At 35.8% G+C, this 72,089-nt stretch overlaps 3 protein-coding genes and 1 long non-coding RNA gene across 5 annotated transcripts; 2 read left to right on the top strand and 2 right to left on the bottom strand.

The window, feature by feature from the left end:
- Window positions 1–2,243: 2,243 nt before the first annotated feature.
- On the bottom strand, window positions 2,244–28,456 carry LOC139693986 (uncharacterized). Of its 2 annotated transcripts, XR_011702082.1 has the most exons (6): window positions 27,530–28,456; window positions 10,958–11,056; window positions 10,327–10,394; window positions 9,983–10,169; window positions 8,214–8,522; window positions 2,244–2,474 (listed from the first exon to the last, which is right to left on the bottom strand). It is a non-coding gene; the product is annotated as an uncharacterized lncRNA (long non-coding RNA). The 2 variants fall into 2 exon arrangements; XR_011702081.1 differs by lacking the exon at window positions 27,530–28,456 and having other exon boundaries at window positions 10,958–11,218.
- LOC139693893 (zinc finger protein 714-like) lies at window positions 14,818–24,058 on the top strand. Its single transcript, XM_071592213.1, has 12 exons — window positions 14,818–14,900; window positions 15,064–15,178; window positions 15,376–15,447; window positions 16,017–16,460; window positions 17,881–17,957; window positions 18,053–18,173; window positions 18,283–18,503; window positions 18,759–19,025; window positions 21,239–21,610; window positions 21,699–21,803; window positions 21,995–22,192; window positions 23,511–24,058. The coding sequence occupies exons 1-12, from the start codon at window positions 14,862–14,864 to the stop codon at window positions 23,790–23,792; spliced, it is 2,313 nt and encodes a 770-aa protein (XP_071448314.1). The 5' UTR covers window positions 14,818–14,861; the 3' UTR covers window positions 23,793–24,058.
- A 4,857-nt stretch (window positions 28,457–33,313) lies between the features above and the next one.
- LOC139693738 (ankyrin repeat domain-containing protein 27-like) lies at window positions 33,314–50,243 on the bottom strand. Its single transcript, XM_071592004.1, has 12 exons — window positions 50,197–50,243; window positions 49,995–50,100; window positions 49,850–49,886; window positions 49,506–49,644; window positions 49,187–49,302; window positions 46,412–46,642; window positions 44,701–44,866; window positions 41,003–41,132; window positions 39,815–39,974; window positions 37,864–37,981; window positions 36,418–36,617; window positions 33,314–34,188 (listed from the first exon to the last, which is right to left on the bottom strand). Exons 2-12 carry the CDS (start codon window positions 50,032–50,034, stop codon window positions 34,125–34,127), a joined length of 1,401 nt encoding a protein of 466 aa, XP_071448105.1. The 5' UTR covers window positions 50,035–50,100; window positions 50,197–50,243; the 3' UTR covers window positions 33,314–34,124.
- A 127-nt stretch (window positions 50,244–50,370) lies between these two features.
- Window positions 50,371–53,369, top strand: ND-23 (NADH dehydrogenase (ubiquinone) 23 kDa subunit). The gene is made up of 5 exons (XM_071592407.1): window positions 50,371–50,470; window positions 50,628–50,780; window positions 50,897–51,069; window positions 52,346–52,474; window positions 52,996–53,369. The coding sequence occupies exons 1-5, from the start codon at window positions 50,434–50,436 to the stop codon at window positions 53,125–53,127; spliced, it is 624 nt and encodes a 207-aa protein (XP_071448508.1). The 5' UTR covers window positions 50,371–50,433; the 3' UTR covers window positions 53,128–53,369.
- The last annotated feature ends 18,720 nt before the right edge of the window (window positions 53,370–72,089 follow it).

Raw genomic sequence — 72,089 nt, forward strand, 5'->3', positions numbered from 1 at the left:
CTAATTTCTTAGAATCCTCAGATTTGCATGAGTGTCCCTTTTAACGTGGGGACTGTTTCATAGACTAAAGATGAATTTAGAAAGCTTGGGCAGTCACCATTTAAAACAAAGGAATTGCATGGAATTGATGAGTCACAATTAGTAAAATAATGAGAAATGGAAGGTTAGGTTTCTTTATTTCAATTTGAACATGGGAAGTATAAAAATTATATTTCTTAATATAATTTTTACTGTTGAAGTTATTAATTTTTACACCATGTGTATCTTTTGAGGACTATTTACATTGTTTCCTCATGCTAGCCAGATATTTTCACCCTAGTGCACAAATTGTTTTACAAAGTGGTTCCAAATGTGGGAGTCATTGATCATTGGTACTGGTAAGGAATCAGAATGATATAATCACATTTTGTCAGAGTTTATATACCTCTAGGAAAAACATTATTCAGCTTCTGACAATTTTTGTTAATTATCTTCAAATATTTATTTAAATTAGTCAAACTTTTGGGTGATCGTATGACTGGCATTCCTATATCACCTAGCGCAGAATATGGTTTTCATTTTACGAAGGAGCACTTTTAAAATCATATCTAAATTTTTTCTATGATTAATGTCAGAGGTCTTCAGATATGATGTGCTCACTCCCTCTTTTTCATTTTTTTGCTGTCATCAATATTACACTCTTCTGAAGAGCTTATTCACATGTTAGGCATTACATTTTCACGAATATGTCTAATTCATTATCTTTTGTCACTATTTATTGTATCTTCTGGTGTATTGTTGCAATAGGAGGGTGTTTCCACATTACACCTGACAACTACAACTTGAGGAACTGTGCCCCTCTTTTTCATTCTTAGAATGTAAATTGTACACTCCAATATATTACCGTAATCATTCTGTGATCATCTTCCTCAGTACGCACCTCTCTTTAGTTTTAAAACTTGCTATTTACATAATATGCTACCTACACTCACATACTAGGTTATAGTTTGCACAATATTTACATACTCCTTCATTTTAAAATTTCTTCATAAGCACCATGTCAGTCGCACCCCAAGTTGTCGAATCCCAGAGGATTAATTCAATATCCAATGTTTAACAAGGATGTCTTTCTGATGAATTTCTCTACTGCATCATGCTTAGTAATATCATCAGAGGATCTTCCTGAAAATCTTCCACCAATCACAAAACAATCTTGGCAATGTAGTGCCAACAGCAAAGAATTAAGGGTGATGGCATTTTTCTCAGAAGCTACTTTGTTGTATTATCTTTTTCACAATGCCTTTGGTTGCAGGTCGTCATTGCCAGGGCACATAAAGTCGACCCTCATCCAATGGAATGCTAGTCAGAATACTTGTTATTTTTCAGTTCATCTGGAAATGCAGATCCAGCAATGGGTGCTGGCGCTGGGCTATCTGTACCCGAAAGACAACATTGCCCTTGGTGCTTCAGCAGCAGGAGGGGGGACAAGAGGACACCACTTTTTGATGTTCCCTCTTTAAGGCAGCTGTCAGCAATAAACAGGACATAGAAACTATTTACCAAGTTATTGAATGCTGGTCATATTCTGGGAGCAGTTGACTAGCTCAGGTGGATATCTGGAAGTGTGTTGTTTAGTGGCTTGAACAGGAGTTCTTGGATTTAATGTTTGGAACCACTACATTGCACCCCTCCAGGAGATCCATCTGTGGAAGTAAACTGCTTCTGGCATATCACCTGCATTGCAAGTGTAAATTTTTTTTGTTTCTTTTATTGTTGACAGTTAAACCGAGGAGAGGAACTCAACACTTGCTTCACCATAATTTTGTAAACAGAATGTAATTATTTTCAGGTTAAATAAAATTTTTTTCTAAACCCTATTAAAATTTTAATTACCAAAGTCTCAATGCTGGACAGAAGCTGGTTTTAATCAAATAGGACTTATGGGATATATATTAAGGCTTTTTTTGACTCAGAAAGCAGCAAAATTGGTGTAAATGTGCCATTTTTAGCCATTTTTTTTACTTTTCTTTTTATATTTGCTCAAAAATATTGTATAGTTGATGAAATAATTTTTTTTCATCATTATATCATGTATTAAATTTCATGTACATTGATTGGCCAGAAGTAAAAAGTGATCAGTTAAAAATTATTCTAAGTCCAGAGCAAAAAATTCCATGGCCAGGGTTAAAAGAAATTCAAATTGTTCAAAACAAATATTTATTTCCCTAGAGAAAGAGTACATAGTTTCACTAAAAAAAGACAAGGATAACATGTAAAAGTAAAATATGCTTACTACCATGCATAGACTTTTATTGGCATGGCAGCTTGCAATACAGTGGATCAGACATATTTGTCTTAAGTGATGCACAGAATAGTTTCCATTATTGAAGTTTCATTAAGTTGTGTGCAGGATGGTTCCCTCTATTCAGCAAATACACCATGATCAATTTGGCAGCAGCTTTTTAAAGGTGGACATAGCACTGATAATATAAGTCCTGTAAAAAGAAAATAAAATTTTTAATTAGAAGAATTGTGATAGTGTCATAGTTGATAATTAGCTGACTATTGATTGAAGATAACTATTTTCATATTTTTCTTTTTTATTATTGATATTTTTCCATCTTAGTTAGTCAAGATATGTATTGATAGTTGATTTTGACAAATTGAGAAAATCTATACATTAACTAACTGCAAAGGGAGACTATTAGCAAATTTGTATCCTTTTCTACAATAATACTTTTCCCCAATAAATTGGAGTAATACTTTTCATTTCAATATTTAAAGATTCTTTAACTAAATTTTAATTGACCCAGTAATATCAAATCTGAAAAAAATTGTTGAATTTCAGGATGTTGAATCTATCATGAATGTAGTCTTGAATCTTGAATACTGACTAATGTAATAACTATCAAAATATGATAGCATGCAACCAATACAAGAAGGGATTTAAACAGGACAAAATTTTTACCCTGTTGAATATGCATTTAACTACCATAGCGACAGTTTACATTCAAGTAACATTTAGTGACCTCAGATTAACTTATTTGACAAGGAACTATCAAAATATAAAGTATACAGCAAATGTAAGAAGGTCATATGATAGACCAAATGCTTGACTTTTTAAATATGCATTCAACTGCTGTCGCAGGGACAGACATTCACTCAAGTAACCCAGCCCTGGCTGTTTTCCAGCTACACTAAAACAAAGCTTTTAAGGATATCTAGCATTAAGGGATAACTAATTTTACTATCAAATTCTTTAACAGAATAATGAGAGGCTTTTCTTGCATTAACTAAATAGTTAAGTCACTGTACATGTGCGAGTTACCAAATGTTATCCAATGGATCAGAATGACCTATCATGAATTAACCCTGAACAAAATTACAAATTACATCTATATCTATATTACAAAAAATATGGCTATTGAAAAATTAAAACAAAGTTTATTATTTATAATGAATTTGAAATCTTGCCAAACAAATACAACAATATATCCACAAGGAATATGATATTTAACAAAAAATAAAATAACTTAACCAACCAGCAAAATATACAGAATATGTACATAATAAAATTCAATGACATATGCTTCAAATTGCTCTGGAAGCAAAACTTACATAATGCCAAATACACTTACATTAGTAATGATTTCATCAGGCTTTTTAATGTCCTGTCTCATTTCAAAAGTACCTCAAAATTATTTGAATGATGTCTTGTTCCTTGGGCATTAATCAACTATCAAATTATTATCAACATAAATCATTATTACATATGGTATCATTGAGGGCTAAAGGCTCCTCTACCTTCTCCCAAGTCATATTTAAACTGCAAAAGAAGGCTATTCACATCATTGCATCTTAACCTCCAATTTCATCTGCCCTTCCAATCTTTCAAGAACCTAGGCTGATACAATTCATCCATAAACATCCTGTTCACCGCAATGCACATGAAACATCTGTTAGACTCGCATTTTCACTGCCACAGTCACCATACTAGACCCCAGTCAAACCTGATTTCCAATTTCCATCTAACCAAAGCTGCCAGACTAGGACCAAAGTCACTAAACCTAACAATAAATTACCACTGAAATACCTAGACATAGGATATATAACAGTTCAAAAAACAAAATCTCTAGCCAAGAAAAATTACTATAGTGTATCCGAATTTATAAAGTATAAAATATGATTTGTAAAAGAAAACCTACGAAAAGACCTATGTATCACTAAATATACGATAAAAATGTAAATATGTTTATTTGTGTATTTTTTCAACTTTCTCTGAATATGAACTCTGAATTCTAGTTTATTATGACATATCCTATATTATTATTGTAGACCACTCCTTTGGGCTAGTAAAATTATAATAATTATCATTATAACTAAGAATTTGGTAGCTAATATAATTTAATTCCAAAAGGATGATCAAACTGAAAAGCACCGGTAAGAAATTTACTCTTGTATTTAGTGCCTCAAATGAACTGACGCGAATGATGTTCCATTGCATTACACCTTTTAGTTTAAATGTCATTATTTTATATTCTACCGTTTCAGGCTTCACTTCATGGAAGTATTTCATATCCATTCTAAAAAGGCTTTGTACTTTTCCACATATTATTATTATATGGTACAATGCGTTTAACCGATTTGCGGCATCATCAGGTACAAATTTACTTAACAAACAGTGCAAGAATATACATGCTCAGAACAGAGTGGGGGCGGGGAGGGGAAGGAGGGCCTGAGAGGGGTGGGTTGAGGGGTTGGTTTGCCCAATTCCAGGCTAGTTTCTCAGAAAGTAGGGAGGGAGACGGGAAGGATTGCTTGTTACCAAGTGTTAAGTTGGGATTTGCTACGTGCCTCCAAATCTCCATTTCCTTGTGAGCGTCCATTTTAATTCTTTTGAGAGTATATGTTATACGATTTTGGACGATACGAACTCATTCTGGGACAAAGTCACTGCTGTGGTTGAATTCTAGTGGGTGCTTAGCAAAGAGAGTTGGTATTCTTATTTTTGTGACACCATGCGTGTTCCTTGGCTCTAAACTTAACATTCCTCCCTGTCTCTCCAACATAAACAGTGTTGCAAACCTCTCATTTCAGTTTATAAATACCCGATTTAAGAAGGCTATCCTGTGTATCTTTACTATTGACTAGAAGTTTGGAGAGGTTTAGGAGTGTATAAAAGGCTGCTTTGAGTGAGGTGGGTAGGCAGTTGGAAATCCTGTATGATATATCTCCCAGAAATGGGATCGAGCACCAGCTAAAATCTTTAGATAATGTGGACTGTGCGGAGGAAAAACTATTTATGGCCATTGATTTTTGTTTTTTCCGAAGTAATTTATCAACTAGCTTAGGATTGTAATCATTATTGATAGCTATATTCATGATTGTCATGCATTCAATGTTGAAGTTTTTGGAGGGACGCATTGAAGCACAATAAACAACAATGAACAATTCAAATTTAAAATGACTCAATGTATCTTTTTAAAATATTCTATATTTAAAATTAATCGAGGTGGTCATTCAATGGATTGATTCCCTATTTAGATATACGTTCCACTATTTCTACTGTATTTTATGTACTACCTTGGCAGTATGGGTGGGCGACAGGGTGATTCAACAACAGTCGAGTAACTACAAACAATTAAGTAATTCAATCAATTTGAATTTAAATTGAATGTGAATTTGGTTAGCAACAGCAGACAAGGAATTACTTAATGAGTTTTAGTTTAATTTACTAAATTCAACTAAATTCGTGCTAGTGTTTACGAAGCAAACTAAGACAAACAAAGTTTCATTATTTTGCTTGATGGACATTTGACTTTTAAAAATAAAACCAGATTTAAGTACATTTAAAATTTATATTTGACATGAAAGAAAATTGAAGCACAGTTGCTGACAGCATGGATTTAATTCCCCAAGAGTAAAATAATACTTTTAATTGAAATGAAATATGCTAGCTAAAAAATATTCCATCCAGTTACCACAAATGGGGAAAATACTTTCCATTTTTCAAACATGGCCTCTTGTTATTGGCAGACTTCATTTCTGGATAGCGAGAGAAATTTTGTACCAAGAAGAGAGACGACCGCAATAGATCAAGAAGAGGAGGAATCTCCCAGGATTCACGTTCATCTTGCAATAATTCTGGGAAACTATTTTTAAAATTTAGTCAATCATTTCGGAATGGAATTCACAGGTGGCACCTAAAACTATGTGTTTCAAATCAAAGCGTTTAAGTTACAGCTTGCCAGTCACTTGACCATTCCAAAGACCTGTGCTTTTATTTGACATCAAAGAAACAACTCTTGCATAAGTGTCAACCATTCAATACAGTGACCGATTTCCAAATATACGGGTTCATACAAGTTATTCAGTAAAGCCACGTAAATACACAGTTATTGCATACAATTAATTGAGAAATTAACATTAAAGGTATTCAACTGTCTTAATTTTTTATAAGGTTCGCTTTACGTAATGGGTTAAATGGCTGTACTAAATGGGGAAACAGTCAAGTGATGATAACTAATTAGTAAAAATAATTTACTACAGGAACGGGGAGGGGGGGAAAGTTACATATATGATTTCGCCAGAATTTTTAATCACTAATCGCAATAATTTTTATCAGAGCTCGATCCGAGAAAAAGTACAGCATATTTCAAACAACTTTGCCACATTTCTTCAAAGATTCTTTGATACAGCGGTCTCAGAAATATGCCTATAGTATTAGGCGATCGCCTTGCAAGCGCAGCGATTGTTTAAACAGTTCCTTGAAAACTTGAGTTGCATGAAATCAGTTTACAAACTGGGTGACACACTAAGCTGCTGAGGAGACTAAAGCGATATGAGAGGAAACTGCGACTTAAAAAATAGGATACACAAGGGTATTAAAGCCCCATCGATAAAAATATTGAGAGAATGTTATGGAGTACATAAAATATTAGTAAAACGGACGTCAAATTTAATAAAAATGATGCCTCAAAATTTACTCAGGTCTACATTTATTATTCCCAATAATTTCAACCAGAATCATTTATTTACAATTTTGTATTATGTCATTCCTTCAAATATGCAAATCTAAGAACTACGCACACTGAACGCATTAAATGCTTAAAATTGATCGGCTGCAATATGCCATTAAACATCGACAGTGATACTCTTGTGACTAGTAATTATTTAGAGAAAGCAGAAAAGATTTAAAATCGGCCAATTAGAAGTGGATAGTCTCAGGTTAAGTTACAAAGAAATATTACTGTTGCTCGACGTAAACTGTTTCGGAGATATTTTTAGTCAAACATGGTGCGGCTCTTAAAAAAAGTTTTAACATTCAATATAGCCTTAAGTAATCAACGCCATTCAATCCAGCTACTTTCGAACTATGCAGTTACCTTCAATGATCATTCGAAAGTGCCCCTTGCTTCAGCAGATAACGTGTCACTTAATTTTAATGTGAAGCAGAGGTCAGTCAGGTTTTCTAAAATTGAGCGTGTTAACTCGTATCTGGAGGGATAAGCAAAAATTCAAATATTATTTACATTCCTTCGCACTGCGGTTAACTTTATGAATAAAAAATGTGCTCCCCAACAAGGTAATATACTTGAGTTAACTCAAGTCTACGTTTATTTTAGTCTGAAAGAAATCCAAATTTGATTTAGCTTAAATTATTTTAAGATATTGTAAAATATGGGCGATTCCACGCAAAATCGATAAAGAATTACCACATTCACAGATTTGATGAATTGCCTCCACAATAACAGACTTTGAAGAAAATAGGAAATTAAAATAATAGCTTCATCTCCGACACCTTTCAAACAGTTTCAGTCCTAACTTTACAAAAGCTTTCCTCAGTCAAAACAATCGGCACACCACTTAAAATACATCCCCCTAAAATTTTAATTTACTTTTCACAGTTGTCTAAGTATTTTAATGCTACTGATGCACTAAGTCAAAACATTTTTCATGCTAACAGCATCAAATAGGTGGACTTTTGACGAGAAAACAAGTGATAAAATAAAATGAAAATTAAAAATATTGAATTGAAAAATGTCACAAAAATTTTAATAAAAACTAAAAACCTTAAAATATTCAAATTAAAAATTAAAACGATGATGAATTGAAAGAAAATTAAAATATAGAAGTAAAAAAATGAGACTAGTAAAAAGATAAAGAAATACTGAAAAATACATTCAAAGATCTTACTGGTGCATGAAATAGTAGAAATGCGATATTGCAACTACCTTTCCGAAGAGCCAAGGTCCAGCTTGAGATTTTAGAGATGATATCTCCCCGATGAGCTGATTTCCATAGCACGACAGTCTTTCATTCTTCACTCATCCCAAATCTTTGCTCTCGTCCGATCTGTAGATATTCAGCGAGCTCGAGAATTCTCCCGTTGAAAGGGCGAAATTGTGCGACGAGTCTTCGAATATTCCGAATATTGGAATAAGTCTAAGAATAACATCATGAAGTTATCAGCGACTGTTGCGGCAGCAAGTTTCTTGAGTCCATTTTAAATGCACCGCCGCTTCAGCAGAGAAACAACCTTACTAGAAGAGAAAATTGAAAGTCTTTATTCGCGAAGAATATTAAAAAATCTAAATTAACAAAATAAAAATAACACAAAAATGCCTGGTGATGGCATTAATTCCTACGAAAGATTTCTTATAACTACTAATTTACGTCCAAAACAAAAATGGATTGTGGAAATTAAATTTCTAAAAACTTCGCATATATCCACGATACAAACTATTTGGCGTTACCACATTTCGATAAATTATTCAGCATCTTCAAAAACACTGAAGGAGAGAAATATTTATAAATCTTGACATGTCTGCTTTGACTTAGGCTTTCCTAAAGATTGGTAATTATTAAATTTCAACCCATAACATCCAGAAAAGTGGACAATTTGTATCGCTAGGGAAATTTCAGAAAATGAATCTCGCGAAAATTCGAGAGGCCAAGGAGTAAATTTCCGAGAATTCTCTAATTGAGTTCATACCATCTGAATACCTCGTCCAGACACTGCGCCCGTGCAGTGACATTAAGAATCTGCATAAAAACAAAACTAGCAAGATTCTTTTATTTAAATGCACATTCGTTAATTACACTATGGAAGTACTTGAAATTTTGACAAGATTTATTTTTCGAACTAACCATAGAATTAACAATTATGGAAGTTAACTCATTGGAATAGGTCACTTTGTAGAAGTGAGAATTCACTTCCAAGCATAACGGCTGATACGTCGTGTGGAGAATCAATGGAAACATCCCCTTGTTAAAACGCATTGAAACTACGAAAAATTACCGAATCAAAAAATGCTGTGAATCACATCGGTAACAAATAATTATGTAATAAATAATTTCACGATTTATTACGCTATACGATCGGCATATGAAATCTTATGATAATATTTAGGACGCGAAGCACGAAAATGCCTGCAGTTAAGCTTACGAACCACTAAATTTGCACACAAAAATAAAAATATATTGTAAGAGAAAGCAAACAAGAACTATAAGTAGAGATGAACAAAGCACAGACTAGTTCAACCCTTAATATAATAATAATAATAATAATAATAATAATAATAATCAGAATTAAATTATTTATATCTTCATTACTACATAATCAGCACGGACATGCGGAAGCTGAAATCAATGCAGTGATCGTCGACTAAAAATTGCCAGGAAAAATATTTTAGAAGCAGCATAGCAATGCCCAACAGGTTTTGCAGACATTCATGACGTAGATTTGAGTATTTTACAAAAGCCATCAAAAACAGGCGGAAATATAAAATCATCAATCGGAGCAAATAATTAGTCTTTATCAAAGAAAAATCTTACAGTTGATTCTGAGGCGGAATATAGCAGTAATCTATTGAGCGATACCCATTCTACTCAGGATAGAGGCTGCACCCGCGGCTGAAAACTACTATTAATCCATTTAAATGAATCTTCCAAGTTGTCGAATTTCACAGAGGGTTAAATCAATGCGCAGAAATTATGTTACCTTTCCAGAGTAAGTATAAGCAGTATCAGAAATCGTCTCGCCGATCAGCTGATCACAAGAGATCATTCTTGTCTTCAACTGCGATGTGTGCCTCTCAACTTAGTCAAATGGCGATGCAATGCATTTTTCCCTAGTTTAAATGGTAGTGAGTCCAAGTGATACGAAAGGCTGGTTGAAGTTCAAGCGTCTGCAAGGCATTAGAGCAGTAAGGATAAGTTCTTGGAAAAAATATTCTATTGATTTAGTTTAAGATTTTGCTATTATAGTCTTAAAATTAGCAAGTTCATAAAGTGATACGGACATGACGTATTAAAATCGGGTAGATTCATTTTTATAACTAATACCTGGAAGCTTAATACTCAAAACTTTTTATCTCTTTCTCTCCAATTGCGACATTACACCTTCGGGTGAACTGAAAAAAAGATAGTCGCAACGAAAATAATAAATTAAATAGAGTATCCTTAAATATGAGATTCAATTCATATTTGGCATGTTTTCATTTAAAACATTCTCGTTACGCACATGAAATTTGACCATAAAATTCGCGAATGAAAAGTTACTCAATGCGCTCATTCCAAAGTATTTTCACGATTCTCGAACATTCATTTAAGGAACACACAGGGACCTAGTTCCCCCAAGTAAAACAAGTCTGAACAGTACAATTACTCAAAAAGAGAAGAGCATACGCTTCCCGTTAAGTCGCGTCAAATTTCGCTTTTCCCAAATTTCGAGTGTTAACTGCCGCGATGTCTTAATTCAGTTACTGCAGAAGGAATGTACAAATATATCCTTTCAAACGTGAACCAGCATTATTATGACATTACTTATCTATGAAAAGACGGAGTGAACATTATGAGGGAAATAAAAAGTTCAGGGTAGAATTAAGACGGTGCGGGAAATCCGTTTTAGCAACTTAATTCATTATTAACGTTACTGAGAAAAATTACCGATTATTGAGAATGAAGGAACACTTACTTGATTTATTCGAGACATCGGCGATATTCCGTCGCTCTCGCTACGTATTCAGCGCCGTACAGGCCACCCTCTCTTTAGCCCACCTTTCAACAACCAGAGCTTAAAGAATAAATGGATGTCTTCGTAGAAGTTAGTTCTCGGCCAGGGAATGAAGAGGGTAGGGGGAAATAGTTCAGCGAAGGCAGGGGATTGGTGGGCGGAGATAAGAGGAGGGGGAGCTTTGAGCTGCCGAGAGGGTGGGAGGTGGCGAGTGAGGGGCATTTCGATGTGGGGGGATGATTTTGACGAAAGGATGTCGTAGACAGCTGAACATGAAATGGCCAGGATATAATGTGACAAGCATTTGTCATGGAAGTACATATAAAAAGCAAATATGCGGCAAAAATTAATTACCATGCGACAATGATTGCAGCATTAGGTTTTTGTTTAAGGTGTGCACACTCATTGGTGCGCAAGGTAAACAAAAAAGCATTTTCTATCCTTTTTTTACATTACATAAGACATGCGCGCGAGAGGAGCAAGATAATAACAACAATAAAAACTAAACCATAACGAGATAAGTTTTTGCCGAAAGGCTTAAAACCAAAGCTGCTGAAGAGCATCATCAAGAAGAGCCAAAACACATCATCTTGGACAATAAAAATTATCTCAGCGATCAAAAGTAATCCAATATTTCTGCAAGTATTATTTTAAGCGCAAACGTCTATTAAGATAAAAACACAGAAAGAGTAAACGTTTCAAATTATTCTTGGGTATTTTTCCATTCCTTAAAGTCTAAGGCGTGTTCATATGTTCTGCGGCGTGATTTAGATCCCTTCGTCTTAATAAATGCTCCTTTCGGTCGTCCTCGAGCAAACGAAGTTCACTCCCACGGGCCCGATTGACTTGTCGCGATTCGACTGGTTTCCTTTAGGACGGGTCAGATTTCCACTCACGCCAGCCGTAAGGTTGGCTCAAAATGATGCGTCACCGAATACAAGGTTGCTGGTTAAAAACGCTAACGGAAATCAAAACATGGGTCCACCACGACATCGCTATGTGCGCCGGGCCATTCGAACTGCCTTACCACCGTCTCCTTGCAGCCAGCAGATACGGAAATTCCGAGTCCGCTTCCTGGCCGCCTCGCTTGCAATCCCTCGTGCCTATCCGAATCCAAAAAGCCCGCCCATCCTCCACAGGCAAATGTGGGACTGATTACCAAATCAATGTCTATGAATACGTTCTCGTTATTGGGCTTGTAAGTCGTACCAATTATATCTAACACACTAACAAACAACGATCGTCGTGAAATGGAATCTCAACTTGACGGAAGGTCGAAAAACCACCTCTCCCCCAAACGCTCAGCATTGCAAGCATACCAAATTAAGACAGTTTAATTCACAACGGTAAAGTTTCAAGTCGTGATCCAGTCCATGAATTTTTACCACTGTCGTATCGCCATCCAGTTCACTTAGTAATTCCATTCGCAACGAGAACTTCTGCCCGCTCACGACGGTGGTCGAGCTGGACATGAAAGAACCTGCGGTGGAATCGCCTAATTGCCGCGATAGGGGAGAAGGGGGATGAGGATGGATCGCGAGCACTTAATGTGAAATGGATCCCTTAGAACGATTGCTCATTGCCCTCGCCCTTCCCTTATTCCACCCCTCTTCTCTCCCGCGAATAGAGATAGACAATGGTGCTGAGACAGAGAGGAATTGCGGGTGGACTCATGGAGCGATTTACTAAGAGAAAGTTGGATGTCCAGCACCGCCAGGCTTTAAGTAAAATTGAGTGTAGCTAATAAATGAAAAAGAAAAACTTATTCCAATCCACCACTTTATTTCAGGTACGACTAGTTTCGACGCTACGGCGTCATCCTCAGGTACGCCGTAGCGTCGAAACTAGTCGTACCTGAAATAAAGTGGTGGATTGGAACAAAGTTTTTCTTTTTCATTTATTAAAATGAACTTCCACAAATTTGAGGCTGAAACTATTGAGATAATTGAGTATAGCTGTACATAAACAGAAGTTCGGTTTCTCGGTAAAACGGAGCAATTGCAGCCTTAGTATGTTAGAAGTTAAAAATACTGATCTTAATAGGTCAGATGGCAGCTAAGACACGTTGAATCGTGAACTCCGACAGCAAATTTTATGAAGTGACAAATTTCGGGATTACATAACATTCATATCTTTAGATTATGCCCGGGTTAGAAAAATGAGCATCAGGATGGTGCGCTAGGTAGTATACTGGCTTCCCACCCCGTGAACCCGATTTCGAATTCCGCTGTGATCAAATTTCTCGGAGGTATCCCTTGCAATGTTGAGAGCATTTCATACGGAGCTTGTTAATTTAATTAACGACTTTACATCAGCAATATTAAGACTTTATAGTCCATTCTTCCACCTAACCCCTAAACATTACATTAAGGACAGTTTCAAATATCCTAAGTAGGGAAATCCACATACGCGGGAATCGAACCCGCGACTCGAGGGTTGGCGAGCAAGGACATTACCGAGGTCAGAGAGTTCGCCGTCAGTTGGAAGGGATATTTATATTTTTAGTACTCTGCAAGCCACCGCCACGGTGTGTAGCAGGAGGTTAATTTTTGAATGAACTGAACCAGACTAATTTCGACCCGAATATTGATACTTCGACCACGCTCGGACAATTTTATTCTGGTCCCTTATCGTTCTTGGAAAACATGAAATCTTAAATTTGTATTCTACAAATACGCCTACTGTAGTGTGTAGGGATAATAATACATTTTTAACATCACTGCTAAAGAGACAATCTTCAAGTTTATGCAAGAGATTTAATATGAAATTTAACCTTCGCTCTGAGTGATTCCCAGCCTAGATCCTCTAATAACTTTGATTCGATACTAAGTTTATCATAGCAACGTTTTACAAATCTAAGTCATATACTCTGCACGCGAATCAACTCAGCAATCAATCCAACTTTTTGAGGATCCCATACACTTACAATATATGATAAATGATAACATTTCTCTTTGACCTTTTCATCACATTACCCAGTACTATTCTCATAAATCCTAATTTTTGGTTAGCTTTTCCACATTCTCCGGACGTATTTTCACTCAGGTCGTAAGTGAGGGTAAATCCTAGGTATTTCATGCAGTCTACAAAATCCATGACTACGCATTTTTTCAAATTGTAGTTGCCGAGTGTCGCACCAGCGTTGTATAGCATTAAGGTCAGCTCGTAAAGCTACTGCGTCCTCAGGATCACAGATATCACGGTAAATCACTGCATCGTAGGCAAATAAACTTATCTTACTAGTGACTACGGAGTTACTGCCGTAAACGTAAAGTAGGAATAAAAGAGGTCTGATAACACTTCTGGGAAACACCTGAAGTAAATTCTACTGGATATGAGCGAACGCTGACAACTCTTTATACCCGACCATTCCATAAGTCTAGACCATAGAAATCAGGAATTAACTGCTATCACGGTCCGGACCTAGTGACATACATTTCCTTTCGGAGTAAATTGGATAGGATATCGAAGGAAGAAAACACCCAGAGCGAAAGCAACCCCACCCACTATTTCGGTCTCTTCCGGATCTCCACAACTTGCAACTTCCTCTCTTTTCCGACCGAATTTCAAATATCCATTTCAAGTCTTCTTCTCTTAACATTTACTCGATACATATTTTTCAAAAGCTTCCAATCCACGCTCAAATCATTTCCTAAACGGCTTAGTTCTGAATCCACACATTACTGGGCAGTTAAGCAAGCTATCCTACGGCTCCGCTTCAGTCAGTAGTGACCATTACTTTTTCAGTAATACCAACACAAACACATTGTTCCACCAAGTAGCTAGCTTCAGCTAACTGAGCATCGCGTTGCGTCTTTAAAGGTAGCCATTGCCATTTGTTTGCACGTTAAGAGTTTCATAGCCGATGATGGAATCTGATGAAAAAGCTGTTCTTCTTGATGAGGTTTGCTATTAAACGAAATTTGATGCTTATTTTCAGAAATAAGACATTAAAAAAATTATCTTAATGTGCATATTATTTCCTCTCTACGTAGATATTAACGCTTTTGGTATGAGAACTTTTGCCATGGCCACAATTATATATGTTTAATATTATGTTCTATTAGGTTGAACTATTGCTAAAAAAGCTAAAAGATTTACCTGATGATCTAAAGCAAGCTGCTTTTGAAAAAATTCAAGCCCAATTAAGGCCTTCGCCTACAAAAAATGATAATAACGTAGGTAAGTAAAATTTCTCATAAGATGATTTCATCAATGTTTTTCATAACAACTCGAAATTGTTTTCCTATGAATTATCGCATTCGAATTTACTATATAAGAGTTCATCTCTACATATATTATTAAGGGTAAATTGCTGTGTTTAAAGGAGTCGTACTTAATGATATAAGAACTTGAATTAATTAGCGCTTGATTTTCAGATAATAATGAGGACGATGATGAAGAATTAAAAATTACGGTGAAGAACTCTTCCGACTTTAATTGTGATGAAGGTAAGAGAGCTCAAATAGCATTAAAGACCATTTATGAGATAATAATATCGTCTCGATGAAACACGGATGTATGATGTTCTATGAACTCTCATTAGTGCAGTATAAAAAAAACTCTGGATATTTATTACTACTTTTATTTGGGAAAAAGTGCGGAGTCTTAGTGCTATCTAACTTTTACTTGCATCTCAGACAAATTATTTCCTACTGGAGGACTTCATGGCGATAGCTATTTGTCAGGAAATTATTTCATAATTGAGAGAGTTTAATATTTGCTCTTTGAAACTTTAGTTTTAAACATCTGTTGAGTTGTTATTTAAGAGGGCGCATTGAATGTAATCATTTATAGCAATGTGGGGACTAATATTGGTGTTTATTGTGCTATTTCATGATTGGATGTTATCAATTTTTCAATTAACAGGGCTCCGCGGTTTTAATTAATATATTGCATGCCTCTGGTTTTGTTGGTTAGGGGGTTATATTTGTTTTATTTTTCAACCATTCAATTTGCTTTTATCTTGAAGGTGTTTTTGGAATACCACTAATTATTTTCTTTTTATGTGCATTTTTAGATGTACCTGAAGACCCTGCAAAACAAGATATTGTTAAAGAAGCAAATGTGGCGATTAAAAAACTTTTGAAGGGCCAAATTGTACCTAGTGGTCGTGTTGTAGCCATTCAAGAACCAACTCTTACCAGAAATAAATCTCGAGAATATGATTTGGCAGCAAGTTTGGTGGAAGTCACAATGGAGGTGGTGGAGGGAGAGGAAGGGAAGAATATGCAGGAAGTACATTCTGCCAGTCTGGTTAAAGAGCCAAGAAAATATGGAAAAATGTCACAATTATCAGATTACATAATTAATATGGAAAGTTTGGAAAGTGATTTGGAAGAAAATGCTGATGACCCACCAGCTAAGGTTTTAAAAAAAGGCGAATCTCAAAATTCCAAAGAAAACGCTGAAACTGATGAAGTAAAAGCTGAAGCAGTGGATGACAAAGAAAATGCAACAGATGGTTAGTAGTCAATATTTTAAGAGTCAGTCCTGAAAATGAAGGACAATTAGTGGGGTGATATCAAATGGCAATTCAAATCGCATTTTCTCTCACTGTCAAGCTTGTGACCTCCAAAACTTATGCTTTGGACATCCATGAAGTTTAAGAAAGGTGCAAAAATGAAGAACACAACAAAAAAATAAGGTTTCTGAAGTTGGGTGGGAGAGTGCTTAGCAGTGTAAAAACAAGTAGAATCCAAGTACTTAAGTCATTGAAATTTCCAGTGCTTTCTGTGGATATTGCAAAACCACTGAGTGGCTTAATTCATAAAAAGGGGGATAAATAGGTTGAACATTTATACATTGTTTACTTCCTAGTGTAAAACATTTGTAATTCAAATATTGAGTTCAGACTCTTTAAGGTGATTACAGTGTTACATTGTTCTTCCAATGGTCCTGTAGTCTCACTTATCTAAAAACAAGTATTTTCTTTTTTGTCAACATTTTCTCTATAATATGAATTTACAAGTTGATGTATAGCTTGAAGATGCTGTAATATAAATATTTCCTTTTATCTGTGGGCCAGATAAGAAAACAAAGTACTCAAGGGGTTTGGTCTCATCCAATGAAATGACATTTGTTTTCAGTCCACTGTACTGTACTCTCCTGGTTTCTGTGGTAACATGCCTTGAAGTGGGGGGTGAATGAATATTGTTTTCATTTTGATTTGCTCTAACTGGGGATATCTGCTTGTTCAACTCCAAAATATGGTGCTATTGCAGGTGAACTCAATATCACAGGATTTTAAAACTGCTAAAACACTCATAAAATATTCAATTGTTCCCTATACTTGCGATTGTATTCTTCATTTAATCAATCATAAAATATTGAATTTTTAGGTAGTAATTAAATTTGAATATACAAACCCAATCTGCACCTTTATTTCCTTGTTCTTTGCAATTAGCATTCCATTTAACTGAGAATTCACTGAGGAAAGGGAGCCTTACGTAATTCCACCGATTAATCTTGGAGACTTCTTTTATTATGCAGTGAAGTACATGAAATTAACTAAATGACTGTGATCTACAAATGAAATCCCACATTGTTGTATCAATATATTCTTCAATGGCATAGGACTTCTGTTTGCTTTTTCATGTAAATTAATTTCTCTTTGCAGAGAAGAGGCTTGCTTTTAATCCCTAGTATTGCTCAATATAAATCACACAGTTATCATAAACTGTATTTCCCTCCACATTTTTGCTTTTCACTTTTGCCATTAATGGTCCGAAAAATCAATGCAAAAATTACGTTTTTTGCGAGCATATCATTAGTATTAAGTTACAATAATTCTAATCTAGATGGGCATCAAGTGTTTTTTTCACAGTTTTCACAATTTGTAATATTTTTTGTATTTGATATTATTTGTTGGTTGATCTTTTCAGAGGAAGATAGCTCAAAACCATTGAAGCGTCGAGGAAGACCATCAAAGCAAACTAGATCTGGAAAACTCTCTTGCAAAGTAAGAATATGCATTACCATTGTTAAGCTATGAAGTACTCGGATAATACTTTCCTCGTTGCATAACTATGCTATGATATCGAATTCTTTCCACAGGAATGCAAATTCGAGACTAATCGTCCATCACAATTAGAAATTCACAAGAGAAAACACACGGGTTTCAAGCCATATGCCTGCCCAGAATGTGGGAAGGCTTTCCCGCATTCATCTGGCCTAAGTATGTGGCAATAATTAAAATAAATACATGAGCATATAGCATCATATTTGGGATTTCATTTATGCCTCATGGTTGAGATCCTTTCATTAATAGTGGTGTTTATTTTCAGATGTTCATATCAAGAGACATAGAGGTCAGCGTGATTTTCCATGTGAATTTTGTGACTACCGAGCCTATACAAAAATTGATAAGACCCGTCATATGACTGTTCATACAGGGGAACGCAACCATGTGTGTGAATACTGTGGAAAAGCATTCGCCAAAGATTCCACTCTGAGGGAACATGTGAGGAGCATTCATGAGCGCAAAGACAAATATGTGTGCGAAGAGGTTTGTACTCCGTATATTTGGCCGTCTTTTTCATTTTACTTCTGTTTATGTTGTTGTATGATGCTTGATTTTTATTCTATTTGATAAAATTGATTTTGCTAGCTCTAGCGAGATGATTGTAAAGGGAAACCTAACAATTTCCTAACTTTCACTGTTTGTGCTTTAAATATTATATTAGCTGAATAGTCTATATTTCTGTTAATGTAATGGTTGTTTATTTAATTTTTTCAAATGAATAATTTTATTTTTGTACAGTGTGGCTTCCAGACTTATCGTGCCAACAACTTGAGGGTACACATTCGGATGGTCCACCGAGGAGAATTTGATAATCACGTTTGTCCTGTCTGTAATGCACAGGTGAAACAAAGAAGTGCATTCTTGGAGCATATGAGGGCACATACTGGAGAGCGCCCATTTCAGTGTAAGCTCTGCCCATCATCATTCGCTTGTCCAGCCCGTTTGACTGTACACATTAACAGTGTACATGCTCCTCGCAATTTTCCTTGCGATAAATGTAACAAGGTGAGCTATGGTTTTTACCAATCATAAGAATTTAAATAATGAATAAAATTAAAAAGATAGTCCTGCGTTCCCAAGAGTTTTCAAAAAAATGAAATACACAAAGGTGAAATGAATTTTGTCGCCTTAACGAAATGCACACCTGTGGATCAGAAAGTTTTGGAAGGTCTCTAAGAACTAGTACTCTTCATCATGCTCCTTAAAAGCAGTTCTGCATATTTTATTCACTATTTTCTGGTGTAACAGATTTCTATATCCTCATATAAAAATATATATATAGTTTTTTTACTTTCACGATCCAAAATTCCTATCCCCTACTTCCTGCTTAACTAACATTTTTTCCATCTGCATCCTTCTCTACCTACCTCTCAATTAAATTTCACAAAAAGTAAAAATTATTTATTTCAAAAACCTTTTCCTATTTACTCTTACTATTAACTTTATAATGGTAACTCACAAAATGAACTTGAAGATTGTTTAACAGAAAGCATTAGGACCAGGGGAGGCACTTGAACTAAGACAACATCACTTGGTATTAAAAGCCTGAACCATAAGTTTGTCTTACCTGAATTGAGATACTGCTAAGCTTGATTTCAATACTATCATGAACACATTTAGGTAAGACAAGTTATCAATGAATTTGGCTTTGTATAAACAAAAAAATAAGGAAATTTACAATTCTAATTCTCATATGTGTGTGGATGAATAATGTCGAATATATTATTACTGTTCCACCTCATCATGGCCTTTTACATTTAGAAGAACAGTTTCATCCAAATCATATGATTACCAATAAATATTTGGGTTTACATGTATATTAATATTGTATGAAATAATAGATTTGACGCTACATATTTTAGGAAAGATGATCATAATGTGGGAGGGGAAAAAGGAACGCTTGAATGTGTGAACTCTTGGATGCTATGTTATAATAAAAGGGCAGTTTGACGAATATGTGCAAAAATGAAATCTGCATCATTTTTCAGGATAAACTATTTTCATTATTCAATGTTGGGATCCTCAGTCTTCCAATGCTGCGCTAGTTTATTGATCCATTCCAAGTATGAGTAATGCGATTGTTTTAACTCTACAAAGTAGGCATTTGTTTCTGCAGTCATGTCCTCATTTGAATATAATATACTTCCTGCCAGTCATTCATTCATAAGAGAAAGCATATAGTAATCCTAAGGAGCCAAATATGGAGAACAGGAGAGATGGAGATCTTAGCTCCTTAAATTTTGAATTTTGCTTTCACTGCTGCAGACTGCATGGTGCATTGCCATGATGGAAAAGGGCCTTTTTAAGGGCTGGTTGTGGACAGTATTCTTCCAGATTAGTTTTCAAACAGTCTGCAAACAATGTGCACCTGTAATGGCTCGTCCCTTTTCCAAATGACCAATGACTATTATTCCTTGCAAAACCCCATAAACAATCGCTAGATCCTTCCCAGCTGAAGGGATGGTTTTTGCCTTCTTTGGTCCAGGCTCTGCTGGTACACACTGCTTTGACTATTCCATGTTTTCTGGCATGTTATGGTGTATCAATATTTTGACTACAGTGACAAAATGATGCCTGAAATCCAGTGCATTTTATTAAAACAGATTCAAAACCAAGCCTGGAACAGGTCACATAATTTAATTTTTGGTCAACTGTGAGCATTCAAGTCACCCATTCTGCAGATCATGCAATCACATGTTCAAATTTTGATGGAAAATATTGTATGAATATTCACTTGAGATCCCTACAGAATTAGCATTCTGTCCTCCATCTCCATATTGTTTCATCATTTCTGGAGTTGTGACCTCAACAGGGCGTTTAGAATGTTCAGCAGTTGGCACTCATATGGCCAAATATTTTGAAACCTTGTATAAATAATTCAAATTGAAGTCAGAGATTCACTATGATGTTTATAAAGTTTCTCTTTAGTTTCTTAAGGCAATTTGTCTTTAATAAAATGAATGTTTGATCAACACACAAAATTCTCTTTTGCCTCTTCTTTGGAAATCACTTTATGTGAATGATTCAACTTCAACTAAGCACTCAACAGAGAGCAAATAGATCTGGGTTAGTTGATCGGGCTGAAACTTAAGTGTGTTCCTTGAGAGATGCTACTTTGAAAATAACCAATGGTGCCATCTCTCTGATTTTTCATAGACTTTTGAAACTACCCTCGAAAAAGAATGATAACTCATTTTAATACAAATTAATTTTTTCAGGTATTTCAAACAAAGCATCATTTGCTGAGACATCAAATAATCCATACCAATGAGCGTCCATTCTCATGCCCTTTCTGCATGTATGCATGCAACACACAAGGGAATATGAGCAAGCATGTAAGGGCTGTTCATCACATGCCAGATTTTTCATTTCGGAAGCACAAACTTGCATCAAAACTCTCACGAAAAGCCTTTAGTGCCGCCAAGAAAGCAGCAAGTACCACAGAAGTGAAAGGTGAACAGGATGGGAACTGTTCTGAGTTAGAAATAACTGATGATGATTGGGTAAGAAAAGGTCAGCGTGTAACAGAAGAATACTTGAAGTCTTTTTCAGCCAAAGTTGGAAGAAGGATAACACTAGAAGAACTGCAGGTAAGAAAAATTTAAAGAAATACACGAATGTCCACTAGCTGGAATGATTTTTGTAGCAGCCCTGGAACTAATTTTTTTTATTTATAAGGTTAAAGAAGAAGAGAAGAAGAAAAAACTAATGATAGAGCAGTATCAAGCTCGTCAAAAGCGCATCAATCGAATTTTAACCCCTGAACATTCATATTATAGTAAGGTTGGTATTCTCTCTTAAATAATTCAATACACAAATAGAAGACAACTGTGAATTAGTAAAGCATGATTGTAATTTCAATGACAATGGCCATTTACACTTGATTTATTTAATTTTCTGATTATCTCACTTCCCTACTTCTTTTTCTTTGACTTACATAACCTCTGGACTATAATGAAACTTTAATTTTTCAGAATGTGCCTGAAAAACATGATGACTCTAAGAAAAAATCAAAATCTGCAAAAGCCAAATCTTTAGAAGGTGAAGAAGAAGTGGAAATGTGTGATGATGCAGTTGCTGAAGAAATTATTTCCAGTGGTGGACAAAATCAAACGGCAACAATAGTCGTTGGCACTGTGGGAGGACAGGCTCTTCCAGCTACTGCTGGCTCGGTGAGTACTTCCCACAAAACATCACTCATAATATGCATAATTATTGTAAATTTCATTTTAATGTTACATGCGTCAATATTAAATTACTTTAAAGGGCATTGATTCTCCAAAACTCAGGCTACCCATTATAAAATGAGTACTGGCACTCGGCCTGTCAGGCTCATTTCTCTTTTGGCTTTCTCAACCGACCAAAACAAATAATTCTCCTTATATGGCAATTTCAGAAATGCTAGTCAAATGAAACTTCATTTCAAACCTAAAACAAATAATGTATGGATGGATAAATAGCTCAATTTTATTTGCATTGGTGCAGGAATGACTTGCAAACATAAATGTTTAGTAATTACCTGAAATTCACTGATTTGAAAATTGTTGAGGCCATGTGTCAACTAATCATAAATTATAAATGGGGGCTGATTGAAGTATTTCTTGCATAAGAAATATGCCAAGTCAAACCATATGTACTTCCTAAAACTTTATCTGGTTATTCCGTTCACATTAGGTTTTTTTTCTTTCTTCCCCACTACTTCTACAATTAAATATATTCATAAACTCTGCTGAAAACGATATTTCTGCCTTCACAAAATTGCAGGAAATGTCTATTCTTTTTCCCGACTAACAATGACTAAATATAAATGTAATGATTACTTTTCAAGGATATGTTTCCTTTTGTGCAGAGTGGCTAATAATCATATGTACACACCTGTCTTTCTGATGATAATTTTCTTCTACTGTCATCAAAAGGGTTGCCATGGTATACTGTAAATACTTCCAAACTTAAAGTGTGAGCTCTTTTTGTGCACAAGAATTAAAATAAGAGCACGTATAAAAGCAAGAAAGCACATTGTATCTCTAAAATTCCTAACAATTTTTTACATTCAAAATAATATTTTTCAAAAATATTGTTTTGGAACTTCAGTTATGGAGTATTTTATTTCCTAAACAAACTGCTTTCCACAGAATTCACTCAGCATGTCAAAGGAGATCCTTGCAATAAAAATATTTATAAAAATTAACTTTTGGGAAAAATATTTAATGCAAAAATGGCATAAAAATTGATCATAAAATTATTTATTGTCATTGTAATTTTTGAATTTATAAAAAATTAAATAGATGAAATGGTCACATAACCAGAAAATTTCACTTTGTGGGTCCATTTCCCCAAAATTTAATGGTCCTTCTGTTTTTAATATAAAGGCTGTTAATAATACATAAAACAGGTTTTGAGTTACTATGCTTACAATTCCCTTATCCCTTCCTTCAGTTCAAGACTAGAGAGTTGTAAAATAATTGATTCCATGTGTCTCTGTGTTTTTAGGTGATACATCTAAACACTACAGTGGGAGGAAGTGTGGTTCATCATGTTTCAAACCCTAATCCTAATTATCAGACAGTTTACTTGCCCTCTGGCATGGTGATGGCTGGTAGCGGACAACTTTATAGATTAGTGGCTTCTGATGGTGGTGAAATTCAATTGGGCTCTACTTCAGCAGAAGTCACAAACCCTAGACCTGGACTTATTCTCGAATCTACTGAAGAAGAATCTTCAGAACCAACTGTTGTTGTTATTATCAACACGGAAGATAGTGCAGAAACATGACAGTGCTAGTAATTATTTTTCAAGACACTTCTGAGTGTATATAGTTTGCAAGTGAAAACTTAAATGCTTACTTTGATATGGCATATACTTAAAAGACAAATGAAAATGCCATTTTTAAATATGGTGAGTTTAATGTACACTGTGAAAGTGATCATGCAAAAGGCCAGTGTAAATCAGGTAAAAAATTTTCTGTACACCAGTAATGGTTCAACAGTTGTGTAAAATGTATATTAATCATAAACTATATCCTGCCAATTAAAATATATCCTGCCAACTATATTTGCTTTTATGGAAGAATTTGGACTGCAACAGTGCTTTTCAGGCTTGGAAATTCCTAACATACAAATAATTTGTTTAAAAAATCATTAGGTGATTTTACTTTCAAGGAAGCCAAACATTGAGGTGCTACATAGGTATAATTAAAACCTTTCAAATCCAGAATTATCAGAATCATGCAGAGTGATTTATTTTTTCTCTGCTGAGCCCACATCAAACCCTATACTTGATAAAAATGCACAGAAAGCATAATTTCTGGAATTTCTTCCGTACATAAGTTTCATAATATCTGCAAATGACATTAAAGTTAAGAAAATGTATCGATGAAGCCCAGTATGGGCCTTTGAGTTATTTAACATTCAAATGCCACTTGCAGTCTTAATCCTTCAGGAAGCATGACTTTTCTTGGACCAAATTTAATAAGTTGAACATGACTACTAAAACTAATAAAAATAAATTTCACTTAGCTATTTTTTATCCACAAAAATGTGTCCTCTTTTTAACCTGCCAAAGAAGGAGAACCTAATTATCATGTGGTCCCTTGAGATTCTGCCTTTGATGGGAAGATTGGTTTGATAGGTGAGGGCACAGCTCACCTTGTACTAATTGTAAGCCCTACAGGGAGTGAAATATATGCATCATAGGATTAATTCCATACCCTGGGCCAGTTGCAGTTTCCTATGGAAATCAGGTAAGTAACCAGCATAGGCACACAGCTAAGGTGAAGTCAATGGTGTTCTAAGACATTTGCCAATTCTGAACCTGGCCCTTAAACCACTTAAATTTTTACGCAATTTGTAGCAAAGCAAGCAACAAATCAATTGCAAATTACATTGTTAGATAGGAGTAGGGTATCATTCACGCCCAAACATATTTCCTCTTAACCCCTATAGCTGTACTGGTGGGATTAATGATACTTGCTCCTGGTAGGGTCCCCCACCCATTCTCTACATTCAACTTTCTCTACAAAATATCAACAAAACAATGGATTTAAAATAATAAAACATGATTATTTGGAAATAAATAAATCCTAGTCAATGCACAAACACAACCTTTTTGGAAACAATTGTAACCAGAATCCTCATCAATATCTGTTTCGCTATGCAAAATGTGTAGCCATTATATTAGCATAGGTCAAAGGTTTAGAGCCAGATGAGGCGATGTAGAATCTGTTCCTCAATAAGGCAGCTGTCAAGTATCTGATACCAGTGTTTGGCCTTTTGAGTGATTATGTCAAAAAAACACTATTGAAAAAGGCAAAGGAGTACCACCTCAATTATTTGTCCCAAACAAATAAAGCAAAAGAAGTGTGGTGGAAGATGCAGTGTGAGGATATGGAAATTTTTCACAGAAAGGGTGAAATTGGTGAGCTATACATGAAGATGAAAGCACTGTCATGAATTAAGAAGGGAAAATCTGTAATAACAATCAGAGATCAGTCAATAAAAATACTATTTGAACCAGGAAAGATCCAAGAGAGATGGAAGGAGTAGTAGTATTTAGGGGAGGCGACCGACAGCTGAGGTCATTTGCACCATAGGGGATAGACAGCAAAGGATGAAGGGTGGAGAGAAAACCCAGCATCGGCATTAGCCTACTCTTTATGAAAGGTGCCAAGGGGTCCTCAGCTTAACGTCCCATCCGACAGATGGCATACTCACTCAAAGTGCCCTCCACAAAGCACCTCAAGTAGGGATTGAGATACCTCTGAAAAATATTCAACACCGCCGGGATTTGAACCTGGGCCCTCTGGGTGGGAAGCCAGTATGTTAGCCCCCGCAACATCTCGATCCCCCGAGATGGAAGGAATATATAAAGAAACTAACTGCATGATAGATGCATTACCTCACAAGGTAAGATATAGAGAAATATTATAACATAGATAAGGATAGCTTAGGTCCAGGCTTACTCAAAAACGAGATTGAAAGGAAATCAAGGTAATTGAAATCAATAACGGCCGTGGGGGTGGACAATATTCCTGCAGAACTACTTAAAAAGGTTTAAGAAAAGGTGGGAGGAAGGTTTTTATGGGCTAACTCGTAGCACTTATTAAGGAGAAATTTGTCCATCAGACTTTGCCAGATCAGCGTTTGTTCCTCTTCCAAAAAAGGGAAAGGCAGCATATATGTGAGGACTACAGAAAAATAAATATGATTCTGCATGCAACTCAGTGTTTCTTAGGATCATCAATAAAAGGATGGAGAGCAGGGCAAATGATTACTTAGGAGATGATCAGTTTGGGCTCAGGAAGGAGAGAGGTATGCGTGATGCCATAGCAGTAATGAGGTCACTATTAGAGGGGAACGTAGAATATAATTAGGATGTATTTTTTAAGTTTTGTAGATTTAAAAAAAGCATTTAATAGAGTGAACTGGGTGGAATTAATTGATACATTGTAGACAATAGGTGTAGATTAGAGAAATAGCAGAGTCATCCGCCAACTCCAAATGTGACAGAGTGCTCAGTTTGGGGGGTAAGATGGATAGTCTGGATGGGCAGAGTTAGAAAGAGGGGTACCACAGGGATGTCCATTATCACCCTCAATGTTCATCATTAGTGTGGAGGAAACAGAGACACATGGGAAAAAGTGGAGGTAGCAATGAAAAACTGAAGCTTTCATTTATAATGATATATGATGATCAACTTTTAGTTTTCCAACCAGCCAAGGGTTAGCAAATGCTGCATAGAGCATTGGGATGTCAGTGTAATAGATAAAGGATGATAATAAATGTTTTAAAAACAAAGGTTACGCAGTGTCCCAGAAAAAAATGCTAATTTAAACATAAAAAGAGGGCAGTGGGCACTTTTTACCTATATTGGAAGTGGTTTGAACCTGAGATAAAATAGTAACAAAATAAGGAGAAGAATTGCATTGAGCCAAGAAGTTTCCAAAAAAAAGAGGGAATTATAAGCCAAGTAGCATGCTAGGAGAATGACCTGAAACCTGTAGATGTCTCAGACTTCCCAGGTGTAAACAGTGGATGGAGAGTTCAGATGGGCAGTGTTAAGAAGAGGAGTAAGACCAGGTCGTCCATTATCACCGGGGCTTTTCAATGTATATATGGAGGAAAGGGTCAAGAGGCATGAGAAGAACTGGAAATAGGAGTAAAAGTGGGGGGAATGTCACATCATCTAAGTTTTAAGACAATCAAGTCAAGGGGTTGCAAGTATTGCTGCACACATAGGAAAGTCAGTGCAATAGGAATGGGTTGAGAATAACTGTAAACAAAGGTTTTGCAGTTTCCAAGAAAGATGAAAGCTCAGCTAAACATTCAAACTGGAGAAGATGGAAGTTAACTTATCTTGAAAGTGTTCTGGACAAAAATGGCCAAAGTAGTAGGAATATAAGAAGAAGAATTCGGCAAATTTGCATTTGGCAAAGAGGTGCTAGGAAACTATCTCTTATACATACAAGGGTAATTTGAAAAGTTCTCGGATTGGAATAGAAATAAACAACTTACCTTGGTGGAACTTTTACATGCCCATGTAGTTTTCCTGTACACTAATACAATTGTTGCAGCGATGTCTTGATCCCATCTCGAAAATTTAGACTCCTTCAGGCCTGCAAAATAACTGTCTACTTCAGCTGTTATTTCTTTGGTTGAAGAGAATCTCCATCCACCCAGGAAAATTTTGAGGTTGAGGAAGAGACGGAAACCTGATGGAGCCGCATAAGGTGGGACTGGCCACAATTTGCATCTTAGTTCACGTATTTTTGCTATGACAACGACACTTGTGAGCAGGTGTTCATTGTCTTGATGAAGGATGACTTTCTTCCTGGCCAAACATGGCTTTTTCTGTATCTTTTGCTGCAGTTGATCCAGGAGGTTAGGACAGTATTATCCTGTAATTCTTTGAACAGTGGGGAGATAATCTCTCAGCAGAATCCCTTTCGCATCCCAGAAAACTAAAGCCATCACTTTACCGGCCGACCGTATTGCCTATGCTGTCTTTGATGGTAGTGAATCAATATGTTTACACTGCTTTGACTGCTGCTTGGTCTCTGGGGTATAGTAGTGAACCCAAGTTTCATTTGTTATGCGTTTGCGATCCTGCGTCAAGATTCGCGGCACCCACCTAGTATTTTCTCATATCGAAATCCACAGTTAAAAAGTGATATGCCCATTCAGATGGCATCCTTAGGCTTCAGCGATTTCTAGCATTTTCAGTCGGCGATCCTCCACGACGACTTTTTTGCATTTTTGGAAATATTTTCCCGTGTAGTGTTAAGTTTTGGCCGACCACTACACGGATCATCATCTAAGCTGTCCTGACCAAACTTAAACTAGTTTGTCCACTTGGCAATAGTTGAATATGAAGGACCAGAGTCCCCCAGAATGTTCTGATAGTCAGAATGAATTTCCGTTGTTCTCATATCTTTCTTTAAGAAGTATTTAATCATTGTTCGAGGCTCAAATATTTCCATCTTCAAATATCACTACATGGGAACAACAACAGGGAGGCGTGCGCACAATATATCTGTTCCAAAAGCAACCCCTGGCGTATTTACTCATAAAGGGTTACCTATTACTACGCGGGAAACTCGTTGCACTGGCAAGGATTCTGAAAACCTTTCCAACTACCCTCTTATCATGGGTACGAAGTGTCATAGCACATTTCTGTTTGTTAAATATGTTGTAGACCATAAGGAAGATTGTAAAGCATCAATAACATTTAAATGTTGCATGTGTTCTCAGCTTATCATAATTTATATACAGTGGAACCTCATAACACGAGCATAAGCCTTTCTGCGATCTTTCTCAGAATGCTATTGACAGCTATTTGCATATAAATTAATGTGAAATACGATAATGCAATAATTTTAAACAAATTGATTCAAAGAAAATTAAGTTTCCATTATCCAAAGAAACTGCGGGAGATGCCGCAACAGTAAATTTTAACGGAGTCATCCGCTAATGTGCATTTCAATGCAACAATTTCAGAGTGTAAAAGTCGTAGTTTAAGATGACGCCTCAGTAGCTTAAGTGGCTAAAGCACTCGACCGAATATTGAGGGATCTGGGTTCGAACCCCAGTCAAGGCGAATGAATTTTACACTCTGAAATTGTTGTATAAAGTAACCATTGTTTAAGGTCGTGAATCACGTTCCCCTTTTCATCTATCGCGGAATGAAGCGACCGGGAATGCGAACTCGATTTGTAAGGGCAAAAAAGAATCGAAATATATTGAAGGATCTCAGGTTTTCCCGGCGTATGGTATTTAAGAAGTTCTCTCGGGTTTCCCACCGGGTCAGGTTGCAGTTTACCGACGTTTCGAAGGCTGACTCTGCCATCGTCTTCAGGGTGAAGACTTCACCCTGAAGACGATGGCAGAGTCAGCCTTCGAAACGTCGGTAAACTGCAACCTGACCCGGTGGGAAACCCGAGAGAACTTCTTGAATCGAAATATATTGTAAATTATTTTTTATACGGACCGAATTTATTTTTACTAGAAAGATGTCTAGAGGCATTCGATTTTACCAACGCTTCAAAATTTGGTAAAAATACGTCTCCGAATGCTAGTTAAGTACCTTTTTGGCGCATACTGTCTCATTAAGGCGATGCCTAGTACGCATGTTACGATGCAAAATTTTCCCCTGACCTACACATCTCATTTAGCCTGCTGTTTTAGACTCAAAACTTCTTGAAGACTCGTGAAGTTTCTCAATGGTACCCGAGCAGCTTTTCAATTCGCCGCTCGCATTTGTGCAAAATAGCAGCGTGAGACGGCCCTTCATTGCCTTGTTTTCGGGAAATACATTCTACTGTTATGTACAAATACAGGTTTGCTTTGGCATCTTCTTCACGAAGATAACAGCATCGTCACAATTAAAATCAAGCCGTGGCAGGTAACTCTTAAAAAATCTGCAACCTTTTTGAAGTCTCCGATGAAGTTCTGTGTTGGCCGACTCAAGCTTACTGCTTCACCATGCCTCGACGCCGTGGACGTCTGTTCTTCTCGAGCCAACCACGCTTCTCCTTAAATGCTTATTCGGCCTTAGATGAGCCTGATATCTCATTAACAAGGTCGGCCAAAATCACTTACCCCTTTTCACGAATTATATTCTCGTTAATGGTGTCGCATTGCAATTGCTTTTCGTTCATGCATATGAGAAGAAACCTTTCAACATCGTTGGGAATGAGTAAACGTTGCGTGATTCTCGTATCTCCTTATTTGAAGCACTTATCTCCTTAGTCTTTGCCGTGCTATCAAAGAAAATGCCAATCATTGATCAGCCACGGTCATACCATGATCCAGATTTTCAATGATTTTTACTTTTCATTATCTGATAGCTTTCTTCTTACGATTATTTCTAGGGGATAATTTTTTAAACTATGCATAAAATATAATTGAACAAGCAAACAAATCTCTATTAAAATTTTGAACACATTTAGGGAAAATATGAGATCGAAGATACTAGCGGAACGAGTGCTAGAGACAAACTGCAGTAGCAGGCGCGCAATGAATCCGGGAATTCTATTCTCCTTGTCGCTCGCTAAGAGAGTCGTTTAGGAACCCATATTTTTGTTTGTAGTGCAATTTACTCGCTTTGTGAGGTGCTCATTGAGTGAGGTTCCACTATACCTGATTCAAGTGCATCTTAATTGTATGTATACCTGGACAAGAATTTTGAATTTATTCACCTTAGGGTCTTTGTCCCTTCATATGGACCTTAATGTAGTAAACGGCTCGACCATTCTCATGACCCCTAGTTTTGCGCCGGCAAAGCTTTAGGGGTCATCAGACCTACCAGAAGCTAATATCATTGCTTAAATGGTATTTCCTCCTGGCGGGGTCACTCATGCCAGATAGGTCGAAATGAATGACAATCCACACAGCTTCTGTTTCTCAGTGCAGAACAGATGCTGGGCCCACAGGAGTGGACGTTGACTGATGATGTCACATTAAAAACATTGAAGAAGGCAATGGGAAGCCTAAACTATTTTCCCAATAATGTAAGAATGGACATCTTAATGAAAATAATTTCTGGCAGCTGTGGCACTATGCCCAGTCATACTGTGCAAAATTACCATAGCTGTCAACCCACCCCAAAATACTTAACTACTTCTAACTACCCAATCATCCATGTGTTGTGTCTGGAGGCAGGACAGATAAGGCTTCCATAGTCATTATCTCAAGAAATTCTTGCATAACAAAAGTGATGACAGCAACAGCACAGATGATGCAGAAAACAGCCACATTAGTTAGAATGAGAACTTGGAATGTTAGGACAATGATGAGGGCAGGAAAATTAGAGAATATAAAGTGATCCATGGAGAGAAGAAATAAACGTAATGTTTTAGGGCTGTGCGAGGTAAAATGGAAGGATGGGTAAAATGATAGTTGTAGAGTATTATACAGCAGAAGGGAAGCAAGCCAGCCAGGTGAGGCAATAATACTGAACAAAAATGTAAGAAATAGCATAGCAAATGAAGAGCCAGCCACTGATAGAATATTCAACATCAATCGAAGAGGTATTTGGCGGGAGGTGTAAGCACCAGGTGGGAAGGGTAGGAAAAATATTAATTAAAATCTATCACATTGCATAGAAATTTCTGTATATGCTGGAGGAAACCTCAATTCAAAATATGTGTTAATTCACCTAATAAATTACTTATTTGTTGTACAAAAACATGGAAATAAAATTATTGGTAGGAGCAGAAGTGGAATTAATGAACTTAGTCATTCTTCAGGTACACATGCCACCAGGCATTCATTTGGAGGAAGAAGTCGATAGGGTATGTGATCAGTTAGTGGTCATAATTGAAACGCAAAATAAATAATAATTTATTTATTTTGCATTAGTCCAAAAACAGCACTTTGGCCTTTGAATAGGACTTAAAACAATGATGTAAACAATCAAAACACTTACATACACCCAAGCCCTAGGTGGCGGAAAACCCAACTGGGTGGAAATTGAGCCTGCAACCTCTGGTTTGGCAGGCGAGGATGTTACCCCACCCCCACTGGGGCCGGTGCAGTCACGATCACTTAGAAGATATAATCACGGGTGTTCCTGGGGTTAAACAATTGATAGTTATGGCGGATTCGAACACAGCAGTAGGTGAAGAAAGAAAGTGAGTAGGGGACTTTAATGTGGGAATAAGGAATGACCACAGGTAAACATTAATATAGTTCTGCAGAGACAGGGGTTTTTCATAACTAATGCTTGGTTTACACTAAACAAAAAGCATAGGTACATATGGAAAATGCCAGGGGATTCCGGAAGGTATAAGTTAAACTATATAACAGTTAGTCATAGATTTAGGAACAATGTGATCAATTCGCAGTCTCCATGGAGTTTACTGACTTGGGACCACAATTGGTGGGGTATTCATAAAATCAGTTAGATTTGCAGATGATTATGCTTTAGTTTGTCAGTCGGGAAAGGGGCTGAAAATTCTGCTGAGTGAATTGGAAGATCGGTGCGATAAGTATTGGATAAGAATAGATGTAAATAAAACAAAGATTATGCAGTTTTCTCGAAAGAGAAAACCTAAGTTGAATTTTAAAATAGGAAGGCAAAATCTTGACCAGGTGGTTTACCAGTCTCAAAAATATTTTGAACCAAAATGGTTAAAGTAGTAGGGAATTGAATTGATGACAGAGACTAAGAGTAAGGATGTAAAAAAAGGCCTTAAAACTTTGATATGGAGTGTAGTTATGAACTGCACAGAAAAATGACCATTGAAGCAGGATGATAATGGAAGGTTGGAGGCTTTTTGTGACCACTCAATAAGCCACCTGCAGTACACAGCTGAACTCTGTCCAGATTAAGGGGGAGTTTGGATTAGCTAGGTCTGGATTAGTGAGGGTTTAGTGTAAACCTAACGAGTATTCATAGATTTGCACTAACACCTAACTTTTCTATTAAATCCTGAAAATAAACATCATAGCAAAATTATGAACAAGAAACTTTAAAAACTACTTTTAATACCATTGATGATATAGTAAAAATTTCCTTGAAAATAGATAGCTGATGTACCACAATAATTGCTATGCATATTTAGTTGTACCAGAATGAAATTACATGCACAAAATGATGAGAGATCTTCTGAAATTGACTGAAAACATTCTTTGCTCAAATTTATTCTTATGTTTTTTTCCATAAAAACCTTAAAAACATTTTAGGAACTACATAATTACTTGATAATAACATTACAATTCCCAGGTTAAGTATACTTTGACAAGAATCATCACAATTTGTACTTTCAGTCACATTGTACTTTCATTGACACACTTTTATTAGAAAAATTGTGAGCAAATTAAGTGATATTTCCCTGGAGAGCTTTGATTGACCAATTTCTTCTTTTTTACTCCATTGGGCATTTTCTTTTAGTAATTCAATGATACATTTTCCTTGATTGGAGGTGGGTTCCCAATAGTGGAAGGTGGGAATTAGGATAATGCAACCAAAATATCAAGACTAGACATTTATCTTCATTCAACTGCAAACAAATGAAGGAGAACAACTATCAGTCGAAGTAATAAGGAAATAGGAAAAACTCCTGCACCCATAATAATTATTTATGTCTGCAGTAGTTTTCCCGATTTCCTTTATTTAGCTAGCCATAAAAGTGAGTCACTTGAAGTTGTTACTTTCAATATGTTCTGCGACTATTTTCTGCACCACATTGTATGAACACAGAGAAATCAATAATTGATGACTTAACTGTTGATAACGCAACTGTTGATGTAATATCAAGTCTATAGCCATTGAATGGAAAGAGTTACTGAACCTCGTTTTTTATCCAAGTTTGCTTCGATGTCACCCAACTACTAGTCAAAAAGTTTGTACAAAACACAATGCTAATTCTGATTGCAACTGAGGACAAGCCTTCCTTCCATATTGCTGTAGCTGTAAAGAAGAATCTTGTACTCAAAGGATGTTTATGAAGAAAAACTTGTTCAGGCTACATGAGGAAAACAACTCTGCCCAAAAAAAGATAAAAAGCGGAGGAAACATCCTAAGGGAGTCTACACTAGCAATATAGTAACTTCTTATTACTTTACTCCTGTTGAGTATCTTTAGATATGCATTTAACTTGTCCACAACTTAGTCTTTCCCTTGCTTACTTAAACAGGTTCCAAAATTATTCTGAAATGCAGCAATCAAGCCCCTGAAACAAAAACAAAATTTATTAATAAAGTACAAGTAAGTTTCAACTCAGCCAATCAACTAATTTAGCAAATATTGAAACCTTCCAATTTTGATACTAATAAATTTAAAGCATCATGTGATTTGAACCTTAAGAACAGTCTCTTATAAAAAGCTTAATTTTGAAGGACCAGCAAAAACAAATGTCTCTAAACAACTTTCTGGTGAAGAGGAATTAGATATTTACATAAATAATAAACTATTTATTTTGATTCTTTTTTGCTTTTACAAATTGAGTCTGCATTTTTGTTTGCTTCATTCCCCAATAAAAGAAATTATGAACATAATCCACCCTCCTAAACAATGTATATATAATTTTCTTTCAATGAACCTTGAACAGAATTTATTTATTTTTGGCATGGAATACATTACCGTATTTTACATTAATTTACACATGAAAAGTCATTTCACTAAACTAGTGTTTAGATTAACGAGAAAGATCGCTGAATGAATTATGCTTGTTGTGTGAGGTTCTATTGTATTTGTGTACTTAAGTTTCATATATAAATTATAAAGGCATTTGATTACCAATTCCTGCAAAAGAAATCTCTTATGCCCCTTAACCAAGAATCTTAATTTTCTGTACTCAATACTTAACATGAAATACCAATAAAAATTTTACAAAGGACCATATTAATCATTAATAACTAACGAAAAGCTTTTATTTATGGGAATTCGGGGTTCCCTTAAGGGGAGAGGTAGAGAGATCATAGTAGGTCATTTTATTTAATGAACTCAAAGTACTACCAGAGATAACACAACAGTTACTTTAATGTAGTTATCCACCAGTTGCCCAGAAATGCAGAATTTCACAATTTAAAAATCATTTCCCTTGACCAAGGATGCCATTAATTTCAAGTCCCGGTCAAGGCAAATGAACTTTACACTGAAAAATTTCTGCATTTCAGGGTAACTAGCAGATAACTCCATTAAAGTAACTGTCATGGTACCCCCTGTAGTTCTTTGAAGTTGTCATTTGTCACCTTTGTACTTAAACACTGGCTTTAATCTTGTTGACTGTGATATACTGTGAATACCCAAGATTACTTGTGAAATTGAATGTACAGTACTTCATCATAAATTCTTGATCCTTTAAGTACCTAGAAATCCATATTGAAACCTTGTTAGCTTAATTAATAAAGGCACTGGGTTAAAAATTGAGGGGATCAGGGTTTGAGCCCTGGTCAAGGTAAGGGATTTTTACACTGTTAAATTCCTGCATTTTATTTCACATTTGGGTTGAGCCAATTCATTCGTATCCCTTAAAATTGTTTTGACTATTTAGTGGACTGGGTTGAAGGAAAAAAAGTCAAGGTTACTACACTGATGAACCTGAGCTCTCAGGGGATGGAGGAAACAGAATTGGTAGCCTCTTGAGTTAGGGAAGGTGGAAGTTATAACCATCAATAGAACAAGAGTAGTACTCTTTTAAGTGAGGAGCTATCTCTCAATGGTGATGTATAAAATTGAAAAACATCACTTGGTGTTGCCCATTGCAAATTTTCAATAGCCAAACTTGCTACTACAACACTTAGTCAGAAATTAGGGTACCTGGGTTTGAATTCATCTTTGTGAATGATTTTATGCAGACTGCATACAGGCCAACAAACTCAGTCACAATTAATTAGAACAATTTCGTTTTCTGCCAAAACAATGAGATAAAATGAGCTGATTTAAAGAAAGAGAGCACAATGAGCATATTATCTTATAGGCAATTTTTGACTTTGCATGAAGTCAAGTTCTAGGCGCTAAAAAAGGAATTCTATTTCTTAGTCCACTTGGCAGAAGACAAGAATCAAAGACTGAACAAATTTATTTTCCTTTGAGAGCTATTTTACTGTATTGATTATTGCAGAGGAGTGTATCAGAAGGTGATTTCAGACTTGAATTTGGAACAATGATCATAACATGAATAAATTTTCAATTCTTACTTCGGTAAATACAATGAAGTTATGATGGGAATATTCCTATTGGGCCCTCACTTGTCACATTTCTGCCACACTCAAATCAGGTATATCACTCATCATAAACTGAGAATACATACACAATATCAATATTATGTAGGCAGCTTTACAATAATCCTTTTAGTCTCCAACATATTAAACAACCATAAATTTAAGGGTTATGAAACTTCATACCCATTATGTACATTAAAAATTATTCCCCAGCAGGCAATTTACACAGTTCTCACCCAGAAGTATTGTTCGAAGTTGTCTGAGACATTTCAGAAGTCATTGATTCCTCTTCATCTAGTTCACGAGTCGATGCTTCAATCATACTGGTTAAATGCTCTAACTGGCGGTCCAGAGGTGTATAAGTCCCTCTCTCTTCCTCAGGGACTTCCTTCCTATCCCCACCACGGTTAAATCTACCATCCACAACTCCAGTTACCTGCAGAATGTATGTGAAAGACACAATAATTCACATGGATTCCCTTTTCTAACAATAGAAAAGTATCCAACCCAACTAGAAAACAAAATATTTTAGTCAAATACAGGTACAAGGGCTGTGGAGAGAGTAACCTCTGTTTTCGTGTAGCGTGAGAATTAGTAGAGGGAGCCAAATGGTTGCTACATTGATGCACACAGTAGGTCAGTTTGCCCTGAGCTGCAGTGGTCGGAAGGTCGCTTGATGTTTGTTTACAATAGCGAGTCAAAATGAACAATAAAATTGAAATTCCCACCAAATGTGATTCGTTCAAGCATAAGAATTTTACTGATAAAAAAACTTCAAAGCTGCTGATATTCAATGGAAAATTTGTGCACTGTAGGGACCAAATGTAATGAGTGACAAGATTCGTGCATCAGTGTTTTCGTTTGTTTAAGAGTGAACATAAATGCCCATGATGATGGCAGAAGTAGCCATATTTCTTAGGTGAACAATGAACTGCACCCGAAAATTGACGAAAAGTTCATAAAAACTGGCATTTTACGATATCTGAAATCTTTAGAAAATTTTCCACAGATTTCTATGACTATGTTGCATGGAAGCTCGACTGAAAAGTAAGGCTACTACATTATATGTGCTTGTATTGACGAGGAACTTCAAGACGCTGTCAGAGGAATCTCAGGCGGAAGAATTTTATGCGGGAGGAATTTGAAAACTAGTTGAGAGATATGGCAGAAGTTTGAATCTATTTGGTGAATATGTATAAAATAGTAGAGATATGAGGGTAGACTGAAAAGTAATGAACACATGCTTGTAAAGCACGAACAAAAACTAATAGCAAGATCGGGGAAAACATTCATGAAAGTACAATTCTCAAGTTTGAAAATCAAATATTAATTTTTCAACATAATCACTGTTAAGGCAAACACATATCTCCCACCATGTAACAAGTTTTTTCATTTCATCACTAAAAAACTCTTCTGACTTTTCTCGAATCCAGGACTTGGCAGCTGCCTTCACCTTATCATCTGAGGTGTAATGGTTACCTTTGAGGTGTCTCTTAAAAATAAAAATCGTAAGGTGCAAGATCAGGGGAATAGGGAGGGAGTGGAATCTGTTGAAATTTCAGGTTTTGTACAAACCATGTACATGTGCATTACCTACTTAAGTTATATTGAACATAGCATTATAATTCACAATAATGCAGAAGCTAAACTTTCCCAAATTAAATGCAGTATGTGATACGAACCTTAATAAGATCTTCCAGACTCAGCTCTCTCATTATTTTTTTACTTTTAGGTAGAAGATCACTGACATTTGTCGCCAAAAGATCTTGCACTGCTGTCTTGAATGCCACGAAACTATGGCTGAAATAACAAAAGCCATTCTTTCAATCAAATACTGAACAACTATGGAAAATAAATTTTTTATAAATTATTTGCAAAATTTCGAAAAGAGACACGGTCATATTTGAAAATGTTGTCCTATTAAAATAATGCTGACATTGAAAAATACAGAGCAAGGAATCCAATCATGCCTTCTTAACCAAGACAATACAAGAGTTTGCTAGGGGTGGCAAAGAAGATAAGCTGAAAGGTGATTAAGCATGCTGAGCTGAAAAACACAAACAAGATCCCAAATGAGATAATTTTTCTTATTTTAACAAAAACAGCTTCCATATTACATGAACATAATATAAAGTTACAAGCCTATTACTAATAGGTCAAGTTTTGTAAATAATTGTGCAAATATCAATTCATATACTCAGGGGGGGATTCTTGGGATTGGTCGCGTGTGGAGTATTTTTGGGTTCAACGATTTCTTCTCGTGTTGCAGTAAGCAAAGGCTTCAGTTCTGAAGATGCTCCTATGCTTCACGTGCAGCCAATCTCAAGAACAACCCCTGCATCATTTAATTGCTGGAAAAACCTGCGATCTAATGTTATTTCATCCATGATATTAATTTTCTGTTCTACATTTACATAGTTTAAGGCTGCAATGTATCCTAGCCTAGCACACACACATTACAGTTTTGTTTTGATGTCCTGCTCACTCTTTCTACTTCAACAGGTTATGAAAGCAATGATAGCAAAAATTGATAGACACACTGATGCTTAGTTTGCTGCTGTTTAGAGATTAAGCCATTGAGAGAAGGACATGCTGGAAGTGAAAAAATAGATGGCTTTTAAGTGTGGCTTGAACTGTTTTCATAAATTTTATGAGATACTTGTATTAAAAGGTGAAATTACGTGTAAAGACTTTACAAATTCTATACCATTTTTGGCCATGGGAACTATTTTAGAAGAAAAATTAGGATGAAAATTTCCAGCTCAGTAATTTTCTAGGATATCCAATACAGAGGCCACATGACCAATTTTTAAATTTTAAGTGGAAATGTATTTCTGATAAATTCAATGCTGCGCCATTATATGAGGGCAACCCCAAAATTAATGTCATCAATTTTTTAGAAATAGAAGGAATTGTTCAGTTTCAATTATTATACATCATTTTAAAGCTTTGACATTTGCCTATTTCCTACACAGTTGCAATTTTGGTCAATGCATTTTTGTAAGCACTGGGGCAGTAACCAACACTAAATTTAAGCCCTTCTTCAATTGGGCATATTTATTCTTGCCTTCATTCTGTCCAACTTGTCCATCATATTCTTACCCCTTCCTAGCTTGCCTCATGTTCTCCACTTTTTTTATAATATTCAGGAATTATATACCTCATCACTTATGCCTCAATTAACTGCTTGATGCTTGAATGAAAATATCTGTATTTATACCAGTTTCAGATTCATAATAACAAAAAAAATTACATTTTCATCCCTGGGAGCCAGTAGCACTTTTCAGAACCTATTTTGTTTTTCATTACATGCAAGCTCCTCTGAGAATGAAACTCAGAGAAGTTCTATTATTTGGGAAATCTCCAGACCAAAACCTAAATTGAGATTGCTTCGGCATTTTGTAAACTCATCTTTATTATATATTTACTCTGGCTGCATGTGAGAGAAATATCGAGTCTTCAGCGATGTTGTTATCTTTGATGGAATATATTTTTAACTTTAAGCCTTCTACTTATTATTGCAATAAAAGATAAATTGATATGAACTGTAGCAAAAACATGTCCTGAAAACTGGTTAATATTGACAACATTTAGTTCTCTCTAGCACTATAAATAATCACTATGAATACAAACCTTAGCACATTGCTGGGCTCCAAGGTCCACTGAAAGGTATCCATATAAAAAAAGTTAGATGCCAGATGAAGAGGCTTTGCTTGTACCAGTACCCACATAACTAATGGGATTAAATCACTGGAACGTGGTTGGAGGGGTGGAGTCCAAGGTTCATTTCCAGCTGTTGATTGAAAAAAAATTGGCAAATGATAACTTGCAAACTTAATCAATTTAGCAGCTACTTTCCACTAAAAAGGGTATGGCATTTGGAATAAATATATAAAAATTTCTGGTCACAAAGAGTTGCCCGTCTAATATATGAAAAAACATTATGATTTTTTGGGTGAAATTCATTATGTATTCATTTTAGTATTCCTTACAGTGCAAATGTGCAAACTGGAAGCTCATACACAACCATATACTTCAAATTTTAAAATATTACAAATAGGCATCACATATGTATAAAAAAAAGACTTCACAACAGTTGGACTCACATCATGATTGTAGTGCTTTCAAACACAACTAGAAAAATTGATAAACCTCTTATTAATTAATTAATTAGGCTTTTTGGTTTAACAGTTTCCCATGTGATTGTCTAAATTAAGTTATATTAATGATTTTCACTGCTTCAATTACTTAATTGCCCAATTTCCGGATTTAACAAAAACTCAGTACAGATATTATCTCGACTAGTTAATTGGGAATAGGTTTACATAATTAGCAAGTGATATCAATCAATTTACTGAAACTTCCCAAAAGAATACTATGCAAAACAGATAGAAATTAACCAGAGATTAAATTATTAGGTCATTCGGAATATTTTGAAAAATCTAACATTAGAATAAACTCAAGAACCATTTCATAAAAATATAGCACCTATGATTTTAGATAAATTTTAGTCAATCTGATTTTGACAATTCAGTGCAGTCAAAAGAACTATCTACATATGCACTTCACAATATGCTAACTTTTTGATTCCCAGCAAAGACAAAAGTACACAGTTAAGCATGCATGATTTCAAGTGATTTTTTATTTGCAACTAATTTCGTATGATGCCTCTACCACTTTACTGAGATAAAAATGCCAAAAATGTAACTTCATTACAAATATTTAATAAATAAATTTACGAATTCAGGGTGATCACCTTTATAATGACCACATTCTCAATTTGAGAAGAATTATGTGCATTGGATAAACTAGCTGACTTACATGGTAAGACACAATGAGCATCAACAATTGCTCCTTTGATTTCTGCCATTATCAAGTCCATTGTAGTACTAAGACAGGCCAATTTTTCCACAGGGCTGGTCAAACAATCAATGGAAGCTAGCTCAACAACCTATTAATGGTCATGCAACACAATGAACACAAGCATAACATGGCTCATGCAAAGTACGATTAAAAACATTTCACACATGAAATTAATTTTAAAAATTGACAGCATTACCCAAGCAACAAAAACATCACCCATTTAATGGCATGTTAATTGTTAAATATAATGGGATACCATATAATTACATACTGAAAATGAACATTCCTCTTTGCAAAAAGAAACCTTTTGCTCCATTAATTTTCTGTTTACATCATAAGTATAGACCAGAAATATATCTTAGCACAATTTTCCATATTTTGCTCAAACCTCCCTGAATGTGAATTTTACACCTAGTAGGATTTAGTACCATGTGAGCTACCCTCGACCATTGCACTTATTCTGGAATGAAGAGAGATAAGAAGTTCATGAATGGACAGTTCTCTTGGTCTCTGTTATATAACATAGACAGGTGTGTGGGCGATGACCTCCTTGTTTGACGTGAATCATTTTCCAACTGGCCATTTTTCACATATGGCAATAAAAAAAAGTCATTGGGGCAAAATCTGTGTAATATGGTGGATGCTGTATTGATTCCAACTTTGATTCCATAATTTTCACCATCAAAACTTCCCAGGTGTGCACCACTGCATTTTCTTAATGGAAGAGAATTTTTTTTCTTATGCAAATGAGGATGTTTTTTTTGATTTCTTTGCTCAACTAGTGCAATAATGCATATTTTTTGCAAGTGATGGCGTTGATGTGCCATGAACTTCCCCAAACTCAGCTTTGAACTCTTTCAGTGTTAAATCTTTTTAATAGAAGGCTTATAGAAATCATCAAACAAAACTAATTTTTTTTCATTTTTCTAAATGAACAAAAGTTTGTTGCTTCAATTGATTGTGAAAATGAAACAGCATCATAAACACAGCCGAAACTTTAACAACGGTCTAGTGAGAGATCAGGCTTACTTAGAGCAAACAATTTGTGATACTACAAGCACCATCTCTTGGATTTTCTAAGTAATTTTTGAACAACATGTGAAATGATTAAAATGGAAAACATTCTTAATTTCATTAAAGAAGCAGACTTAATTGAAGTTTGAAACAGGAAGAAAATCCTTGCATGGCCCTCAAATTAACAACTTGGTTTCAATTTTGTAATGCTTGGTTCAATATAATGTTGGGATAATGAAGTTGCAACCATGTCTTTCATGGAACTTTCCAAAATACTGAATAGGTTTTTCATAGAGAAATGGGAATTCCAATTTAAACAAAAGGTTAGACATGCACTTTTGTAGTAGAGAGTAGTGCATGTCTCCTCCTTTCAATGTTTCTTCTTGAATTTTAACTGCATGTACTGTTTTATTATAATTATAAAGTATTTCCCCTCATATGAGTCTCATAAATTAAAAAAAAGTTGAAAAATTTCTTTTTAAATAATGTTTTTTATAGCGTCCAAGAGTACATAGAAAGAGCCAACGTAGGGAATTCTGTGTTTTAAATCTTTAATACTCATATATTTCATGTACATTATTATTCCTCTGAATTTGTATGTATGTTAATGCACCTATAAATGTAATTGAACCTTAACAAAGCCCATACAATTATGTATTGTTCCACAGCGAATAAATCTATCTATCTATTTATCTATCTAAATCAGCCTATAACAGTAGAAGCAATTTGACAAAAATTAAAAAGGTATTCATGTTTTTAAATGGAATGGATTGAATGACAGCAATTCTTTGGAATTCAAGTCACTAATTTTTCAGTTCATCTCAATTTAAGTATACATAAATTATTTTTATCAAATTTGAACATTTTACAAGTGATTTCTGACTTGACTCTGAGTGAAACTGACTTATATATGTCTGGATAAATTCTCGGGCCTCTTTAGGTTAGCAGCCATCATAAGTTTTAAGTAAAACATTTACTCAGGTGTACTAATTGAAACATTCAGTGTGGCATAGAGTGATTAATTCAATAATAATTAAACTTCTGCATAGCCATATGACTTGAATTCACAGGCCCCAAATTTACATAATCCTCAAATTGATGCATTTTTCAGATTCCAAACAGTATTTTACATAAATCAACGTAATCAGAACCCCAAAACTAATGTCCTTCTGAAACCCAGTCTTTGGACAAAATCTCACTACACCAGGGGGACAAGACAATATCATTGTATTTATTCCCAGGTTTAATTCATCACTAAGTTTATATGTTTATTGTGAATATTAGTTTATTAAAATTATTTGCTTATAGGTGCAGCTTAAATTGTTATTTAAGTGCAGATTATTCAATTTTTTAAAAGAAAATTGTACTATTTGTCTAAGCATTAATCTTCACTGTAGCCAAGGTTATGCCTTTGTTTTAATGCTGGGAAGGGTTTATTTAATTCACTTAAAAGTAGCACAACTATTGATTGACCTTATATTATATTTTTTAAATTATGGATCAATATTACTTTAAAAAGCTTGAAAGAAAGTAAAATTATAGCAAGTACAGCTGAAATTGGAAATTGCACCAGAAGTATGTATGAAATGGTAAATATCAAACCTTTCTAATGAGAAGTTTAACTAATACATATGTTTCAATTCTCGGCCTTCTTCATTTATATTGCACCTTACTGAGTAAACAAAGAGTTGTTGTTTGCATTACTCAGTTTATTACAATCCTGCGAGAGACTTTATTTATAAATCATGAATATCTGCTCAATATGAAAATTTGAAACATTTTTTACCCAAACCTCAATTACACATAAATGTCAATTTTATTTTTTTAAATGTTTCTTTCAAAATTGAAAATGCAAGGTTTCACTGTGGTTCCTTACAAGGTCACTCCATCATTTATGTCATCATCCAAGGTTTGGTTGACCAATTATACGCTGGCTTTAAAAGATAACTGTTATTAAACTAAGGCAAAATTATTGATGACTAATCAATAAGATCAAATAATGAATGTATCAAGGTATTGGAAATTCAATTAACTACTGCCTGAACTATGTCAGGTAATTCAGGTAAAAATATATGTACTCATGCCCAAACTAGGATTACATCTATAAGGTAAAGGGAGAATGATAGGATAAGGAGTTCACTCAATAAAAACATTTAAAGGGTAGCATGCAAAATAATTGGATTCATATGATTTGCTCAATCTCAAAGATGTACCAATGAACGTCTACCAGATATTTTTAACTTCATACATTCACATTCAAAACAATTAATTTCAACAAAATATTTTTCAAACTATTCAAATTATAGTATCAAAAGTTATCTTTCTGAATCTGCATTATTACAATACAAGGTTAAAAAAGCTCATATTGTCCTTAAAATTTTTGGATTTGTAATTGTAAATTCTCATGTACTGCGGCATCTGATATACTATGAAGAAAATAATTGCAAGAATTTAATGGAGAACTAGAATTCTATCGTTATGTCAGTGCTTAGGTTGATTTATAAAGTTTTAAATGAAAAAATGATTTTCTACATCAAAGAGAAATGCAATGATTTAATACATATCCGCTGAAGGATGTGTTTTTTATTCATTAAGTGAATGAATTCACTAATGAATGCATTTTTCCAATATGAAAAACATACCGCTGCTGGCAATGGTACAGCAAAGTCTTCGGGAGCTCCAAACTGATCAGCTGTAACTTGTAATTCATAAAATTCTTTAGTTTTTGTATATATTCTCTTGTCTTCATCAGCAAAAGCCGTCACCATTAGAGGAAAAATATAATCATGAAGGCGGCTGACTACATATCTGTAAAGCCACAATGATTTAAAATGTTTTCATTAGCAACAAAACAATGTTTTTAACACACATTACTGCTGTCAACTCAAAGGACTGTTCAACAGGGAAGGGTAAAACTACTCAAAACTAAATAATATGGCTATGCTATTTTTTACTTAAATTCAAATTTAATTTTAATTTTACAATACTATCAATTTAATAAGAACATCAAGGTGGAAATGACTCACTGATATGGAAATAATGTGTTTAGTATTTCTAATGGAAATTTCATTAATATATTCATCAAATTTTGCAGTGCAAAATATTAATAATAATGGAGATTTGGTATGCATGAATTAAAGCATACCAATAGCTACTAATACATACTCTGAACAAAGTCATATTGTACCACAATGTTTTGACTAAAACCTTTAATTATTCCTTTTCTGGGTTTCTTGAAAAATTGATTATGAAGTCCTCAAATCATCCAGTAATTCATGGGGCTATTCTATCCTCAGATTACTCTTCACTGATTTGCTAATATTCACTGGGTCTAATAGAATATTGGTTCTTGAAAAACTAATTACAAACTGGATGGAACACTGCAATAAAATCCTCTTTTTTAAGCACTCATTATTAGATGATGATATAGTGTGTCTTCTATCTGAAATCTCCATTAATTTTAACCGTTATTTCATTTGAAAATTGCAACCGCAAAGTGGAACCCTAGAAATTCATTTCAAATTCATTTTTTCCTCTGTTTCTAAGTACCACCTCCCATCATGCAATCTAAAAAGCCTAATCTCTTCCCTCCTCTAAACCACTAATCTAGTATTCTCCCTACTATCATGGACTCCCAACATTGCAATAGCTTCCAATATTTCTGCCACACAATTTCTCTGCCTTTTTCTTGAAACCCTCTAAAAACTACCTCTCTTGTCACCTACCATTATTAAAAAGTCAGCATTTGTCTTCCTCATTGTCCAACTTATTTCCTCCATTTTCCAACACACCCACATCTCAACAGCCTCCAGTCTATGCTCATCCTCTTACCCCAAAAGATCAGGTTTTGGATCCATACAGTGCTTAGATCCATATTAAAACCTTTACTGGCCTTTTCATTATTTCTTTACTTAGCATACCAGTCATCGCATTCTTCATGCAACTTCTTTTTCTAACATCATCATCCGAGTGATGTCCTGAATATCACACCCATTTTCCTCCAAAAGACACGAACCATTCCAGTTTACAACCTCCTACTTAAACGTTAACTAAGCTTTACTAATTTTTTAAAATATGATTAGCTTCATTTTTTTTGTGATTCATTATCATAACATCCTCTCAAATGGTTATCCATCCATTCTACCATGTACACACGAGGTGTCTTCCATTATCAATACACAACAAAATTAATGCCTAATATTATGAATTCAATTATATATGTGCAATAAAAACTTTTCAAAAAATTATTGTCACCTCAGATATTAATAATATGCATAATTATCTACCAGTGCTGTATGTATTCGAACATAATAATTACATAATATAGATTAAACAACTGAAGGAAATACTTGCATTTCAATTGCAGATGATAAGAGGCCTTGGAAGCGAGCATCTCTTTGTCGTTTCAGTGAGTGAGTACGAAGAAGATTGTTCCATTGGGCCGCTATCGTTTCATGAACAAGAGAACTCATTTCTTGCAAGCTTACACCCCCAGTCAATGCTGGAATTAGGCGCTCCACTGAATTATTAAGTGAAAAAACCAGACTTTCTCCTTGCAGAAAGTTGGAGAAAAATTGAGAAGCCCTAAAAAAAAATAAAAAAATTAGTAATATTTTATGAAAGCAAGACCAACTTTTTTGCTGCAATGATAAAATCAAGAGCTACTGTCGCAAATAATTTCCCTCCAAGCTTTGCAGACAGCTCTAGCATTGGATAAGGAAGCTTTACCCCCAAAAGCGGTAAAGTTTTATTACTTATATTCCCAATTTTAACCATTTGTATTAAAATATACGCTACCCACTAACAAAATATAAATCTTTGATATTAATAATCTAATGCACATATTTTTAACTTATAAGATAGCTATCTTTTTTGCTCATGGTTTAAAAGTGATATAATGCACCAAGTACTTTTCGATTAGCCCTTATACCCTTCGGTTATCTTGAACTACAGGTGAGACAGTACCCAAGTGATTTCCAAAATATAAATGAAAGAAAATTTGGATATGATCAAACATTATTTTGTGAAAGAAAAATTGCCTCAGAAGATTATAGAGGAACTTGATAAACAACATGGTGAATCTGCATCTTCAATTAGAATGGTTTATAAATGGTTTTGAAACTTTCAGATGGGCATAGGAGTACAAGTGATGCTTAACATTCTGAATGTCCTGTTAAGTTCACTACACCAGAAATCTAAAAAAACATTGATGGTGATAGATGAAGGAGGGGCAAAGGTGCATGAGATTGCTAATGCTGTAGGCACATCTAGTGAATGAGTACATAATATTTTACAGAAGCATTTGGACATGAGAGAGTTATCTGCAAGATGGATGCCATGATTGCTTACAACTGACCAAAAAGGAAATCATAACATGTTCCAAGGCTGGTTTGCCAATATAGGTACAGGTTTTTTGAGTTTTGCAAAGAACATCATCATTGAATATTTGGAAAGGGATCCAACCATTACAGGTGCAAATCATTACTAGACATTTTGAAAACCAAGCGGCAGGGAAAACATACACAACGCCCGCATAAATGTCCTTTTCCAATCAAAAAATGAACCTGCCCTCTTCTCTTAAGTTATGAGCACAAAATTGATAAAGTTACTTCTCCAACCCTCCTATTCTCCAGGTTTGCTTTGATTTGACTTCTAAATGTTCTCTAATATAAAGAAATGACTGGCAGAAAGGAGATTTTCTTCAAACGAGGAGGTGATTTCAGAAATAAACACCTATTTTGCAGAGTTGGGGCAATCACATTATTTGGTAGGGTCCAACAAACTAAAGCAGCACTGAATGAAACTTATAAGCCTAAAAGAAGGGTAAGTTGAAAAATTAAAATGTTTTATCTAAAAAAATTTATTGATTTTTAATTTTGCACAAACTTTACAAACTACCCTGATACACTTTCTGGGTGATAAGATGAGCAAGGGGGGATCAGAACAGCCAGATTGCCTTCATCATCATGTATGATAGCACATACTAGGACAAACGGATTGAATTTTCCCAAGTGAAAAAATGCATCTCATTTAATTTTTAGAGAAAATCTGTTTTTCGAAATAAAAGAATGACAGCATCAGATAAAAAATAACAAAACAGCTTTTATAAATGCATTATATTTTTGGAAATGAACAAAAGGCTTAATCCTGGTTACTTCCATTAATATGTAATCAAACACAGGAATGATAACAATTGGGTGATAACTGAAGGGTAAATATCTGTTGAACCTTACCATAGGTAATGTTTTTTATACATTGAGATTATGGGACTGTAATCTGTATGGAAAAATTAATCGTGTACAGTGAGTTGATCAATTCAGCTGACTACATCTCTGATAAATATGGGGTATTATTCAGAGAAAAAATTGCAGTTGGCAGTTTCAATTTTTTAAAATTATGCTGATCTCACTCATTGGCTGCAAGCCATCTTCACTTGAAAGCAATAGCAATTGGATGACAATTATTTAGAGATGCAGTAACTAGAAGTAACTGATGAGAAATCCCAATTATATATAAAATCTCTTATATGTATACTTCACATCTGTTTGTGTTCTGGGCTAAAAGAGAGTTTAAACTATAATTAGAGGAACAAACTTCCTTATTGGCAACTTTCCAAGCGACTTGAGATTGATGTCAGAAAACTTTCTTAAAAATTAAAATCCATTAGTTTAAGGGAGGTTTATCCTATTACCCACCGAGTCTCAGACAAGCATATTTATTATTCCCAATTCCAATGAAAATATAAATATTTATAAAGTAACAAATGTACTCCTGATTTTACATAAATTGTAAAATTGGTCACCAACAGAATAAGTGCCCACAGGAAAACCTTTCGGTGAACATAATGGGAAACTGACATGTAGTGGAGGACACATTCTCCCCCCTTCCCATTTAAGATTATGCTTCCGCCGATTGATTTTCTAAATAACAGTCGTTTTCATTCTGGAAAGAGAATGAAATGTGTACAGAATTTGGTATAATCAAAGGATATTTAGAATTTCTGCATTTTACTTGAAGACGAGCAGAAATCTTACCTCAATTTAAAAATATTATACACATGATCATGACTACTTGTATGACCATTAACGATCACATTCAAAAAGGGGCAAGTAATATATATTTACATACTCATCCAATGAAGTTATATCCTTTTCCATCATAAATGTGTCCTCATCAGAAGGTTTAGCTTTAAATTCTGGACTCAAGGGCTTGTCAACAACCATAATTGAGTAATTCTCAAATTCCTGAGAATGAATTTTTAATGTAAGCTTTCAAAAGTCAATTTACACTCAAGGATTTGAATTACAATGTAGAGATAAAATATATTGATGTGCTTCAAAGTACATTTCAGTAATCTTATTTGATTACAAAGCGAAACATGGCCAAATTATAACTTCGGTCTTGTGATAATATTTTTAAGTCATTATATTATAATAAGTATAGTTACTTTGTTGTAAGTTGTTTCTTTTTTCAGAATTTTTGCCTCATAGGCCTCTGGAACTGGAATTGGAGCTGCTATTAATTTTAAACTTTGATCCCCAGTTTCAAACTTATACGAGGCATTTTCATCTGTACTGCTGGAGTACCTAAAAGAAGATATATTATTCCTCTTCATTCATATGATTTATCGTTTTAACTTTAAAAGGGAAGAGGTTTGAGAGTAAAATTGTACACGCGACACATCAATTAAAACAATAAAAGTGCACCCAGTGCCTCATAAATTAGTTTTTCACAATTAAATCGAAAATTCAATATATACGTCAAATTATTTTTATTAAATTTTGATATTACCTTGAGCGAACACCCGAAGACTTTAGCAAATGAACATCTGTGAAAATCAAGTTGAAAAATAAGCCGCCTGTGATTTCAAAAAATACCAATGGAAAACAATAAAACCACATTAGCAAAAATTGCTTGCTTCATTATCAGTGCATACCAACAAACTTTTCAGAAATATCAACCCCTCTAAGTGCCATTGAACACGGAATACAAATTGTCCAACGATTAGCGAGTGCTTTTTCATATTTAGTTCTATACCTCTCCTAAAACGAAAGTGTGCATGTAAATAAACGGAAATTAACATTCATGAATCATCTCTTTCAAAAATAACGTGAAAGGAATAAGTGTATGGAGCCTACTTGTAATAATCGGTAGAACGGATTATAGTCTAATTCGTCTGCTGACATTTTTTTACTCTTTAACAAGTTGAGTCAAAATAATAAATGTTTTGTTCGATAATTTCGATTTTCCCATCATTTTAAAACAGAAATTTTTTATAAATATATATTTAATGATACTATACAACTCTAAGTTTTTAAATATCAAAATACAGTAGTTATACAATTTGAGCCCATATTCTTGCTTCCGTAGCAAACATGGCAACTCTAAAGTTGTTCTCACTGCGAAATGCAGGTAAGATCGTGAATAACAGGATTAATAGACATTTGAGGTATTGTATTTAGGATCAGTAATTAATACTCTGAATATACGAAGTTAACAAATCAACATTATCGTATATTATGACCTAAATTATGTGAATTTCACTAAAAGATTACCATTGCGTACTTAGGTGCCCCGTTAATTAGAAAATCATTGGGAATTACATCTGTTTGCCAAACCAGGAATACGTACAAATATGTTAGCTTGCCAGAACCGAGTATGGCTATGAAAGACATAACAGACCGGGCAGCTCAGACAATTTTTTGGACAGAGTTATTCCGTGGTAAGCACTTGCATGTTTTCTTTCTCTTTTTTTGTTAATGGTAATTAGTTTTAGCGGTTTTGTGGTTGAAATCTATTATCTTATTTCTTATAATCATATGCTTTCACACTTTTCAGGAGCTGGTGTTGTATTAGGGCATCTTTTCAAAGAGCCCGCAACCATTAACTATCCATTCGAGAAGGGACCCCTGAGTCCTCGATTTCGCGGAGAGCATGCCTTGAGGCGGTACCCATCTGGAGAAGAGCGTTGTATTGCTTGTAAATTATGCGAAGCCATTTGCCCTGCACAGGTAGAATCTTTCAGCCACTGGATATTTTTATTTCCTTCGTTTGGCTATGTGGTGAAATACATTATGGCATACACTTTCTTATTAAGATGGACATCTAAATTACTAAGGTCCTGAGTTTGCATATTCAGGCAAGAAGGTTACACGTAGTAACCGATCCACCCGATCAAAACACCCGGAGATGCATTACGTCTAAAGAACTTAATGGAAAACTAGTTTACTTGGGTGCTCTTAGTAATGCGAATTGACTACTGTTTTCTGATATACATCTATGCAATTAAGGTTTGTTTTTGTCAAATATAAGGTCCCTTTTTCCTGTATGTAGTCAGCTATTTTTATTTCATTTTATTGGAATTGTTTGCATTCGGTAAAAACAATAGTGAATGACATGGGCATACTCTTATTGTATAATACTATTCCTAGCCTGAGGAAGTAAATGTGGTCTAGTATTGCAGTCTTATCAGACAAGCACGTAACCATCTATTGATACTATTACTATACATTAGTTGCAAGAATTACTGGCAATCAAATATTAATAGATGCACCGAGAATATTACTTCTTATTTTTATCACCTTGTCATGGAGGCACTCACTATTCCATTAAGGTGTCATGAAAAGATTTTATTTATTGTGGCTGTAGAATGCCAAGCTTATTCATCAATGACCATCATCCAATTAAAAAGTTGAGACCAAATTTTCCCTTCATTGTGAGCAACTGTATAATGCTTAATATTTTCTAAAACTTTATTCTGTATCCAGTCTGAATGTGACAGTGCCTCACTGAGGACTTTCTGCATCTCTTTTTGTCTATTTAAGGCTCTATTGATCAGAATTTTTGGGTTTGACCATTTGGTTCCTCAAGTGAACAGCAGACCAATACCAACTTGATGTTTTCCTTTACCCTTTTCACTCTAGTTGTCTTACCCTCTTGGCATTATCTGTGGCCATAGAAAGTTTTGGAGTGCCTTATGCAATAAATAAATACAGGTTCACTAATGGACCTTAATTGTAACGACATTTGTATTTTGAGGAACTAATATTTTTTATTATTGAGCGATGCATACTTAGTGAAACTATTCTCCATTATACCTAATGCACAGATTCTCAAGGTTAGACAAATACGAAGAAACTATTAATTAAACTTTTTTTAAGTGATGTGTTTACAAATGTCTTGTAGGAATTGAGGGATCCGAGTTATAACCATAGCCTAGGATAATGATTCTTTTGAAGTTACATGACACAATAATCATAATTAATTAATTTTTATGTTCTTATTCAGGCAATTACTATCGAGGCCGAAGAACGAGCTGATGGAAGCCGACGAACAACTCGTTATGATATAGACATGACTAAGTGCATATATTGTGGATTTTGCCAAGAAGCTTGTCCTGTTGATGCTATAGTGGAGGTAATCCTTGCATATTCCCATTTAACTGATTTTAGAGGCCTATAATGGAGTGTCATAATTTTGCTTTTCCAAATTTTTAATTTTGTACACTGTTGGCCAAACCACCAGTTTTCTTGTGATTGCTTAAATGCACATGATAATATTTACCTTGAAATTATTGTATGCCAATGTGGATCAGACAGCTAATTACACGCGTACACACGTGGATTTTAGTTTTAAGTTACCTGGCCCTGGCCTCAGCCTGGTTAATGTAAGATTGTATCAATTTTAATGTAAGCTTGTGATTGTCTGACCATTTGGTACTTAATAATCACTACCTGAGATGCTAAAAATAGTTGATCTTGTGCTTTTAATTATTTTGATTCCTAATCCATTAAAGACACCATGTAGTTTATGATTGGCATTAATTATATACCCTACCAAATACGAAATAGGGTTATATTTAGTATGTTGTGTGGATAAAACTTGAGTCATATGCTGTTTATTACTTCTATGATTAATATTCTTCTATTTATTCCCAGGGACCCAACTTTGAATTCTCAACGGAAACCCATGAGGAGCTCTTGTATAACAAGGAGAAATTATTGAACAATGGTGATAAGTGGGAATCAGAAATTGCGGCTAACATCCATGCAGATCATTTATATAGGTAGTTGATACATGATGTAGTCTACAATTGTAAATGAAATTGTTACTTAGAAATTGCTGGGTGTACAAGTCCAGCAGCTTAACACAGTATGTTCATGTGAACTTGCTGTTGTACTTAGCACTTCATTGGTAACATAAGAAGTGTGTGAGTGAATGATATTGTTTTACAAATATATCTGTTCAATTTTCTTCTTTAAATGTTATTTAATTGTTAGCATTGTCAATAAAGCTCTGCCCTTAAAAAAAACCTTAACATATTTCTTAAGAAACAAATAAATACTTCCTCATCTACTGAACCTTGATATGCTTGAAGTATGTGGCCAAATTCTAATGCCCCTAGAGCCATACTAATGGTAGCAATGCAATGGCATAGACAGGGTGATAGAATTACGGTTGTTGACAAAACAAACTGATGTTACGTTTAACTCATGGATGAACAAATCCATCAAATAAGTGTACCCTAACAAAACCCCCTCCTGAAACCTAAGAATTATAAAAATGATGGTAATTTTTTTAAGGAGTGCTTCCAGAGAATTCCAATAGCTTAAGGATGATAGCCATAGTTGAAATAAAAATCATTAATTTTCAAATATTAATTTGTTCTAATATTTTCCAGAATTAATCCAATAAATCAAACACTATGTTATAAAAGTAGGAAGAAACAATGGCAATAAACATCAGTGAAATATAATGCATAATTCTTCCACATTTCTTCATTAAATTAAAAAATTTTCCCCGTACAGCCAGAGGACATAGAGTTCATATGTACAAACATTTAGGTGTCTATTATTTATTTGGCTGCATTTAAGCTGCAACGAAAGGTCAATGTTATCATTATTATACCTAGGTACTTTTATAGAATATTACTGGATTTTAAGCCATTGGTTGGCATGTCAAGCCCTAGTTCACAAAATCATTACTTAAATACCATTTTAAATTGTCAGTATGTATCACAAAGTCCCCTCCCATGGACTTCAACCATGACAAGGTGGAAGGGCTTGTGCATTCCAATGATCCCTCCAGCGTTGAGGACATCAGGAAAATCAGAACTTATTAGCAAGATATCAAAGAGGAAATATAGATATTTTAGGTACATGTGAGGTGATATGAAAGGGTAGTAGGGATTACTGGAGTGATAGTTATAGATAAATATACAGTGGAGGGGAAGAGTGCCAATGAGGGGCTGCCATACTATTGAATAAAAGGTAGGAAGAAGCATAGTCACCATAGAGCAAGCAACGTATAGCATATTACTGGTAGAGATAAAAGCAGAACCAACAAACTTGGTCATTGTTCAGGTATACATACCGCTAAGCAATCATAAGGAGGGAGAAGTCAATAGGGTATACCATCAGTAGGAGGACAATCGCGTGTTCCTCTATGGAAACATTTGATAGTGATGAGGTGAGGTTTAGGCACGAGGAATGACAGCGGGGAGAAAGCAATTGAGTTCTGCAGGAGACAGGGGTTAGTCATTACAACACCTGGTTTAGACACCACAAAAGGCATAGATATACATGTACATGGAAAATGACAGGTGACTCAGAAAAGTATCAGTTAGATTATATTATGATTAGGCACAGATTTAGGAATAGTGTGATCAATTTATAGATCACAGTTTCCTGGGAGCAGATTCATACTATGATCACAATTTAGAACTCTTGAATTGTAGGATCCGATTAAAAAAAATAATGCAGGGGTGGCAGGTTAGAAATTGGAATTTAGAATCATTAAATGGATTGACAAGGAAGGAGTATCAGCTAGCTGTAGAGAAAATCTTGGATGAGTGAAAAGAGCTAAGTATTATGGAGGAAAACTGAAAATATATCAAAAAGAGAAATCAAAAGCAACTATAGGAACTGTTAATTTGAAAAGGACAAAGACACCATGGATCACGGATGAGATGATTTGAAAGATAGATGAGAGAAGAAAGTGGAAGAATATAAACACAGAGTTAGGGAGAAGGAAGTTCAAAGGGCTGCATAATAAATTGAGAAAGACAACAAATAAATCAAAAGAAGCATTGTGGAAGAAGGAGAGCAAGGATATGGAAAGTTTACAGAAGGGTGAAATTGGTGCACAATACAAGAAAGTTAAAACACCATCGAGAAGCAAAAAGGGAAGATCTGTGTTTACAGAGATAAGTCAGGTAAGGTAAAAGTTGATGCAGAAAAGATCCAGGAGTGATGGAAGGAATATATATAGAAGAACTGTAGAGTAAAGAACTTAGGCCAACAAGCTTAGGCATAGAAAGAGAATTTTATGTAGAGGAAGATAGCTTAGGTCCAGGCATATTCAACAATGAGATAGAAAGGGCATTAAGGGAGATGAAATCAAATAAGGCTGTGGGAATAGACAACATTCCTGTGGAACTACTAAAAGGTTTCGGCAAATGTCTATATGGACTGATGGAGGAGTCTATATAGACCGATTTGTAGCATCTATGAGGACAGAATCTGTCTGGATGACTTAGTGAGATCAGTGTTAGTTCCTATTCCGAAAAAGGTAAAGGCTACATCATGTGAGGACTACAGGACAATAAGTTTGATATTCCACGCAGCTAAAGTTGTTCTCAGGATCATTAACAAAAGGATAGAGAGCAAGGAAGATGATTGCTCAGGGGATGACCAGTTTGGGTTTAGGAAGGGGAGAGGTACGTGTGATTCCATTGCAGCAATAAGATTATTAATCGAGAGGAATATAGAATACAACCAGGATGTATTTGCCTGTTTCGTAGATTTCGAAAAGGCATTTGATATAGTGAACTGGAAAACTCTTGAGCATATTGCAGAAAATAGGAATAAATTGGAGGGACAGGAGGCTAATCTGCAACCTGTACATGTCTCAGACTGCTCAGGTGCGAGTGGGGAATCGAGAGTCCGGATGGGCAGTGTTAGGAAGGCAGTGTAAGGCAGGGTTGCCCATTATCACCTTTGCTGTTCAACATGTATGTGAAGGAAATAATTAAAGAGGCATGGGAAAAACTGGAGATAGGAATGAAAGTTGGCTGGGAATTTGTGAAATCAGTTGGGTTTGCTGAAGATTAAGCTTTAGTTTGTCAGTAAGCCAAGGGGTTGCAGGCATTGCTGAGTGAATTCGAAATTCAGTGCCATAGATATAGTATATATGGTTTCCCAGAAAGAGAAAGACTAAGTTAAATATTAAAATAGGAGGGCAAAAACTAGAGCAGGTAGAACAATTTATGTATCTCAGGAGTTTTTTGGACCAAAATGGTAAAAAAAGCAGGGAAAAGAATTGCACTAGTCAAAGAGGCTTTCACTTGGAGGAGAGAGTTGATGACAGGGGCATTGAGTAAGGATGTTAAGAAAAGGGTTGTCAAAACTTTGATATGGAGCATAGTTTTGTATGGTGTGGAAACATGGTCACTGAAGCAAAATAATAGACATAGATTAGAAGTTTTTGAAATATGGGTGTGAAGAAGGTGGGGGAATATTAGAAGGTTTGGGGGAAATTGAAATCACTATTCAGCCAAATGTGATGCTCTGCAGATTATGATATAATATCAACATTTTTACTGCTATTAAATTTGTATTACTTAGCCATAAAAATATCAAAATAAATGTACGAGGGTCATCCGGAAAGTAGTACCCGTTCGTGCCGCATGAAGTGCTGACGACGCGAGTAGCCGCTGGACGAGGTCAGATAGCTTCAGTGGCTTGTCTGCCTTCTCTGAGCCAAGTTGCGTGACGCTAGCATTGCCTGTGTTGTTTCTGTGATTGTTTACAATGTTTAAAAAAATTGAGAACGCCGCCAGTTGTGAAGTGAGGGCAGTGATTAAATTCCTCAATGCAAGAAACGTTCGCCCATGTGATATTCATCGCCAATTAAAGGAGGTGTATGGAGACAATGTAATGGACGAGTCGTCTGTTCGGCGGTGGTGTCGCAACTTCAACATGGGGAGGGGGAACACACACGACGATGAGCGTTCGGAGAGACCGTCTGTCATTACAGACCAACTGGTGAGCTCAGTTGACGAATTCGTGAGGAACGATCGGCGCGTCACAATTGATGACATCTGTGAGCATTTTCCCAATGTTTCTCGAACAATTGTTCATGAAATTGTTAAACACCATCTGCATTATGCAAAAATTTGTGCAAGATGGGTCCCTCGCGTATCTCAATGAGCTGGCGGCGAAGGACTATGCAGCAGGAATACAGAAACTTGTCACACGTTATGACAAATGCCTTAATTTGCTTGGAGATTATGTTGAGAAGTAGTTTAAAGTATCCTCTTTCAAATAAAATTTTTTATGTTTGTTAATATTTACTTTTGTGTCTTTATTTCACGAACGGGTACTACTTTCCGGATGACCCTCGTATATGTACTAATTCACATCACAAAATATTTCATCACAAAAAATTATCATTATTTGGCACTCTGCTGGTTAATGTAGGTTTTGAATGGTACAGGCTACACAATGGTACAATGATAACTTCCTGGCCACTCCTATTTATCAAACAACAGGCAACAAAACACTACATGAAATCCAACACTACAAGAAGCCCCTTTTTCATACTTAATATTTCTTTCCTCCCTTTATTCCATCCAGCATGTCTATCCTATTCCTTCCTCATTTGTCTATTATTCTCCCTTCTATTATAGTCTTCCAACTTCCCATTGATAATCAGAGTGCTCTGCATCCATCTTTCCTGTCCCCTTTATTTTCAATATTATTGTGATATGTATTTCAATATTATTTTAGATGCATCTTTTGAGGTAAACTATCTTGGGAAGGGGATAGGACAGTTTGAACGATGGTTATTGCGGGGAATTGAGCCAAAGAGATCCACTGTGCTAAAACCTTAAGAAGTTCTGAGGGAATGTTATTTATCCTCACAGTCTTAATAGATTTTTTATTCCCTTAATGCCCTTTCTATTCTGCAATTAGATGGAGATAGCTTAGGCCCAGTATGCCTCGGCATAAGCTATCCCTATCTATGCCATATTCTCCTTCTATGTCTAAACTTGTTGTTCCAATATCTTTATCATATAGATCCTCAATGAATTCTTTTCATCTCTCTTGAATTTTTCTTGGTTTAGTGAATAATTTTCCTGCACTCTCTTCAAGAGTGTGCATGGATTTTCCCTTCTTACTTCATGATAATGCTTTTGCCTTTCTGCATAGAGAACCCATTTCTTCCTTCCTCAGTAAACTCTTCATACACTAATAATGCATCTTCAACATGCTTTTTTGCCATATCAATTTCCCACTTCAGTATTATTTATCCCTTTGTAATTCCTTTGGTCTAATCCTGTGTTTTTATTCTTACATTTCCTCCTCTCATCCAGCTTTCTTATCATTTCATCCACAATCAATAGTGTCTTTGTTCTTTTCCCATTTACTGATCCTATAGTTTAGTTTGCTAATTTCAATATCCCTTTTTTGAGATGATTTTACGTACTATTTATGTACTTAGTACCATTTCTATGTACTATTACCCATTTTCCCATTACTGTATCTACATGTCTCCTTGTCCTCCCTCATAAATTTTTCTACTACCCCTTGGTACTCCTTTCTTTTCATTCCATTTGATTCCTTACATCCCATTTCCTAATCTGTCTTCAAAGTGTAATCCTTTTGCATCTGATATTACACTTTACATTAGTATTAAATTATGAAATTATGATCTCAATCTGCATCCACTCCCAGGAAACGTTGTGAACGGATTACACTGTTCCTAATCATAATATAGTTTAACTGATATTCTCCTGGATCCCTAGACATTTTCCATGCATACCTATGTCTTTTCCCTCCCCGGACTACAACCTTGACGTGGTGGAAGGGCTTGTGCGTTCCGATGACCCCTAGAGCTGTGCTGGCGGGAGTAATAATTATTGCTCCTGGTAGGGTCACCCATGCCAGATAGGTCAAAGGTTAGGAGCCAGACGAAAGGTAGTCCACGCAGCGTCTGTTCCTCAGTGAGGCGGCTGCAATGGCGTCTGACCCCAGTGGGGCGGCCAGTAAGTGATGGTGTCACGTTAAAAACACTATTGAGGAAGGCAACGGGAAACCACCTCAATTATCATTCCCTAGAAAAATATGATGGACAATAGAGATAATTTGAGTCCTGGCAACCACGGGGCTCGGCCCAATCGGCCGTGTGTCGTGCCCGGCAGCGGGGGAGGCAAGGCTTCCGCGGTCGTCATCCCACGAAACCCTTGCAAGGGAAAACCAGCAGCAGCAGGACAGAAGACGCAGGAGAAGAAGACAAAATTAGTTAGAATAGGAACGTGGAATGTTAGGACAATGATGAGGACAGGGAAATTGGAGAATGTTAAGCGAGAGATGGAAAGGGGAAATATAGATATTTTAGGTCTATGCGAGGTGAGATGGAAAGATAGCGGGGATTACTGGAGTGATAAGTATAGAATAATATACAGCGGTGGGGACGAGAGCCAACGAGGGGTTGCCATAGTATTAAATGAAGAGGTAGGAAGAAGCGTAGTCAACATAGAGCAGGTAACGGATAGAATACTACTAGTGGAGATAAAAGCAGAACCGACGAACTTAGTTATTATTCAGGTATACATGCCACCGAGCAACCATAAGGAAGAAGAGGTCGATAAGATATACGATCAGTTAGAGGACATGATCGCGTGTGTTCCTGCAGGGAAACATTTGATAGTGATGGGGGATTGGAATGCGACGGTAGGCGAAGGAAGAGATGGTGATGAGGTGGGCGACTACGGTTTAGGCACGAGGAATGACCGCGGGGAGAAAGCAGTTGAGTTCTGCAGGAGACAGGGGTTAGTCATCACCAACACTTGGTTTAGACACCACAAAAGACGCAGGTATACATGGAAAATGCCAGGTGACTCAGGAAGATATCAGCTAGATTATATCCTGGTTAGACACAGGTTTAGGAATAGTGTGATAAATTCCCACAGCTTTCCGGGAGCAGATGCGGACTCAGACCACAATTTAGTTGTTATGAAATGTAGCGTACGTTTCAAAAAGATAAGGCAGGGGCGGCGAGTTAGAAAATGGAATGTAGAAGCATTAAATGGGTTGAAAAGGAAGGAATACAAACAGGCGGTAGAGAAAATCATGGAGGATGGTAAAGGGCTTATTACTATCGAAGAAAAATGGGAAATGATCAAAAAAGGGTTGTCTAAAGCCGCAAAAGACACTATTGGAACCGTTAACGCTAAAAGGACTAGGAAACCATGGATCACGGATGAGATGATTACAAAGATGGATGAGCGGCGAAAATGGAAGAATATAAATACAGAATTAGGCAAAATGAAGTACAAAGAATTGAACAATAAATTGAGGCGGGCAACAAATAAGGCAAAAGACGCATGGTGGAAGACGCAGTGCGAGGATATGGAAAGTCTCCAGAGGAAGGGTGAAATCGGTGCGCTGTACAGCAAAGTTAAATCGTTATCGGGAAGTAAGAAAGGAAGAGCTATGCTAATAGTTAGAGATAAGGCGGGTAAGGTAATAGTTGACGCAGGAAAGATCCAAGAGAGATGGAAGGAGTATATAGAAGAACTGTATAGTAAAGAACTCAGACCAACACAGTTAGACATTGAAAAAGAAAATGACGTAGAGGAAGACAGCTTAGGTCCAGGCATACTAGACAATGAGATAGAAAGGGCATTAAGGGAGATGAAACTAAATAAGGCCGTGGGGGTAGATAACATTCCCGTGGAACTTTTAAAATGCTTAGGAAAATGTGGGAGGAAGAGGCTATATGGGCTGATCCGTAGCATTTATGAGGAGGGAATCTGGCCGGAAGACTTTGTGAGAGCAGTTTTAGTTCCGATTCCGAAAAAGGTAAAGGCCACGTCATGTGAGGACTATAGGACAATTAGTTTGATATCCCACGCAGCTAAAGTTGTTCTCAGGATCATAAACAAAAGGATAGAGAATAGAGCCAATGATTACTTAGGGGATGACCAGTTTGGGTTTAGGAAGGGGAGAGGTACGCGTGATGCCATTGCAGTAATGAGATTATTAATCGAGAGGAATATAGAATACAACCAGGATGTATTTGCCTGCTTCGTAGATTTCGAAAAAGCGTTTGATAGAGTGAATTGGGAAAAAATAATGAGTATATTGCAGAAAATAGGAATAGATTGGAGGGAAAGGAGGCTAATCCGCAACCTGTACATGTCTCAGACTGCTCAGGTGCGGGTGGGAAACGGGGAGTCAGGATGGGCAGTGTTAGGAAGGGGTGTAAGGCAGGGTTGCCCATTATCACCGTTGCTGTTCAACCTGTATGCAGAGGAAATGATCAAAGAGGCATGGGAAGAACTAGAGGTAGGAATGAAAGTGGGCGGGGAATTCGTAAAATCAGTTAGGTTTGCTGATGACCAAGCTTTAGTTTGTCAGTCAGCCAAGGGGCTGCAAGCATTGCTGAGTGAATTGGAAATTCAGTGCGACAGGTATGGGATGAGAATCAACATTAATAAAACAAAGGTTATGCGATTTTCTAGAAAGAAAAAGGGCAAGCTTAACATTAAAATAGGAGGGCAAAAACTAGAGCAGGTAGAACAGTTTACGTATCTCGGTAGTGTTTTGGACCAACACGGTCAAAGTAGTAGGGACGTAAGGAGAAGAATTGCGCTAGGCAAAGAGGCTTTCACGAGGAGGAGGGAGTTGATGACGGGGACTTTGAGTAAGGATGTTAAGAAAAGACTCGTAAAAACTTTGATATGGAGCGTAGCTATGTACGGCGCGGAAACGTGGTCATTGAAGCAGGAGGATAGACGTAGACTGGAGGCTTTTGAAATGTGGGTGTGGAGAAGAATGGAGAAGGTGAAATGGACAGAGAAGAAAACAAATGAGGAAGTACTTGGTATGGTGGGCGAAGAGAGGGGTTTGTTGGGAGCAATCCTATGGAGGCAGGAAAAGTGGATGAAGGGGGTTTTGACCGGCAGTGGGATGTTGAAGACTGTGATAGAGGGTAGAATATTGGGCAAAAGAGGAAAGGGAAGGAACAGGATAGGGATGTTGGACGGGATGAAGGGCGGAAGAAAGTACTCAGAGATGAAGAGGGACCTGGTGTAGAGTAGAATTTAGGGTTGTGTTTTGTTAGTAGTCACAAAATATTTGTTTGGTAGTTGTGTCCATCGAAAAACCTACCTTAACCGGTAGATTACCTTAAAAACCCTATGTCTTTTGTGGTGTCTAAACCAATTATGCATTATGATTAAACCCTTTCCTCTGCAGAACTTTAGTACTTTCTTCCTGCAGTCATTTCTCACCCCTAATTTGTACTTCCCCCATCTCACTATCATCTCTTCCTTTGCCTACCATCGTGTTCCAATCCCCCATCACTATCAAAAGTTTCCCTCCAGGAACACCAACAATTATGCCTTCTAATTGACTATATACCCTGTCGACTTCTTCCTCCTTATGATTGCTTGGTGCCATGTAGACGAGAGCAATGATCAGGTTCATAGGTTCAGCTATCACTTCTACTAACGATATTTTATCACTCACTCTATGTTTAATATTCTTCTTCTTACCTTTTAGTTCAATTTTATTACCACCCGTCACTCTCTCTCTCTTCCTCCACTGTACTATCAATATGCTATACTATAACGCCACTGTACTATAACTCCACTGTATTATAACTCCATTACTATCACTCCATTAATGCCCTCTTCTTTCCAAGTAATCCTTTCATCTTACCTAACTCAACCCAAAAAATTCTATATTTCCTCTCTCCATCTCCCACTTATATTTTCTGATTGTCTTCTGTGCTGTTGCTGTCGATTTCAATTTGGAAGGATTTTGTTAGATGATGATTGTGGAAGCCTTGCCTCTCCTGCTGCTGGTTGGGCAAGACACATGGCCCAGTGGGCCAAATTCTGTATTTGCCAGAACTAAAACTAAAATTGTGGTCCATCACTGTTTCATGGGATTAATTATTGAGGTGGTTTTCCATTACTTACCTCAAAAATGTTTTCAATATGATAGCATCACTCAAATGACCACCCCACTAAGGTCAGATGCCTTTGAAGCCACCTCACTGAGGAACAGATTCATGCATGTACCTTTCATCTGGATCCTATCCCACAACCTATCTAGCATGAATGACCCAACCATTGGGGACCAGACCCAATTATCATGCTCCCATCAACACAGCTGTAAGGGTCAACAGTATGAACAAGCCTTTCCACCACATGAAGGTTTTCGTGCATGGGGATGGAAATACTACACATATGTCTAATGAATCTCTTCCTTCCATTTTTCCTCAAACTCTTTAGTAATTCTGTGAGGATATTATCTTTCCGTATTGCCTGGTTTGACTTCTTCCTTAACACTCTTTACTTCACTATCTAGTACTCCCAGACCAAATCTGTCCTCATCTACATAAATTCCTAAATTACGAGGTCTAATATTTTAACCATTAAGGTCTTTTACTTAATCACAGCACCTTCCATTTATGCTTTCTGACTCTATCAGCAATTTCTCTTTCTTATCTCTTGGTATGATGTAAAATTATAATTTTACAGGGAATGATGTGAAGGCTACAAGTCTATGTGAAAATGCCCTGAAGGACCATAAGCTTTGTTTTATTTAAAGAAAGGATAGTTGGCTCTAATTGTAAGAATTATCAACAGAAATTCAAGGATGATAATCGACTAAAATTTTTAAGGCTTGGTTGCATATAGGAAGAGAGGGAATATGTGAGGTTTTTGTAGTGATGGGATAATCAATAAAAAGGAATACTAAACCTGGCTGTATTGACTTTTTTATTTCATGAATCTCAAAATAGTGTTCAACATAATAGGGTATTTTAATCCAGTTACTGAAAGTGCATATTGGAAAATACAGAAGCTCATTGGACGCCTACGCAGGTCATCCGAAAGCTATCCATACATCAAATTGTTGAAGCATGAATATGGAGGTAAGTGACGAAGTAGGAAAGGAAGAGATAGGCAAGGAATTAAGATAGGATTGCGACTGCATTATGAAGAGCAAAGATATTATGTGCATTTGAAGAGACCTTGGTAAAACCACACACTCTTTGACTATGAAAACCAGAAAGAAGTACTCATATGACATGAGTAGTCCATTAGTTCCAATTCATTACTTGAGCCTTTCCCTAATCATTTGGAACCAAGCATGCTCTAAATTTAGTGGATTGGAGCATTCACTTGCCTTTTGTAGACAATTCCAAACAAAAGGATTGTATTTCTCCTCTCTTTCAATTTCCATCTTCTTCCTTGCCTCCTCCGACTCGAATCCCTCGTTCAAGCCAAAAATGTCTGCCAAACAGCATTTTACCCTGAATTGGAAATACAATTGGCTAAAAGTAATTTTTTCAATCCTCCCTTCTAATGGCCCTTAGTTACATTTTAATTCTCACTAAATTCAAAATTTTAAATCATTGGTGAAGTACATCCAGATGATCTTTTTGAAAGTAACTACAATAATAACAAAAATATGACTAATTGTGTAAAGACTAAATTAGGATACTTTTGATAAGTATGGAAAGATGATCAAACATGATTTCAGCGGGAAAACCAATTATAAAAACTCATTAAAATTCTTTTAGAATATCTAATCCTTTTTTGACACAGGCTTTCAATTATTATACAAAATGTATTCTTTACAGGTGCATCTTTTATGTAAAATGGTCTGGCCCATCCTGGAGAATCTTGCGTTGCCACCTTAAACTTATATTGGGGATTAGTGGCTTATCAAATAAAAAAATAAGAAATTCTCACTCAAGGTTCATTAAATCTACTCTGAAAATGTGAATAGATGCCTCTTAAACCAACAACTTTGACAATACTTTCCCTTCTGTTCATCTTATCTATTAGAGCATAAAAAGTGCGTGGTCATGATTTTCCCCCATCTTCATTCTAAGGAACATGATTCTGATCATTATTTTATTAAATGCCACCATTATTTTTCCAGTGAATTGATGGGCTCTTTTCTTGGCATTGAACTGATCCAGTATTAAATCACCAATGCCATATGTGCCACGGGTAGCTTTGCATTCTACCTTCTTTTATAATTTCTATATTTTTCATCATCCAAAACATAAAATGAATCCCTTTAAAATTGGATGTCTTCAACCTCTTGTATGTTATCAGGTTTTGATGCAGATAATTTCTCATCTGGGTCATGAGTTCTCTTATTGCTGTTTGAATAGGGTACACTAATTACTCCTTCAAGGTGCAATGCTGCCTCTTTCTAGCCATTTCTTCTCATCTTCACATCCAGGTGGTTCACCATACTTTAATGTTCTGAAGTAGCTAACAAATGTTCAATCTATGGTCATTTTTTCATCAAAATCTCTTTCAAATATGGCATTTAGTTCAGAGTTTCATGAAAGTTAAATGACACAATGCCACAAGACCTATAACCTACTGAACATTTCTAGGAACATTAGCACCAAGTTTAAGGTTACGATTCAAGTATTAACTTGAGCCATTTTGGGATCTCAGGTTTCAGGAGGATAAGGAAATCATATTATTGCTCTAATCTACCTCATTGACAATCAGAATTTAGTGGCAGGGCGAATAACCTCCAAGTAAAACTAATTTTGAACCATCATATCTCCTTAAATATAATAATAAATAATTGTATCGAATCTTTCTTAAAAAATGGCACAATCGAATGCTATTATGATTGAATGCATATCCAGTAAGGTAGTGAGAATGTGCCCTCTGTAAATTTCTCCCAGTCTTTTTTCATTTTTGAAGAGTCAATTAATCATTCTGGATACTATGCACCTCTCTTAAGAATTTGAATTCATTTTCATCATTTTATACCGATAATGTGAGGTCTCTAATGGACTCCTCAAGATGTTTACAATACTCTTGAAGTGTATCCATTGCCCACATTGGCTCCAAGCCCTTATAATATTTTCTATAAATTTAAGAGTAATTTGCTGATCTCTTTCCATGACCTCTTTGAACCATTTCCAGCCAGTTTCCTTATCTTTAAATAATTTCAGTTTCTCTTATTATGAGAATAATCAATTTGGGTTAAGGAAGGGAGAGAGGCTGGTGGGATGATGAGGTCACTAATGGAGAGGAAGATAGAATACAATCAGAATTCATTTGTCTCTTTTATAGATTTCGAATAGGCATTTGATGCAATGAAGTTAGTAGAATTAATAAATGTTATAAAAATACTAGTAGATTCAAGGAGTAGCCAACTTATCCAGAACCTGTACATGTCTCAGGCTACTCCAGTATGAGTGGCAGATAGAAAGTAGGACCGGACAGTGCTAAGTGGAGGGATTAGATAGGGGTGTTCATTATAAGCCCTACTTTTCCAGGTCTAGACACACTTGCCAATGAGATAGATAGGGTATTACAGGAGATGAAATCAAATAAGGCCATGGGTGTAGATTACATTCCTGTGGAACTACTGAAATGTTTAGGGAAATGTGGTAGGAAGAGTCTATATGGACTGATTCGCAGTATCTATGAGGAGAGAATCTGTCTGGAAGACTTGTGAGATCAGTGTTAGTTCCTATTCCTGAAAAGGTAAATGCTACATCATGTGAAAACTACAGAACAATAAGTTTGATTCTCGATTCATGAAGGTTAAGTAAGTCTGAAGGTAATAAGTAAGTCTAAATGGTTCATGAAGGTAAGTCTAAAGTGGGTCTCAGGACCATCAACAAAAGGATAGAGAGTAGGTCAAATGATTACTTATGGGATGATCACGGTAAGTTTAGGAAGGGGAGAGGTATGCGTGATGCCACTGCAGTGATGACATCACTAATCGTGAGCATTATAGATTACAATCAGGAAGTATTTGCCAGTTTCGTAGATTTGGAAGGCATTTGATTGAATGGATTGGGAAAAACTAATGAGCATATAGCGGAAAATAGGAATAGATTGGAGGAACAGGAGGCTAATCCACAACCTGTACATGTCTCAGACTGCTCAGGTGCGAGTGGTACACAGGGAGTCTGGATGAAGAGTGTTAGGAAGAGGTGTAAGGCAGGGTTGCCCATTATCACCATTGCTGTTCAACGTACATATGTGGAGTGGAGGAAATGATTAAAGAGGCATGGGAAGAACTGGAGGTATCAATGAAAGTCGGTGGGGAATTCATACATTCAGTTAGGCTTGCTTATGACCAAGCTTTAGTTTGTCAGTCAGCCAAGGGGTTGCAAGCACTGCTGAGTGAATTGGAAATTCAGGGCAAAAGATACCGAATGAGATCCAATTTAAATAAAACAAAGGTTGTACAATTTTCCAGAAAGAAAAAGGCTAAGCTAAACATTAAAATAGGAGGGTAACAACTAGAGCAAGTAGAACAGTTTATGTATCTTGGAGGTGCCAACATGGTCAAAGTAGTAGGGATATAAGGAGAAGAATTGTGCAAGGCAAAGAGGCCTTCACAAGGAGGAGGGAGTGGAGTAAGAATAGTAAGTAAAGAGTCGCCAAAATGTTGATATGGTGTGTAGCTATGTACGGCATGGAAACGTGGTCATTGAAGCAGGAGGATAGATTTAGATTGGAGGCTTTTGAAATGTGGGTGTAGAGAAGGATTAAGAAGGTGAAATGGACCGAAAGGAAAACAAATGAGGAAGTACTAGGATTGGTGGGCGAGGAGACGGGTTTGTTGAGAGAAATTCCTAGTAGCCAGGAAAAATGGAGGAAGGGTGCATTAATTGGCAGCGGGATGTGGGAGACTGTAATAGAGGGGAGAATGTTAGACAAACGAGGAAATGACAAGAACAGGATATTGGAAGGGATGAAGGAAGTACACTGAGATGAAGAAGGACTTAATGTAGGGTAGGTTCCTGGATTGTGTTTTGTTAGGAGTCACAAAATATTTATTTGGTAGTTGTGTCCATCCAAAACCTACCTTAATCAGTAGATTACTTAATAATAATGAGTAGGAATTGGTTAAAGAGGCATAGGAAGGACTGAATATAGAAATAAAATTTGGCAGTAAAACTATAACACCAGTAAGGTTTGCGGACGATCAAGCATTAGTTTACCAGTCCACTAAGAGGTCGCAGGAATTGCTGTGTTCATTGGAAAGTCAGTGCAGTAGTTATGGAATGAGAATCAATTAAACCAAAACAAGTGTTGAGTGGTTTTTGAGGAAGAGGAAAGTCAAGTTAAATGTCAAAATGGGAGTTCAGAAAATAGAGCAGATGGAACAGTCTACCAATCTCAGAAGTGTTTCTGACCACATTGGTCAAAGTGCTACGAACAAGAAGATGAATTGAATTAGGCAAAGAAGCTTTCGAAAGGATGGGAGATTTAATAACATAGATATTGAGTAAGAAAATGCTCATTAAAGCTTTGGTTTGGAACAAGGTTTTTAATGGCACAGAAACATTGTCTTTGAAGCAACATGACATGCAAAGATTAAGAGGCTTTTGAATTGTCTGTGTGGAGAAGGCTGTAATAAGTGAAATGAACAGAAAGAACAAACAAACGAGGAAGTGCTAAATATGGTGGGGGAAAAGAGGGGACGCAAGAAAAGTGTGGAAGGGGCAGAAATAGGAAGGGTAAGTTGGATGGAATAAAGGGAGGATGGATGAATGAAGGATTGAAAACGAGGATCTTTTTAGTTTCAGATGTCATGCTGTGTTTTCCCAGAATAGGAAATAAAATGTGGTGCCATTTTGTGGTCTGTGTCTTGTCAAAGCCTACCTTAACCCCTAGACAACCAATAATAATAAAATTTAAGTTTTTCGTATTACATTTTAATAATTTAAAACTGAAATACAAATCTAAGTACACTGCAATGTATAACTCACACTTACTATCCTAATGCATAATTTAACAAGATTTATCACATCTCTGACAGAAAGGGTAGGTCTGTCTGCCTTACAAATTGTTTGATACTTCACTCGCATGTGTAATGTTGCAAATGGTACACCAACATTTTCAGATCCAACAAAATCCATTTTAAAATTTTATATTTTATCATACTATAATAATTTATAATATTCTTATGCTGAAAAATATATATAGCCATTGTATCATAGTCGGTTTTACTTTACTTACGAGATAAGTTCAAGCACTTCCAATAGTTCGTAAGGTTAATCTTTATATGGAGAAAATATTTGTTGAGGCCCAATCATAGCGCTTAACAGTTTTTCTCTTTGTTTCCATATATTGCCGATTTTATCCTTTCTGCAACGGAAGCAATCTAAAGGTCTCCCATTCAGTACTTAAGTTCAACAAATAATCACTTTATTTCAAGGAATTCCATTGCCGAAGTTTCCTTGTCAAAAACTGCGCTTTTTGTAAATATCGATGCGCAACTGTTCGTCCATTAACTAGAGGCGGAGGATTTGAATTTGTAAACAAACCCACGAAGGGTACCTTTGACTTCAGGATAACTGATTTTCTGGCCTTAACAAAATAAAAAGACATCTAATTATCCATATTTAAAAGAAACAATATTGATGTGCAAATGATAGATCGTATCCACCTATCAGAATGTTAATAGTCAAATTAATTCCTCTCCAATAAATTATCATTTTTCAAATGCATTTACCCATGCAGGTTCTTAAGTAGGAGGCTTATGATCATCATTTGTTATAGATTCCTTGGTGGAGATAGTCCTATTTACATATATTTGTTATTCCTTGTGTCATGTCATCATGTTTTTTTCAGTTATACTTTACACCAACCCAGTCACTTCATGTACCGTTCATTTCTCTAACAGACAGAAAAATATACGAGATTTGTGGTATTACTCAATTTCAAATTGTAGGTAACGTTCTCCAATGAAACAAAAGTAATGGAAAATTGTAAATACTTGAAATTTCTACGCTCATGGCTGATAGTAAAATAAGCACATTTTTGAAACAACACAACCAACACAATTGAAGTTTAAATTCATGATTGACAAACACCTTTTACTTGCATGGAAAATATTTACATGGGTAGCAAGTCTGTTTTACACAAAAAGAACAAATATGCAAATGTACCTGGGAACAATGCAAATCTTAAATATTTGTAGATGGGCTATGGATTCAAATTCCTTCATTACTCCTGCAGAAATAAGAACCGTAGTTAGCATTTATGTATCCTGCTGGAGCTTGTGGTGGAGAATGTGGTCAAAATAGAAAAAGACAAGTTTTGGAAAATATGTATTGTGATGCTAGCGGTATGAAAGGATGTCTTCTCTACATTTGACTTATTGTATTGCATCAACGCACAGTGTTGATATTAATGAAAAATATCCACAATTTAATTTTTTAATGCCACCTGATTAAAAATAATAATTAATAAACAAATTCTCTTATTCTGGGAGTCTGCCAAACCTGGAATAGTTGTAGTTCAATTATTCTGGAATTTTTAGAATGATATTGATACCAAGAATCTGCTAAATTAACTTCATTGTAAATAATTATATGGTTTTGGAATGTAAAACTCATTAATGTAGCTATCAGAGCTAAAAAAAAGTATTACTCTTGTCTATTCTTTTGATTGATAGTGCTGGTAGACATGATGTCACTTTTTTCCAAAATCATGTGAACTGACCTAAAAAGGTCCTGGAAAATTAATTTTTCGAATTCGATAAGGACCCCATATATTTGCACTCAGGCCTCTCAATGCATGGCATAACAGTGGCATAGGCCCAATGTTTAAGAGATCTTTAACAACACCTCCTGACAGTATTGTCAATATGAAGGCTAAGTTATCATTCACATGCTTGTTTTTATTGACTTCTGGTGTTTAGCCAGCTTTCAACCAATGTTTGCTGGTATTAGACAAATATCAAATTGATGCTTGCATATATCAGATATATATGACAGAGGGTAGCATCAAAAAACAGTATTAACTCATAGTCACTCAAAAAACAATGTGGTAGGAAGAGTCTAAATGGACTGATTCGCAGTATCTATGAGGAAATAATCTGGCTGGAAGACTTTGTGAGATCAGCATTAGTTCCTATTCCTGAAAAGGTAAATGCTACATCATGTGAAAACTAAAGAACAATAAGTTTGATTCTCGATTCATGAAGGTTAAGTAAGTCTAAAGGTAATAAGTAACAATACTAATTTTCAGCTTGACTCGCCTTTTTATTTTTGGAAAAAAATAAATTTTGATGGAAATTTGAAGAAAATATAACCCTAAAAACTTACCTTCTAGGAACATAACACAAACATATATGCTCCATATTCATCATGATCAAATGGAAAGACAAGGAAAGGCAGGAATGATAAAACATGAATCAACCACAAAGAATCGTTGTCATTTATTTTTATTTACAAAAAGGCGTTTTGTAATATAATGAGAAATGACAGATGAGATTAAGATTTTTTAACCAGTTATTCAAGGAATTTGACAAATAAAGATAGAGTGAGAGATTCATAGGAGAACTCGGGCTTTCATCATTGAGTGAGTCAGAGGTTTTGTTAGTGCTTTTAAGATGGACTGCCAAACTGCCCCTTGTGAATCCACAAAATCCATTCGTCAGCCTTTTTATATGCACGTGGAACCTGCTGAATGCAAAAATCTCCTCCCATTATTTATTTTGAACGCTTTTGTCTTCACTTGCCTCCTTTGTCCACCGTTTCTGGAGAAAAATTAAACTCAAACAACGTTCAAACAGTGTATAGCGACGAATTCACACAAGTTCTGACTCTAGACCCGAAAATCGTGCTGTTACTCATAATAAGAAACCACATTCAATGTCTTGGATTAAAATGCCTGGCATTTTTTTACTTTTGAGCCTCTTTGAACAGAAGGATTTCCACTAGCGCTGAATACATGTTTTTAAAACTTCCGTAGCTTTTGAATGAGATTCTTGTCATAGTAAAAATAGTCATCCAAAGCTATATGAGAATTAGTCTATGGTTAATTGACTACTTGAAAAAGTTTTATTTATACATGTATATATTTATACATACGAGACACCACCACACGCTATCACACATGATCACTTCCATGTCCTTGTAATAAAACATAAACAGATCGTCCGCATCGAGTCTAACGGCATGGATTTTGCAGGACCCAATATTTCATCAATGTGCGAAA

Source organism: Hetaerina americana, unplaced genomic scaffold, assembly GCF_022747635.1.
Source record: "Hetaerina americana unplaced genomic scaffold, ioHetAmer1.1.p SCAF_5, whole genome shotgun sequence".
NCBI classification, from domain to species: domain Eukaryota; kingdom Metazoa; phylum Arthropoda; class Insecta; order Odonata; family Calopterygidae; genus Hetaerina; species Hetaerina americana.

Bases quoted from the DNA above. Each gene is read 5' to 3' on its own strand.
- ND-23 (XM_071592407.1), top strand. From the start codon at position 50,434: ATGGCAACTCTAAAGTTGTTCTCACTGCGAAATGCAG. The intron at 50,471-50,627 runs GTAAGATCGTGA...TTGCGTACTTAG, and splicing joins GTTCTCACTGCGAAATGCAG to GTGCCCCGTTAATTAGAAAA. The intron at 51,070-52,345 runs GTAGAATCTTTC...GTTCTTATTCAG, and splicing joins AAGCCATTTGCCCTGCACAG to GCAATTACTATCGAGGCCGA.
- LOC139693893 (XM_071592213.1), top strand. From the start codon at position 14,862: ATGATGGAATCTGATGAAAAAGCTGTTCTTCTTGATGAG. The intron at 15,179-15,375 runs GTAAGTAAAATT...CTTGATTTTCAG, and splicing joins AAAAAATGATAATAACGTAG to ATAATAATGAGGACGATGAT. The intron at 21,804-21,994 runs GTTGGTATTCTC...TTAATTTTTCAG, and splicing joins AACATTCATATTATAGTAAG to AATGTGCCTGAAAAACATGA.
- LOC139693738 (XM_071592004.1), bottom strand. From the start codon at position 50,034: ATGGCACTTAGAGGGGTTGATATTTCTGAAAAGTTTGTTG. The intron at 49,645-49,849 runs GTAATATCAAAA...ATCTTCTTTTAG, and splicing joins TCTTCGGGTGTTCGCTCAAG to GTACTCCAGCAGTACAGATG. The intron at 37,982-39,814 runs GTTTGTATTCAT...TTGTTATTTCAG, and splicing joins GAGCCCAGCAATGTGCTAAG to CCATAGTTTCGTGGCATTCA.